General features: G+C 41.7%; 1 protein-coding gene across 3 annotated transcripts; it reads left to right on the top strand.

The window, feature by feature from the left end:
- Positions 1 to 24,499: 24,499 nt before the first annotated feature.
- TIMD4 (T cell immunoglobulin and mucin domain containing 4) lies at positions 24,500 to 58,947 on the top strand. Of its 3 annotated transcripts, XM_029218908.1 has the most exons (9): positions 24,500 to 24,569; positions 30,258 to 30,596; positions 32,790 to 33,056; positions 34,606 to 34,689; positions 35,992 to 36,072; positions 53,983 to 54,029; positions 55,507 to 55,600; positions 56,979 to 57,018; positions 57,953 to 58,947. In XM_029218908.1, exons 1-9 carry the CDS (start codon positions 24,512 to 24,514, stop codon positions 58,023 to 58,025), a joined length of 1,083 nt encoding a protein of 360 aa, XP_029074741.1. In that variant the 5' UTR covers positions 24,500 to 24,511; the 3' UTR covers positions 58,026 to 58,947. The 3 variants fall into 3 exon arrangements, with proteins under 3 accessions (XP_029074741.1, XP_029074742.1, XP_029074743.1); XM_029218909.1 differs by lacking the exon at positions 35,992 to 36,072; XM_029218910.1 differs by lacking the exons at positions 53,983 to 54,029; positions 55,507 to 55,600; positions 56,979 to 57,018; positions 57,953 to 58,947 and adding an exon at positions 39,629 to 39,941.
- The last annotated feature ends 13,142 nt before the right edge of the window (positions 58,948 to 72,089 follow it).

Below are 72,089 nucleotides of genomic sequence, written 5' to 3'. Positions count from 1 at the left end.
CATTCTCTACATCTGCATCTTTAGTCCTGTCCTGCCCTTAGGTTCATGAGAACCATTTTTTTGTTTTTTAGATTCCATATATATGTGTTAGCATACGGTATTTGTTTTTCTCTTTCTGACTTACTTCACTCTGTATGACAGACTCTAGGTCCATCCACCTCACTACAAATAACTCAATTTTGTCTCTTTGTATGGCTGACTAATATTCCATTGTATATATGTGCCACATCTTCTTTATCCATGTCGATGAACATTGTGGTACATGACTCTTTCTGAATTATGGTTTTCTCACGGAATATGCCTAGTAGTGGGATTCCTGAGTCATATGGTAATTCTATTTTTAGTTTTTGCAGGAACCTCCATACTGTTCTCCATAGTGACTCTATTAATTTACATTCCCACCAAAAGTGCAAGGGTGTTCCCTTTTCTCCACACCTTCTCCAGCATTTATTGTTTGTAGATTTTTTGATGATGGCCATTCTGACTGCTGTGAGGTGATATCTCATTGTAGTTTTGATTTGCATTTCTCTAATGATTAGTGATGTTGAGCATCCTTTCATGTGTTTGTTGGCAACCTGTATATCTTCTTTGGAGAAATGCCTGCTTATGTCTTTTGCCCGTTCTTGGATTGGGTTTCTTGTTTTTTTGATATTGAGCTGCATGAGCTGCTTTTATATTTTGGAGATTAATCCTTTGTGAGTTGCTTCATTCACAAATATTTTCTCCCATTCTGAGGGCTCTCTTTTTGCTTTGTTTATGGTTTCGTTTGCTCTGCAAAAGCTTTGAAGTTTCATTAGGTCCCATTTGTTTATTTTTGTTTTTATTTCCATTTCTCTAGGAGGTGGGTCAAAACGTATATTGTTGGGATTTATGTCATAGAATGTTCTGCCTATGTTTTCCTCTAAGAGTTTTATAGTGTCTGGCCTTACATTTAGGTCTTTAATCCGTTTTGAGTTTATTTTTGTGTATGGTGTTAGGAAGTTTTCTAATTTTAATGTTTTATGTGAACCTGTCCAGTTTTCCCAGCACCACTTATTGAAGAGGCTGTCTTTTCTCCATTGTATATTCTTGCCCCCTTTATCAAAGATAAGGTGACCATATGTGCGTTGGTGTTTCTCTGGACATTCTATCCTGTTCCATTGACCTATATTTTTGTTTTTGTGCCACTACCATACTGTCTTGATTACTGTAGCTTTGTAGTATAGTCTGAAGTCCAGGAGACTGATTCCTCCAACTTCGTTTTTCTTTCTCAAGATTGCTTTGGCCATTCGGTGTCATTTGTGTTTCCATACAAAGTGAAATTTTTGTTCTAGTTTCGTACAAATTGCCATTTGTAATTTGATAGGGATTGCATTGAATCTGTAGATTGCTTTGGGTAGTATAGTCATTTTCACACTATTGATTCTTCCAATCCAAGAAAATGGTATATCTCTCCATCTGTTGGTATCATCTTTAATTTCTTTCATCAGTGTCTTATAGTTTTCTGCATACAGGTCTTTTGTCTCCCTCAGTAGGTTTATTCCTAGGTATTTTATTGTTTTTGTTGAAGTGGTAAATGGGAGTGTTTCCTTAATTTCTCTTTCTGATCTTTCATCATTAGTATATAGGAATGCAAGAGATTTCTGTTCATTAATTTTGTATCCTGCTACTTTACCAAATTCATTGATTAGCTCTAGTAGTTTTCTGGTAGCATCTTTAGGATTCTCTATCTATAGTATCATGTCATCTGCAAAGAGCGACAGTTTTACTTCTTCTTTTCTGATTTGGATTCCTTTTATGTCTTTTCTTCTCTGATTGCTGTGGCTACAACTTCCAAAACTATGTTGAATAATAGTGTTGAAAGTGGGCAACCTTGTTGCCTTGTTGCCCACTTGTTGAAAGTGGACAACCTTGTCTTGTTCCTGATCTTAGAGGAAATGCTTTCAGTTTTTCACAGTTGAGTATGATGTTTGCTGTGGGTTTGTCATATATGGTCTTTATTATGTTGAGGTAAATTCCCTCTATGCCTACGTTCTGGAGAGTTTTTATTGTAAATGGGTGTTGAATTTTTCGAAAGCTTTTTCTGCATCTATTGAGATTATCATATGGTTTTTATCCTTCAATTTGCTTATATGGTGTATCACGTTGATTGATTTGCATATATTGAAGAATCATTGCATTCCTGGGATTAAACCCCACTTGATTATGGTGTATGATCCTTTTAATGTGCTGTTGAATTCCGTTTGCTAGTATTTTGTTGAGGATTTTTGTACCTGTGTTCATCAGTGATATTGGCCTGTAGTTTTTTTCTTTTGTGACATCATTTTGTGGTTTTGGTATCAGGGTAATGGTGGCCTTGTAGAATGAGTTTGGGAGTGTTCCTACCTCTGCTGTGTTTTGGTAGATTTTGAGAAGTATGGGTGTTTGCTCTTCTCTAAATGTTTGATGGAATTCACCTGTGAAGCCATCTGGTCCTGGGCTTTTGTTTTGGAAGATTTTTAATCACAGATTCAATTTCAGTGCTTGTGATTATTCTGTTTATATTTTTTGTTTCTTCCTGGCTCAGTCTCGGAAGGTTGTGCTTTTCTAAGAATGTGTCCAATTCTTCCAGGTTATCCATTTTATTTGCACATAGTTACTTGTAGTAATCTGTCATGATCCTTTGTATTTCTGCAGTGTCAGTTGTTAGTTCTTTTTCGTTTCTAATTCTGTTGATTTGAGTCTTCTCCCTTTTTTTCTTGATGAGTCTGGCTAATGGTTTATTAATTTATCTTCTCAAAGAACAAGCTTTTAGTTTTATTTATCTTTGCTGTTGTTTCCCACATTTCTTTTGTCACTTATTTCTGATCTGATCTTTTTGATTTCTTTCCTTCTGCTAACTTTGGGGTTTTTTTGTTCTTCTTTATCTAATTACCTTAAGTGTAAGGTTAGGTTGTTTGAGATTTTCTTGTTTCCTGAGGTAGGAATGTATTGCTATAAACTTCCTTCTTAGAACTGCTTTTGCTGCATCCCATAGGTTTTTGGTCATCGTGTTTTCATTGTCATTTGTTTCTAGGTATTTTTTGATTTCCTCTTTGATTTTTGCAGGGATCTCTTGGTTATTTATTAGTGTATTGTTTAGCCTCCATGTTTTTGTGTTTTTTACATTTTTTCCTGTAATTGATATCTAGTCTCATAGTGTTTGTTCTGAAAAGATACTTGATATGATTTTAATTTTCTTAAATTTGCCAAGGCTCGATTTGTGACCCAAGATATGATCTATCCTAGAGAATGTTCCATGAGCACTTGAGAAGAAAGTGTATTCTGTTGTTTTGGATGGAATATCCTATAAATATCAGTTAAGTCTTTCTTGTCTAGTGTGTCATTTAAAGCTTGTGTTTCCTTATTTATTTTCATTTTGGATGATCTGTCCATTGGTGAAAGTGGGGCATTAAAGTCCCCTACTATTATGTTGGTACTGTTGATTTCCCCTTATATGGCTGTTAGGTTTTGCCTTATGTACTTTGTTGCTCCTATGTTGGGTCCATAAATATATACAATTGTTATATCTTCTTCTTGGATTGATCCCTTGATTATTATGTAGTGTCCATCTTTATCTCTTGTAATTGTGTTTATTTTCAAGTCTATTTTGTCTGATATGAGAATTGCTACTCCAGGTTTCTTTTGATTTCCATTTGCATGGAATATCTTTTTTCAACCCCTCACTTTCAGTCTGTATGGGTCCCTAGGTCTGAAGTAGGTCTCTTGTAGACAGCATATATACTGGTCTTGCTTTGGGATCCATTCAGCCAGTCTATGTCTTTTGGTTGTAAAATTTAATCCATTTATATTTAAGGTAATTATTGAAATGTATGTTCCTATTACCACTTTCCTAAATGTTTTTTTGTGTGTGTTATTGTAGGTCTTTTCCTTCTCTTATGTTTCCTGCCTAGAGAAGTTCCTTTAGCATTTGTTTGAAAGCTGGTTTGGTGCTGCTGCATTCTCTTAGCTTTTGCTTGTGTGTAAAGGTTTTAATTTCTCCATTGAATCTGAATGAGATCCTTGTTGGGTACAGTAATCTTGGTTGTAGGTTTTCCCTTTCATCACTATAAATATGTCCTGCCACTCCCTTCTGGCTTGCAGAGTTTCTGCTGAAAGATCAGCTGTTAACATTATGGGGAGTCCCTTGCATGTTATTTTTCCCTTGCTGCTTTTAATATTTTTTCTTTGTATTTAATTTTTGATAGTTTGACTGATATGTGTCTTGTCATGTTGCTCCTTGGGTTTATCCTGCCTGGGACTCTCTGTGCTTCCTGGACTTGCCTGACTATTTCTTTCCCATGTTAGGGAAATTTCAACTGTAATCTGTTCAGATACTTTCTCAGACACTTTCTTTTTCTTTTCTTCTTCTGGGACCCATATAATTCAAACGTTGATGTGTATAATGTTGTCCCAGAAGTCTCTGAGACTGTCCTCAATTCTTTTCATTCTTTTTTCTTTATTCTGCTGTGCGGTAGTTATTTCCACTCTTTTATCTTCCAGGTCATTTATCTGTTCTTCTGCTTCAGTTATTCTGCTATTGATTCCTTCTAGAGAATTTTTAATTTCATTTATTGTGTTGTTCATCATTGTTTGTTTGCTCTTTAGTTCTTCTAGGTCGCTGTTAAACCTTTCTTGTATATCTCCATTCCATTTCCAAGATTTTGTTTCATCTTTACTATCATTACTCTGAATTCTGTTTCAGGTAGACTGCCTATTTCCTCTTCATTTGCTTGGTCTGGGGGGTTTTTACCTTTCCCCTTCATCTGCTGCATAATTCTCTGTCTTCTCATTCCATTTAACTTGATGTGTTTGGTGTCTCCTTTAAGCAGGCTGCAGGTTCCTAGTTCCCATTGTTTTTGGTGTCTGCCCCCAGTTGTTGAGGTTGGTTCAGTGGCTTGTGTAGGCTTCCTGGGTGAGGGGACTGGTGCCTGTGTTCTGGTGGGTGGGGCTGAATCTTGTCTTTCTGGTGGGCAGGGCTACATCCGGTGGTGTCTTTTGGGGTGTCTGTGAACTTAGTATGATTTTAGGCAGCCTCTCTGCGAGTTAGTGGGGTTGTGTTCCTGTCTCGCTAATTGTTTAGCATGGGGCATCCAGCTCTGGAGCTTGCTGGCGGTTGGGTGGAGCTCGTCTTAGCGTTTAGATGGAGATCTCTGAGAGAGCTCTCACTGATTGATATTACATGGAGCCAGAAGGTGTCTGGTGATCCAGTGTTCTGAACTCAGCTCTCCCACCTTGGAGGCTCAGGCTGGAGCACCAAGACCCTGTCAGCCACACAGCTCAGAAGGAAAGGGAGAAAAAAGAAGGAAAATAATGAGTTAGAAAAAAATTTTTTTTATTTATTAAAAAAAAATTAAAAAGAGAGCAACCAAACCAATAAACAAATCCACCAATGGTAACACATGCTAAAAACCAAACTATGAGAAACATAAAAATCAGAAAGAAATCAGTCACAGAGAGCAAACCCAAGTCTACTGTTGCTCCCAAAGTCCACTGAGTCTATATTGGGATGATTCGTTTTCTATTCAGGTATTCCTCAGATGCAAGGTACATCAAGTTGATTGTGGAGATTTAATCTGCTGGTCCTGAGGCTGCTGGGAGAGATTTCCCTTTCTCGTCTTTGTTCACACAGCTCCCGGGGCTCAGCTTTGGTTTTGGCCCCGCCTCTGCATGTAGGTCTCCCACAGACGTGTGTTCCCCACCTAGACAAGAAGGGGTTAAAGCAGTGGCTGATTCGGGCACTCTTGCTCACTCAGGCCATGGGGAGGGAGGGGTACAGTAGTGATAATTCTCTATAGTGTTTCTGAGTGTGTCTCTTTGTATAGCGTTTTAGTGGTTTCTCTATGTATTGCATTATGCGTGCATAACTTACCACAGTCTACTTGTGTCATTATTTTACCAGTTTGAGTGAAGTGTACAAACTTGAACTTCCTTAACCTTCTTCTATTTCTAATATAATTGTCTGAAATATTTCCTCTATTTAAGTTAAGAACAACAGCAGATAGTGTTATAAATTTTGTTCAACCTTAAACATGATTTGTAAAACAACAGAAGAAGTGAAGCTTGTTGTATTCACCAATATTTTTGCTTATCATCTTTCCTTTCTCTGATATTCTAATATACCTTCATTCATTACTTTCTTTTTGTTTAGACAACTTTGTAAGTTATCCTTTTAGGGTAGGTCTCCTAGCAACAGATTCTCTTTCATCTGAGACTGTCTTTATTTTCCCCCTTGGTCCTGGAAGTATTTTTGGCAGACACAGAATTCATGTTTGACAGCTGTTTTCTTTTATCACTTCAAAATATTGTACCACTTTTTTGGGCCTCCATGCTGTCAGATGATAAATTCTGTCACTAAAGTTGGTGTTTCTCCATAAATAAACATCATATCTCTCTAGCTGCTTTCAAGATTTTTTCTTTGTAATTTCAGAAATTTGACCATGATTTTTCTTGGTGTGGAATTATTTTTTAATTTCCCTTGTTTGAGGCTTTCTCAGATTCTTAGAGAATTATTTTTCAATCTATTTTCTCTCTGTTACTCAGATTGGGTAAATTAATCTGTCATCAAGTTCTCTCCTTCTCTCCTCTATTATCTCCACTCTAATATTGAGCCCATCCATCTAGGTTTTATTTCAGTTATTTTATTTGTCATATTTTTCAATCCCCTGATTGACATTTGACTCATTTTTGTAATTTCCATTTCTTTGCTCTTAGTTCTAGACATTTTTAGGGACAAGGATACTTTTTTAAATGATGACCATTTACTTATTAAGTATTTCAGTGTACATCTCTAAAATATAAAATAAACTTTGTGTGTAATTACCATTATTGCACCTAAGATATTAGTGGTAACTCTTTAAAATCAGTGCATGTTTCTTTAATGATCTCTCTCAAGTACCTGTTTATAATTGAGTGATTCAAATCAATATATATTCAAGTAAGACCCTTAGGTTACATTTTGTTGTTTTGTCTTTTAAGTTTCTTGTCATCTAGAACAGTGACTTCTCCCTTTTTCACGCCTCTGACCTGTTGAAAAACTAGATGGCTTGTTCTGTGAGATGTCTCACATTGTGGGCTTTTCAGATTGTTTCATTCCCTATAAACTGGAAGTTAGAGCCAAATGCTTGATTAGATCCAATTTCAATATTTTTGTTAAAAAATAGGGAGGCAAATTGTGTTATTTTGAGGGGCATTTGAAGAAAATGGTAACTTTAACATTGCCATGGAAGACTATGTATGTAAATAGTACAAATAATTATTCTATTTATTAAAGTAAAAAATATACTTCATAAATCATGTTCTTAAAGTGCTATTTCTCATAGCTAAAAATTTGGAGGGATTACCTAACTATCCAGTAAAGGAGACTTATTTAAATGAATTATGACATATCCTTACAATGTACAGCCAATCCTGAAGACATTAAAAAATATGCATAAAAGAGGGCTTAAATTAAAATTTGAGACTATGAAACACGTTCATGGTGCGGTAAATGATAAAAGCTGGTCACCAGGGCATATACATGCTCTGGGTGGTTATGACTGGCAGGATCTACAGCACAACACTATCAGTTAGTGGTGGGATCATGAGCTACTTGTCCTGTTCTCCTTTGCAGGAAATAAAGGAAAGAGAGATACCTACTGATCACGCACTGCTTTGTAATAATGCTAATATTAAATTAATGCAAATTATCTTCAAAAAGCATCCCAGAAATAGAATGGTGTAAAGAGGGTGTAAAACTCTGAGGCTTCCTCAGCTCCTTCATACCACCTTCTTCAAAGATGGAACGCCTGGCTGGGTTCAGTGTGTTTTTATATTAGAAGCCCAGAAACCTGGGAAAGGAGGCAAAAGGCAAATTAGATACAACATGTAAAACAACGTGTATCTGCTTCTTTTCAACCCAGAGATTCAGGGAGCCCTCAGCACATGAATGCCCACCCCGTGACTGAGACACACTGGACGGTCACCCTAGGCACAGTCCAGACTGTGTCATGAGGGTACCCTTCCCCCATGCCATGGTAAGGGGCATCAGAGGCCAGCCAGGCCACAGCTGTGAAAGAGGATGTGACTTCCAGCACCTTGCTATTTCCCCTTTGGGCTTCTTGTCCTTATGTAGCCACCCCACCTTTCCCACTTCTTATTTCCAAAGGACTTCCTCCTCCCAGACCTCTCACCATTCCTGCGTTGGCTCTTACTGTATTTTTATTGGGAGCGTTTGTTTGAGGTGAGGTGGTGACCCGGGGTCCAGGCTCTAACCCGCCAGTAAAGTCTAGCTCTACCACCTGTTGGCATGTGTCTTTAGGCAAGGAATGAACAATTCTCAGACTTAGTTTCTCCAAAGTATCATTAGAAACGCAAAGTGTGGACTTGAATGTTTTCCAAATATTTAATATAGCTGTTTTGCTAGGTTTCCAATGGCAGGATTTGGGGCTGAAGCTGAGGAAGTTTTTTCCTACTCTCCTTTCTTCCCTCTACTTTCCAACTATGTATTTAGCAGAGAACAGTATTAAAGTAATTTATAGGATATATGTTTTCCCTTGAACTGTTATGTAAAGTTTAACACAGCTAAAAGAAATCAAAGGAACAGATAGCAATTCTTTTTTCTCTTTGCTTATACACACTCCGCCGTTTATCAAAGGGAAATTTTCATCAGCTGAATGCATTCCAACGTTGTTTCTTTGTACTTTGTTTAGTTTTAATAGAAATGCCGTTAAGAAAAATTCCTTTATTTCTATAGAGGTTTACATTTCATAATAGATTTTCACATACTTTATTGGATAGTGTTTTTTCTTAAGTTCTGCTGTGTGCTTTATTGAGGTGTAATTTACATACAATAAGATTCACTCATCTTAAGCATATATCATATTGGCAACTGCATACAATTACGTAAACACCACCACATTCAAGATGCAGACACTTCCATCACACCAGTGAGTTCCCCTGTACCTCTGTGCAGGCAATACCTGTCCCCTCCCCATACTTCCAGCCTCAACTGATCAATTACTGATCTACTGATCTGCTGTCTCTGCTGTCTGTCACATGGTTTTTCTTTTTTTTCAGTCTAGATTTTTCACCGGGCATAATATTTTTGAGATTCATGTTGCACGCATTGGTAGTTTATTCTTTTTTATTTTATTGATGATTAGCATTTTAGAATTTTAGAATATATGAATATTTCAGTTTTTGGCTACTGAGAATAATGCTGTGGGCATTTATGCATAAGTCTTTGTGTGGACATGTTTTCATTTCTCTTGGGTAAATACCTAAGGGTGGAATTGCTGAGCCTCACAGCAAACGTATGTTTAACTTATTACTAATTGTTTGTGGGAGGATGTTTTGATATCACAAAAACTCTGTGCCAGAGGAAGACAGCTCTTCCTACTTTACAGGTAAGGAAACTGAGGCATGAACAAAGTTTGGTGATTTACTCTGACTTTTCTATTAGGCTTGTGACATGCTGAGACTGGGCCATGTGTCTCCAGTACTCACTTGTCTTTGGTTTGTTTTCTGTTTTCTTTCTTTTTGAATCTTTTGCTTTAATACAAGAATATAAGCTAATTGTTACACAAAATTTTAAAATATAGATTATGAAGGGAAAAGGAACCAAAAATCGCCTGTTCCCTCTGCTCAGAGGAGGACATTGTTAACATCTTTTATATCACTTTAGGCTTGTGTCTGTGTATGTGTGTGTTTCTTCTTAGAAAATGGGTTAAGACTGTGCATAACCATTTGTATCTCCATCGTCACACTCAATCATGAGTCATTTTCCTCACTTCTATCATGGAGATCATTTTACATCAATAAGGATACACCTGTAACATTCCTGTAAATGGTTGCTGAATCTTTATATGGATGATTCAGTCTAACTCTTCATTTCAATGGCATGTTCCACTCAGATTATTTTCAGTTTTGTGTTATTACTAGCAATAGTCTTGCATTTGTTTTTAATAATTTATTTGTATCTCCACCTATTTCTAAACCATATTTTTGCATTTTGAGATGGTCATTTGATTTAAGATTTACTGTCCTTCAAAAGCATAACTTTGGTTTTTTTCCAAGTTACACTGGAGATGTTGGTAAGGGAATTGGACCTGCTGTATCGGTGGAGGCATGGAGCTCATCTAAGTGAAAAAATATACCTGTTATTCAAGATACTCCAGTGATGGGTTTTGTACTTTGTCACAAATATTTTTTTATTTGAATATGAAGAAAAAAAAGTCTTACCTCACAAAAGAGGAACTTTGAGTAAAATTTTGGCAGGAAAGGGTCTGAAAGAACAAGCTTTCTTCAACAATGCAACTCCAGAGGTTTCACTTCTCCATCTTCCTCTTCTCTTCCCAAGCTAGAAAACTCTTAAAATACATAGACCCTGTTGAAAAGCGCTTCAGTATTAGAGTGGGGGTAGAGCTGATGAAAGGGAAGGAGCCAGTTCAGTAACCAGCCTCAATGACAGCAATAAAAATAATCCAGTTCTCTCCCCAAGCATCCATTCTCAAATTGTCTCTGTGCAGTCACATGTACTAAACTTATTCCTCTTGAGTTTCCCATAAAGAATAACTCTTCTCAAAGGGAACCCTCTTGCACTGTTGGTGGGAATGTAAATTGATACAGCCACTATGGAGAACAGTATGGAGGTTCCTTAAAAAACTAAAAATAGAATTACCATATGATCCAGCAATCCCACTACTGGGCATATACCCAGAGAAAACCATAATTCAAAAAGACACATGTTGGGACTTCCCTGGTGGCCCAGGGGTTAAGGATCCACCTGCCAATGCAGGGGACATGGTTTCAAGCCCTAGTCTGGGAAGATCCCACATGCCGCAGAGCAACTAAGCCTGTGTGCCACAACTACTGAGCCTGCGTGCCACAACTACTGAAGCCCATGCACCTAGAGCCCGTGCTCCGCAACAAGAGAAACCACTGCAACGAGAAGCCCATGCACCACAACGAAGACCCAACAGAGCCAAAAATAAAAAAAGATACATGCACCCCAATGTTCATTGCAGCACTACAATAGCCAGGTCGTGGAAGCAACCTAAATGCCCATCGACAGATGAATGGATAAAGAAGATGTGGTACATATATACAATGGAATATTACTCAGCCATAAAAAGGAACGAAATTGGGTCATTTGTTGAGACATGGATGGATCTAGAGACTGTCATACAGAGTGAAGTAAGTCAGAAAGAGAAAAACAGATATCGTATATTAACACATATATGTGGAACGTAGAAAAATGGTACAGAGAAACCAGTTTGCAGGGCAGAAATTGAGACACAGATGTAGAGAACAAACGTATGGACACCAAAGGGGGAAAGTGGCGGGGGGGTGGGGGTGGGGGTGTGATGAATTGGGTGATTGGGATTGACATGTATACACTGATGTGTATAAAATTGATGACTAGTGAGAACCTGCTGTATAAAAAAATAAATAAAATAAAATTCAAAAATTAAAAAAAAAGAAAGAATAACTCTTCTCAAAGTCTCTTTGTCAGAAAAAACAATAGAATAGGAAAGTCAATTGAGGAGATTAATTTGCACTTAAAATTATTTTTTCACTCCCAAGTTTCATTTTCTGAAAGGAATATTTTCAGAGACTTGAAGTAGAAGGAAGTTTGGATATCGTTTAGTACAATCTCCTCGTTTTATAGATGAGGAAGTAGGTGAAGATGTATTGTTTAGGTTTCATTCTGATCTTAGTTTTCTTTTTTGCTCTAAAGTTTCAGTTGTTCAGCTCTTGTATTATGCAACTCTTCTTGAGAAGGGTTGTTGCCCCAGTAACTCCTTGATACACAATGAGTGACCTGGGTTTTTCTAACAGAAAGGTATTTTCTTTCTTCAAGGGATGAAGTTCGAACCCATCAGGATTATTTCTATTTGAGGAATGAACTAATCAACTTCCCTCAATTAATCCACTACATTTCCCTATTTCTTTGACCTTTCTTGTGTCACTCTTCCTGATATAGAAGAAGAAATAGCCTTATTCCTACAAAGCCATACTTTTCATGTGTGTTCTTTTTCCCCCTTTTGTTTCATAAATTAAAAAAAAAGTAAACCATGTTAATTGAATGCAAAATAGAAAGTAGCTAAGATGCCAACAGCAATTCCTATCTCAGCAATAATTGTCTAGAAAATATAAGATATAAATCACATTAGGTATATAAAGTATAATGTAGTCATTAACCTAATCAAGGATGCACAAAACCTGTATGAAGAAAAATTTTAAACTCTGTCGTGGAACACAAGAAAACCTGATGTACTATGTTCATGGACAGAATGACTTAATATTTATTAAGATATCATTTCTTCCTTAATCAATCAGGTCATTCAAGCTTATCAATAAAACTCTAACAGGATCTTTTTTTCCTCCAATTTTATTGGGATATAATTAACAGATGGTATTGTATTCGTTTTAAATGTACAGCATGATGATTAGATATTTGTATATATCGTGAAATGATTACCAAATAAGTTAAGTTAATATGCATCACCTTACATTGTTAGAATTTATTTCTTGTGATGAGAACTCTTAAGATTTACTCTTTTAGCAACTTTCAGCTCTACAATATTGTTAAATTTTGTCACCATGTTGTACATTACATCCTCAGAACTGATTTATCTTATACCTGGAAGTTTGGACTTCTGACCACTTTTACCCATTTTGCCCACCACCCACCTTAACAGGATCATTTTTAGTACTCAACCATTGAATCTAGAATTTTCATGGAAGTATAAAATATAAAATAGTTTAAAAAAATTTTTTTAATAAGACCGAAGGAAGTGGGAGAGTTTAGAGTCACCCTTCTTAATATTAAGTCCTGATACAAAGCTGATATAAAAAGAATGTGCACCACCACCAACAACAAGAACAAGAAACCCCAGTGCATCAGAGTAAACAGCATAGAACACAAACACATTCACACATATCTACCTACTTGTCTAATATCCTACATAGCTTATGATAGAGATGGCATCACCAATCACTGAAGAAAGAATGGACATTTAGCAGAAGTAGTGAGAAAACTAGCTAACTATATAGAAAAGATAATGTTGAATCCCTACCTCATACCATATATATGGTGAACTCCAGAGGAATTAAAGACCAATTTCAAACGTAAAACTATACACTTAATAGAAAAAATATATAGGCAAATATTATAGTAATTTTAGAGTGGAAAAAGAACTCTTAAATAAGACCTTCTCAAGGTAGAAGCCATGAGGATAAAGCTTGATGGGTTTTAATATATCATTATTAAGGTTTTCAGTTCAATGACATATTCAATCGACAAAGTTGGCAGAGGGATGATGGAGCAGAAGGAATCACTTGTAATGTTCAAAGATGACAATGCGCGCGCGCACACACACACACACACACACACACACACACACACACACACTGAGAGAGAGAGAAAGGAAACAATTAGAAAAATGGGCAAAGATAAGAGAAGTCAGCACACTGAAGGGGAAACACAGTTACAGTAAGTGAAGAGATGATTAAACTCACTAGTAATCAAAGAAATCCAAAGGAAACAAAGTAGCACATTACATCTATCAGCATGGGAAAATTATAGAAGGATTGTATTGTTAGCACAGATGTGGGGAAACAAAATTCACATGCACATCTGGTAGGAGTAAAACTGCAGTTGTGCTGGAGAGAGGTTTGGCAGTATGTGTTGAAATTAAGTGTGCGACTAGCCTATAATTTAACAATCCCTTGTCTGGATACCTACCCCTAAAAAACTCTTTCTCAGGTCCATGTCAGGACATGTATGAGGTTGTTCATTGAAATGTTTTTAGTGTTAGCCGGGAGTTGGAGGTAAACTAGGTGTTCATCATTAAGAGAACGGATGACTATAATAGGGGATATGCCTACAACGGTATATTATGCAGCAGTTAGAAACTCTAAGATAAATGTACATATGGTAACACAGAGCTCAAGAATACAGGGTTGAGTAAACAAGGAAGCAGAATGAGATCTATAACAAAACATTTTGTGAGTTTGAAACAAAGTATACAAAGCAATACTATGCATCTTTCAAGGATACTTATATATCCAATGACACACAGTACATTAAAGAAAAATTGGGGTAAATGTGGAGATATAAGGGAAAATATGAGAAGGCTTGACAGACCTGAGATGATATCGTGCCTTAAACTGTACAATGAACTCAACTCTGCACTTGTGAAAAAATATACATATTCACTCACACAGAGAAGTACCTACTGAGCACCTGCTGGAAGAGAAAAAAGTATCACCCAAACCTCACCACATAGAAATAACCATTTTTGCCATTTTGTAGACCTGTGCTCTTTTCTCCTCCTCCTTCTCATATTTCTGAATCCTTGACTAACAAAAATTATACTTTTCTGTTGAAACACACTTTTCCCTTTAAAAGATATCATTCCCAATGCTACAAAATTGGCTTTTTTCCCTTCCTAAAAATGACCCATTCTCTTGACCACCATCATCTGTCTTTCTATTTCTCTTGACAACATCACCAAATAACTTTTTAACATTCACTTCTCAATTTAGAACGGTTGTCATTTCTTCCAAATTCTATTAAAGCTGTTTTCTCAGAGGTTGCCATTGGTTTCTTAGTTTTAATCAAGTGGTATTTTCTCTGTTTAAATAAATAAGCATTTATTGCATATATACCTTGATATATAGCATGATGCCAGGATCTAGGTGTTGGGGCTACAGGAAGATTTTAGTACAGTCCCTGTGTTCTGGGAGGTCACACTCTGTTTGGAAAGTAGATATGGAAATGGATAATCTTATGTGATGTTCTAATTACAGAGATCACATGTGCCCAGGTTGCTACTGGAGCTCAAGTGGGAACTTTGGATTCAGGAAGACTTTTTTGGAGAAGATTCAGTCTGAGTGTTAAAGGGTGAACCAGTTAAATAACATTAAGGAATTCTAGACAAGTAGCCCTCTAACCTAGCTGTGCATTTGGCTTAAAAAAAATACCAATGCCTAGCCCCCCCCCGAAGACCAATGAAATCACAATGTCTGGTGTAGAACCTGGATATGTATTTGAAATTCCTCCTGTGATTTGAAGGTGCAGCCAGATCTGAGAACCACAGATCTAGGCTGATAGACGAACGTGAGCAAGGCTAAGGGGGTGTAGAGAGTTAGGCCATGGGACTAGTAAGTGTCAGTGCCTCCAATCCTGGACTGGCTCACTTCAAAGAATGTTTTTAACCCCTCCTTGTTGCTGTTTCCATACCACTGCGGTGGCCTTAGGGTACATGACATTATGCTGCAGTGAAACAATTTAGTGGTTTAGAACAATACCGTCTAGTTTCTGCTTGCTTCCATGGAGGGTCATTGGGGGAGGGGTTCCTGCTTGATGTGATTCTCACCCTGGGACTCAGGCTTGTGGAGCTTTCACTGTTTGGAGCCAGTTGCCCTTTCAGGCGAGGGAAAGTAGTGAATTGTACACCAATTCTTATAAGCTTCCACCTGCAGGCGACCCATGACACTTCTGCCCACACACACTGGCCAAATCAAGTCTGGTGGCGGAGTCTGACACCATGAGGTGGGGCATGCTCCTTCACCATGTGCCTGAAGTTAGCTGAAATATTTGTAAAAACAACTACCTCTAAGCTCTATGGAATCAAATGGAGCTCGGTTGCCACAGGCAGCCAGCTATATGCATCTGTGGTTCCACAATACAGTGTAACCTGGAAGTAGTGATTTCACTATATTTGGAGCAACTAGGAAATCCCCGGGGGAGCTGGATGCTGTACTTTTTCTTTCTTACATCTAATGTGCCCACTTTCAATATCTCAACCCAAGTTCTGGACTTGCCAGAAAATAAGCGTTGGGTTTCCAACATACAAGCACTTCCCATATTATTCAGATGGAAACCATCTTTCATCTTCAGAGGGTAAAATCAACGTAACAATGACTTTTTGAACTAATCAGAATGAGTATCCACCCAGGCTCCATTTCTCCTTTTCTATTTGTGGAGGTCTCCCTTGTAAGAATGATTTCTAAGGCCTGTTGACTCGGGCCAGTTTCCTCCTATCTTTGTTTCCATTGCTTGTAAGTTGAAACAATATTTCCTAATTCTTTATGATTTCAAACAACTTACCCATAAGTAGTCTCATTTCATCCCCAAATCAACTTTATGGTGAGTGGATTATTCAATCTTATTTTACAGATGAAGAAGTTGAGGTTCAGAGAGGTGAGACAAGGTCTCACAGAGATTTTTGAAATATTTGTATCTCCTGACAGCCACTATGGTCTTCTTTCTACTTTGTATGAGTTTCTCTCTTTCATGAGTCAAAATATTCATTCATTCATTCATTTATTCATTGACTCAAAAAGAACATGTTATCTACTGGAAGCAATGGGCCAGCTGCAGGGGCTGCATATACAGGTCTCTTATCATGGAGGAGTGTTCTGTTAGAGAAGTTGCTGTTCGTTGCTCAACTAACAGCCTTTCCTTTTCCTAATAGAACTCTACTACTTTTTCAGGAAATGAGCATACTGTGTCCCTTGATCTCAGAGACCCTAAGTCCCTACCCCAGGCTCAGGGGATGTCCCTGATTTGTCTAAACCAGTCATACACTTCTCATAGGTTGGATTTGAGAACTGGTTGGTAGCCTTGTTCTGGATAATAAGTTATAAGAGGAAGACTGCTTAGAAGGTCTTTCCTTCCTCAATGAAAGTCACGGAACAATGATGTGAGAACGCTCTGACTCTCCTTTCCCCTTCCCAAAAATGAACCTGACGTTCAGCAGTACGTCAACTCTACTGTGACCATGTTGTGACAGATGAATAAGAGAGAACAGAAAGAAAAGAGCCTGGGTCCTTGATAATTTTGAATCTGTGGGTTGCCTACACCCAGATGTCTTGTTATAAGAGGAAAAAACAAACCCTTTAAGTTTAGGCTTCTGTGAATTGGATTCTCTGTTGCCCATATTTGAATGAATTCCTAAGTGATTCAGCTGACTATTTTGGTGACAAACATACGAATTCTTATTTGTGTTAGAGTTCTTAGTCATTGCTGCTTCACCCCAGCCAGTTCTGAGGGACTGTACCCCATTCATAGCCCTCATCGCTCAAATTGCAAATGGAATGATTGTATTCTGCACAGTGGGGTCTTTCTTCTCACGATCCTAGGGTGCCAACCACAGACCTGCCAGTGAACTACAACCTAAGGCCTGCCATGGGAAATGAGAAATGGAGGAACTGGAGTTCTCTTTCAGGGCTATGGAATTTATAATGGAGAGAATGAATCAACCAACTCAGAGAGCTGAACTGAGGGTCGCAGAGTGGGCTTGGGTCTGGGGTGTGTGATGTGGACCAGGAACAAGCTGAAGTCATGAGGAAACTGGTCATGGGGAGAGGTTCAGAGTTGAGCAGAAAGAGACACCTGAGAGAAGAGCAGAGCAGGTGATGTCTTGGAGGTTCTTGATAGGGTAGGCATTCCAGACCATGAGTGCCCTTGTCAGGAGTCCCCTCTTCTCTGGGGTAATATGAGTGACCCTCTGTCCTTGTCCTCAAAGAAGCTCTAGCTAATATACTAGACAACAAAAGCTATATTGTGAGTTAATTTTTTAACGTTTCCTCTCTCTCTTTCCTTGCATAAATAGTGTAAAAGATAATACTTCTTTACAGGTTTGTGGTTGGGAATATATGTGAACAACGCAGTACTTAGCACATAGCTGCAGTTTAATGAATGTTAATTCCTTTCCATTTTCCTAATAACTAGGGCTGTATGGAGGTAGAATGGACTACTTGGAAGAAAGTAGGCAAGCAGACGCTTGACCACATGTATCAGGCTTTGAAAGAATGGTAAATTAGTGATCTTTCGCTTGCCTTTCTTTTCCAAGATTCATGATTCTCCACATCTCTGATTGAATTAGCTTCTCAAGGTAAACTGGTCTATTTTCTTTGCCTGGTACTAGTCCCTACAAAGGAGTGGGTTAAAATGATTGGCTATACCCACCCACTCAGATGCTGGACTGGATCCACACAAATTGAGGAATGGTTGGTTCCGCAAAGGAAGGGTTGGTTCCACAAAGGGATGATTCTACAAAGGAAGGGATGTTGAGCAGGCAATGACAAGATATCCACTGCAACAGGTCATTCTGCCTTCTGTGCTCCTTCAACACTACCTGAATAGCAGCTACTTGTATAATTAACATTTGTTGGGTGTTCATTATTTGCCTGGTACGCTGCTAAATGCTTTCCATGGACCATCTCATTTAGTACTCAACAGCAATCCAACATGTAGGTGCTATTAACTCCATTTTATAGAGGGGTAATTGTGCACAGAGAGGTTAAGTAAATTGCTCATAGCCACACAGCTGGTATGTGGTCAAGATGGAATCCAGGCAGTCTGATTTCCCATCCCACAGGAAATCATAGATAGTAAGGAAGCTGATGCAAGGGTCACTGGGTGAGAGGAAGCTTGCTGAGTGGATCCTCATGGTTGACAATAAGCAGGAGAGGCTACCCTTCTCCTACTAAGAGAACCCATAAAATAGTCCCCTTCTCAGGCTAAAGCCATTTCCTGATCTCAAGAATCATAAGCTGTACAAGCTGGAGGAGATTTAAAGATCTTACAACTAGTCAGTTCTTGAAAATGCTCCCAATTGTGAAATTCTTTTTTTTTAGTAAGTTTTACTTTCAGGTTCAATTATCATACACAAAAGATAGCAATCAACTATACTTCAATTTAAAAGAAAAAAAAAGAGAAAAAGATGGGTTCCTTTTTGCCCTCAGGATGGTGCCCATACTCCTTCATGTGGCTTTTCAGGCCCTTGGTGATCTGACCCCAGCCTGTGTTCCAGCCTCCTCACTTGGCACTTCCATTTCTTCCTCCTGATTTCAAGTCCAGCCATATTGAAATACACACACACACACACACACACACACACACATGCACCAATCAAAATCCTTGGATCCCTACAAGGTCTCATTGTTAGTCTACACATAGCCCTGTTTTATTTTTTTAACTTTTTTTTTTGGAGAGAACATTTAAGTTCTGCTTTTATTTTTAAATACTATAATATACACTTTTAAATAGTTTTAATAATGTAATAAACACCTGAAAAGCTGAAATTCTTCAGTTAGTCTGAAATGCCTTGCGGCTATCACCACTGAATTTTATAGGCTCCTCCCTCTGCCTGAAATTCTTTCTACCCCACCCCAATCCTCTCCAATGTCCTTTAGGTCTAGACTTAGAAAGTGTCCTTGACTCTTTTCTTCCACCTTTAAGACTGGGCTAGGAATCTTTTCCTAACACTCCCATAGCGTTCCATCCTTTCCCTGTCACATCTTATCAAAATGTGCTTTATTGCCTGTTAACTTGCTTGTCTCTCACTAGGAAACACTAGCCCATGAGCTTATTGAGGACAAGAATGGCTGGTGTAACACTGCAGCCTGGCACATTGCAAGAACTCAATATATAGTTCAGAGGCTGACAATATTTTATTGTTAAGACCAGATAGTAAACATTTTTGGCTGTGTGGACCATACAGTATCTGTTGCATTTACTCAACTCTGCCATTGCTGTGTGAAAGCAGCCATAGACAAGAAGTAAACAAATGGGCATGGCTGTGTTGCCATAAGACTTTATTTATAAAAATGGATAATGGGCCATAGTTTGCTGACCCCTGCTATAATGATGAAGAAATGAAGAAATAAAAATGAATGAGTGGGATTATAGTTAACCAGAGAGGAATTACTGGCTACCAAAAAGACCCCTTTATCAGGAAACATGTATTCTATTTTCTTTCTATTACTTAAAAGACTTTTATCCTCTGTGGCCTTATCTGTAGAATGGGACCTGATAATAGCGCCTCTGCCTAAAGATGAACCTATCAGGTCCTTAAGGGTAAAATCTATGAACGTATCAGGTCCTTAAGGGTAAAATCTATGAACCTATCAGGTCCTTAAGGGTAAGACAAATCTTATTCGTCTTTACTCCCAGAGCCCATAGCCTAGCAGAGTTCCCACATGCCTAGGGTATAATAGGTGGCAGACACTAGCTGGGGTGAAGTGTTTGGTGAGGCACGTAGTTGGATCAGATAATAGTGTAAACTCTTAAGACTGGGAAAACTTTAGTCATCCAGCCAAATTACCACAATGTAGAGGTCCTTCTAGGTTTAGACTTGGGGTCTTTTGATTCCAAATGACAAAAGACTCAACGCAAATTGCTGAAGCCCTAAAGGGAATTTACTGGCACATTGATGTGCCTTGATTCAGGGACTCAAATCATGGTTTCTCTATGTCTCCACTTGCCTTCTGCCTGATTGGTTCTCTTATCAGGCAGCCTTCACCCGTTGGCTGTACGATGAGTAACATTGGCTTCAGGCTCATGTCCTCACAGTTCAAAGACCAGCGGAAAACAGGGAGAGTCCCTATTTCTCAAAAGCTCTAGTAAATGTGACAAGACTGTGTATCCTTGGCTTTGTTTGGGTCACCTGTCCATCCTTGAGCCAATCACCACAAATAAAATCAATGCCAACTGCACTTTGTTGACTGAGAAAGAGGGAGAGCAGGTTCTCCAGAGGCAAACTCCATACATAGAAAAAAAAGGTGGCAAACACATGGAGAATCTAGGAATGCTATTGCCCCTCCCTGAAGAATACTATGCTTTAATACAATGATACAAATTAACCATCCAATATTAGTATGTTTGTGAATTCCCTGAAGCCTGTCCACTGATCCCATCTTAGGAAGAGAAGACAGCGAAGCTTAGTCTCTTTTTTCCAGTGTGTGACCCCTTCCAGATACCAAATTACTAGTAGCATTTTCATTTCTAAAATAAACATATATGTACTTCTTTAATAATAAACTTTATGTATTTTAGAACAGCCTTAGATTTATAGAAAAATTGTTTTGCTAATACAGAGAGTTCCCATATAACCAATACCTAGTTTTCCCTATTGTTAACATCTTCCATTAGTGTGGTGTATTTGTTACAATTAGTGAATGAACATTGATAATTATTATTAACCAAAGTCCAAAAGTTTCCTTAGTTTTTACCTAATGGCCTTTTTGTCTTCCAGGATCCCATTCAGGATACCACATTGCATTTAGTTACCATGTCTCCATAGGCTCCTCTTAGCTGTAAGTTTTTTAGACCTTTCTTATTTTTGATGACCTTGAAGTTTTGAGAAAACACTTGGCAGATACTTTGTAGAACGCCCCTCAGTTGGGCTGTGTCTGATGTTTTTCTCATAAGTAGACGTAGGTTGTGGGTTCTTGGGAGGAGACTGCAGAGGTAAAGCGCCGTTTATCTCACATCTTGCATCCTATCAACATGACTTATCTCTGTTGACGATGACCTTGATTGCCTGCCTGAGGCAGTGTTTGCCAGGGTTCTCCACTGTTAAGTTAGTCTTTTTTTCTCCCTCTCCATACTGTATTTTTTTGGGAGAAAATCACTGTGTCCAGCCCACACTTGAGGAAGGGAGTTTTGCTTCACCTCCTTGAGGAGGGTGTATCTACATACATTACTTGGAATTCTTCTGTGAAGAAGATTTGTCTCTTCTCCCCCACATATATATTGATTCCATTATGTATTATATCAGTATGGAGTCATAGATATCTTATCTACTTTGGGTTATAATCCAGTACTACTTTATTTATGTTGTTGTTAAGATTGTTCTAGCTCCGGTCATTAGGAACTCTTTCAGTGGTCTCCTTTGTCCCTTTAACAGCTTTAAATTGTAGATCGCCCCCCCCCCCCCCCCCCCCCCCCCCCCCCCACCCTCCCCACCCCCCCGCCCCCCGTCTCCAGCGCTTCCCTACTTCCTAGCACTGCAAGATGCTCCAGACAAATCTTAAATATTTCCTGCCTCAGTCCTAGAATCGGCCATTTTCCCCAAGGAGCTGTAGTTCCTTTTGTTGGAGAGTAGTGTTGGAAACTAAGATCTGAGTGCTAGGTGTGCTCAGTATGTGCATTTTAAAAAATAAATGTATTGTAAATAACAAATAAATTCTTCTAAGTTATTTAAAATAATCTAGTTATTTTAAAAAGCTTCTTACTAAAAATATAGTGAATTCCTTTCCTACTTCTTTCCATAAAATTCGAACCCCATGGGGTTTTCTTCAGTTTTTTACATCCATATTACTAATAATGGGCTTCTGCTGGTATTGTTTGATCAGTTTGGACATTCACTATTGACCTCCTGTAATGGCAAATAGGGTTTGACTCTAGTGCCACCACCCTACTTTCTGTCTGCCCATCTTCCCAAGGAAGTCATATTTCAATTTTGTGTTAAACCAGTAGCCAGAGTTCCTATTATTATGATATGACCATCATTTTCCCCTGTGAGTTTTGAAAGCATTCCTGCATTATTTTCTAGCTTGGCTATTTAGAAGACCAATGCAGTTCTGATCCTAAATCCTTTCAATGCAATATGTTTTTGCTTGTTTTCCCTCTGGAGCTTTTTAATATCTTCTCCTTATGCCTAATATTCTTATATTTCATGATAATATACTATTTCTGTGGGGATCTTTTTATTCATGAAGTTTAGCCTTTGATTGACCCTCCCAATCTGGAGACTCATATTTTTGAGTTATGAGAATTTAGAAAAATATTTCTTTAATAATTTCCTCCTCTCAATTTTCTGTTTTAATATTCTGAAACACCCCTAGCTATTAGACTTCATAGATAGGTTATATTTTCTAGAAAATTTCCTTAACTTTATTTTTCAAATCTTCCATAAAATTTGGGGGTAAGCATAATCTTTTAAATTTCTAGGAGCTCTTTCTTTTTTCTCTGATGTTTCTTTTTTATAGTTTCTCTGTTTCTTTTTTTCTTGGAAGATACTAGTTTTGGGGGTTTTGTTTGTTTGTTTGTTTATTTGTTTGCTTGTTTTATTCTGCTCTCTCTGTTGTCTTTACATCTTTTTCGTACAGAAGACTTTCCTGAAATGTCGAGATTCTTGGTTGTTTATTCATATCTTAAAGTGACACCCTAAAAACTGATCAGCAGTGCTGCACGCATGACTGAGACTCATGCACTGGTGACTTTATTGAAGGGGGATTGGGTGATATTGTTGGGGGACACCCAAATGTCAGTATGTTTGAGTGTTTCATTTGGGCCGTCAGTTTATTGAGAGATTAAATCACCCAGTTTCCTGGGAATAGGGTGGGAAAAGGATTCACAGTTTAGTGAACATACAGTGGAAAAACTTTCTTTGAATGCCTCTATTTTCATCCCTTCCCCCCTGTTTTCTGGGTTCTCTGATTCCAGAGCCTCACCCAAGATTTGTATTTTCACTGATCCTTCAGTGTGAGAAATTTGAAGGTTTAAGGTTCATTTGGCTGGTGACAATCAAATGAAAATTTCTAAAACAATCTAGAACATCTGTGCATCCTTAAATTCCCTCTCTGGGGCTAGGTAGGAGTTGGCCACTGGTATGCTTGGTCTCATGGTGCAATGCCATAAGCGTCACAGATCAAAGGAGGCTGTAGTGATTAAGATCACGGACTTTGGGATCAATCAGAAAGTCTTGGCTTAAGTTCTGTTTCTACAATATTTTTGCTGTGAATGTCATTTACTTAGTTCCCTTAAGCTTCAGTTTCCTCATCCATTAAAATAGAAAAAAATTTTCTATTTCTTAGGGTGTGAGAATTCAATGATACAGCTCTATTATGTAGCAGAGTGCCTGGCATATAATTAAGCACTCAATAACTAATAATGATGATTTAGGAAACACATCTGGTTGGTGAGCACTGATTTGATTCCTCCTCTAAATGATTCTGTGGTTCTGGATATACTGTTGAATCCATAGCGTGCAGAAGGGCCGTAAATATCATCTAGTTCAAGCCCTGAAATCTAGTTCATGAACTGTCTCGCGTGCTCCTCTCCATCAAGTGGTTTCACTAGCAAGTGGTAGAATTGGGCCCAGACCTTGAGCCTGTTTCTTACCTGAGCCTGTCTGGTAACTATCACCATATGCTTCCTCTAGTGAACCTCTTTCCTTGCCCGGTAAACTCTAATGGTGTTTTTGGCTTATGTGATAGTTGATGGCAGCCCTGCTTTTATTTCTCTATTATCAGGGCAAGGGGTACAGGGGCTGGGTGAGGGAGGACCCAGAATGGGAGCACAGCCAAATTCCCATCTAACTTGCCTTTGGCTCACATGAGGAGTCTGTGTGTAAACCACTGCCAGAGGGGAGAGTTAACTGCATTTTACTGTAAGCTGCATGGTAGCCAGGAGGATGAGTGCACATACACACAAGCATAGATGCTCATGTACGTGTAGGAAATGCCCCTATATGAGTGGACAACGGAGTACATGCACGCCCACACCATCACTCCACATGTTTGCACACACACTAATGGGCAGGAGAAACGTGCTCAGCACATTTTATTATACATCCCAGATTGAGGAAGGCCATTCAGGAGGGGGAAAGGGAAGATTATGAGGCAAAACGAGAAATGAAACCCAAAGATCCCGCCCTGTCAGCATTAACTGGAGTATAAGAAATGGAATTTGGACAGACAGACCGACTCCTGGGGCCTGCCAACAACCAAAATGTCCAAAGGGCCTCTGATTCTCTGGCTGGTGATTGAGCTCGAGCGGCTTTATCTGAGTAAGTGTTCTCAGACCTTCCATCCAGGAGTCCCTGGAGGCTTGGCACCTCCCGGATTTCCATGGCTGATCTATAAAGGTGAAGTCCATTTCATTCCTGCATCCACTCAGCTTCTCTTGTTTGGAAGGTCTCTCCCTTTCTTTGTGACACAGGGTTTATCTTGAGACTGGTTTGGGAGTTTTAGGGTGGGGGTATTTATGTTCATACCAGGAATGGTAATTTAAGAAGAGACACAGAGATAAGGGGTCAGATAACATGGGGAAAAGAAATGTCCTTTGCAGGTTTTACTAGCACAATCAGAGCCAGGGGAATTTGTTCTGCTAAGATGCCTTATTATAATCCTTATTTTTCTCTTTATTTTTAGGAGTTTTTGTTTGCTTCTTGGTTTGTTTTATTTTGCTGGGGTTCAGGCGTCCAGGTGAGGTTTACCTTTTCTGCATATTGTTTCCAGGTTTCGGATGATGCAAATCCACACTAGGTGTGGACCAGTATAGACCTTCACATCCTGCTGCTATACAGGTGGAATGCACTGGGCTGAGCTGAAGTTGTATCTTGGTCATTAACTTTTGACACTGGCGAGTATGGCCCTTCCACGGAAGAAATGAGGGACTTGGAAAAGACCAGTTTTAACAATCCATGATTCTAGAACTAGACAATATCTAATGTCCCTTGCAGTTTTAACAGTTCATAGTTTCTGCACGTGAATCTTTCAAATGTGCTGCGTGAGAAAACACCTACATTCCATGAAAAACAAGCCTTTGTCATACTGTTCTTTGTGCCTTTCTTTCCTCTAGAACTCCATACACCCTCAGGTCTCCACCTAAGTCAAGCTTTTCCTGACTACCCATAGCCTCCAAACTGGTTTAAGTGTTTCTGCTGTGAGTTCCTGTCCTCCCTGGAGTCCCGCCATTAGAGAACTTGTCGCCCTGTAGTAGTTGCTCATTTAACTGTCTCTCTCCCCAGATACCCTGTGGGAGTTAGTGGAATGAAAGCAGTTCCTTTCCCTTTCTTTATCATTGTTTTTGCCTGGTCTTTACCTTGTCCTGGGACCTGGAGGTGTGGAGGGTTTGGTGATGCTGAAAGTTGCTCTGACCACCTTTCCGGCTACTGGCTGGACACTGACTGAGTGGGCTTCTCCAACCCTACCTGAAGAAGGCAGCACCTGGTGGATGATCTCTTTGTTTTTCATTTGTGCCTTTTCTAAAATGACCACTTTAGAAGGCAGTGACTGCTCAGACTCATTGGTGATCAGAACTGAATGTGCTCTTAAAAGATGCCAGATCAAACCCTTCCCTCTGCAGATGATGAAATTGAGACCCAGACTGGGGAAAGACCTTGTTTAAGGTCACCAGCTAGAGAAGAAACCAAGCTGGCACCAGAACCTAGGTTGTACCCACCATCCTGGGTAATCCCCCAAAAGAGAAATTGATTTAATACCAATGATTCCTTTGCTTCAGATAATTTTGCAGCTGGAAAGAAACAGTTTCTTATCCTATCTCTAAGATTAGAAATGCTTGGTTATTTGTACTAATAATTTATTAATTTCATGTGGCATTTAATACTCCATCTCTTGTGAACTTGAGAACTATTTTTTTTTTTTTTTTTTTTTTGCGGTATGCGGGCCTCTCACTGTTGTGGCCTCTCCCGTTGCGGAGCACAGGCTTCGGACACGCAGGCTCAGCGTCCATGGCTCACGGGCCCAGCCGCTCCGCGGCATATGGGATCTTCCCGGACCAGGGCACGAACCCGTGTCCCCTGCATCGGCAGGTGGACTCTCAACCACTGGGCCACCAGGGAAGCCCTTGAGAACTGTTTCTGAGGCGAGTATTATCTTCCCCCTTTGCCTTATGAGGATAATGAGGTCAGGATTAGTGTGGCTTTCCTCCAAAGAACACAAAAGCAGTAACTGGCAGAATGAGGTTCTCAATGTAAGCCTGATGGGTGTTTTTCTGGCACACCTGCTTCCTTTTTTTTAACATTAATTTTTAATCCAATAAGTAATACAGAGACGCCCTTGGTGGAACAATTAAAATGTTATAAAGTTAAATCCCTTTTGATTACTGCCCTCAACCCCAGTCCCTTTCCTCTGCTCATGGAGCTGCTGACACAATGAGTTGGGTGTATGTCCCACCAGCCACTTTTCTCTACGTTTACTTTCATATGTCTGTGCCCACAAAACCTGCCAACTGGTTTATTTATTTTTTAAAATGGTTTTGTATTTTATGTGTCATTTTGAAATTTCTCCTTTTCATACGTTGATAAGGCTTGGAGTTTTCATGCCGATGGATATACATCTGTCTAATTCTATTAATCTTGTACATTGTGGTTCCACGGAAGGACTGTGCCATAGGTTAGCCACTCCCCATACACACACTGTTCATTTCATTCACACACATATGACACTGCAGTAAACATTTGCAAATAGGCTTCCTTGTGCACCTGTGCTTTTCTAGAGCAAATAACAAACCATGAAATTGCCCAGGCTTAGCTAGGTCACTTGCATGTTGAGTATTAACCGAAACTGCCGAATTTCCCCAGAGTGTGGCTGTACCAATTCACACCCCATTTCACTCCAGTTTACTCCAGTAGGCTAAGTCATTTCCCAGCTCCCAGTCTAGCCAACACTTCATATCATCAGCATTCTAATTTTTTGCCAGTCTAATAGTTGAAGTTTGCTGATCACTCATATTTCCTTGTCTATGAATTGCCTGTTTTGTCCTTTGCCAGTTTTTCTTTTTTTTTTTTTATTGGAGTATACTTGCTTTACAATGGTGTGTTAGTTTCTGCTTTATAACAAAATGAATCAGTTTTACATATATCCCCATATCTCTTCCCTCTTGAGTCTCCTTTCCTCCCACCCTTCTAGCTGGTCACAAAGCACCGAGCTGATCTCCCTGTGCTATGTGACTGCTTCCAACTAGCTATACATTTTACGTTTGGTAGTGTATATATGTCCATGCCACTCTCTCGCTTTGTCACAGCTTACCCTTCCCCCTCCCCGTGTCCTCAAGTCCATTCTCTAGTAGGTCTGTGTCTTTATTCCTGTCTTGCCCCTAGGTTCTTCATAACCATTTCTTTTTTTTTTTTTAGATTCCATATATATGTGTTAGCATATGGTATTTGTCTTTCTGACTTACTTCACTCTGTATGACAGACTCTAGGTCCATCCACCTTACTACAAATAACTCAATTTCATTTCTTTTTATGGCTGAGTAATATTCCATTGTATATATGTGCCACATCTTCTTTATCCATTCATCTGTTGATGGACACTTAGGTTGCTTCCATGTCCTGGCTATTGTAAATAGAGCTGCAATGAACATTGTGGTACATGACTCTTTTTGAATTATGGTTTTCTCAGGATATATGCCCAGTAGTGGGATTGCTGGGTCGTATGGTAGTTCTATTTTCAGTTTTGTAAGGAACCTCCATACTGTTCTCCATAGTGGCTGTACCAATGTACATTCCCACCAACAGTGTATGAGGGTTGCCTTTTCTCCACACCCCCTCCAGCATTTATTGCTTGTAATGATGGCCATTCTGACCGATGTGAGACGATATCGCATTGTAGTTTTGATTTGCATTTCTCTAATGATTAATGATGTTGAGCATCCTTTCGTGTGTATTTTGCCTTTGCCAGTTTTTCTATCTAGTCTTTCCTTATTGAGTAGTAGGATGCCTCCTTCTATACTGCGATACTTGGGATAATAAACTGTTGGATCTCCAGTAGAAATAATTCTGTCCCACATTTTTTATTAATTTACCAAATATTCATAGGAACAAGCTCATATTTAGAAGTCATTGGTTTTTGGTGCATGTGTTCTGCATTGCTATCACAGCTGAGGTTGAAGACAATTTTATTTTTTTCCCTGGCTTCATGGGAGGCAAAATGGGCTTCCACAGCATGTACAACCTGTGAAACATCTCCATTGTGGCAAAGTAAAGAGACGATGAGTTTAGGGAAGGCTCCAGGTGGGTCTGAATTTGGAATGACCTTTCATCATGAGAGCAAACTTTGCAAAACCCAGCAAGTACCTCATCTGGCTTACTACCTGGGCAACTGCTAGGGCTCAAGCTCATCTTCTCCCAGAGAAGGATAGCTGGAAGTTGCTGCCGCCTAGGGTCAGGGAGGATTACGGTGCTACTGGCCATGTCTTACACAACTTAGCCAACGGGGTTAACAGAGTTAGTGAACGGAGAGTCTTACAGGAGGGTACCTTGAAGAAAACAATGAGCAAAGAGATATGGGGATATATGTATATGTATAGCTGATTCACTTTGTTATACAGCAGAAACTAACACACCATTGTAAAGCAATTATACTCCAATAAAGATGTTAAAAAAATTTAAAAAATATAAAAGGGATCTAGGTCCTCAAGCAGGAGCAGGATGTCATCCTGACACTGGAGCTATAGCCTGCCTGGCTCTCCTGTCAATAGCATGGTTTGATTGAGAACAATCACTGATGCTCAATTAAATCAGAGGGCTTAACATTTGCAGCAGTGAAAAACTTTCACGGACTCTCAGAGATGGAAGTTATCTTAGAAGAGGCTGTCCAGTGGTCCTCAAACAGAGTGGGTGGTCAGTGACATCAGAACGACCTGGAGGCCTCGGTTATGTACATTTCCATGGGCTTTGGCCTCTAAGATTCTGACTCAGGTTTGGGTAAGAAAATAGGTATTTTTAGCAAGCTCCCCAGGCCATGCTGGTGAGCAGCTGAAGTTGGGAAACACAGATACTTCATTTTAAAAATGGTGCTATGTTCTATTTCATATAGCTAACATGGTCAACCTCATCACCAGCATCTTTATGTCACAGCTGCCATTCCAAAGAATTCCTGTGATTCCTTTCCAGTTCTAACATTAAAAACAAAAAAATCCACAAACTCCACCTAAGTTCACGTTCTCTAACAACAAACAAATGGTCCAGAGCAATTAATTTCTACCTCCAGTACTAAAAGGAGAAGAGGACAGTGGGATATAGTTCAACAGCCTGTCTCCCTGCCATAGCAACACTCTGGGGTGGAAGACAGACAGAGACCCATTTGAGGCATTCAAGTCAGTAGTAGGTGATCACTGCCTATTAAGATACACTGGGTAGAGTGCAGTTTTGGACCTGTTTATATGAGTTAGTGGCATGGGATTAAAGGGTCAGGATTTTCCATGGAGAATTTATTGTTTTATTGAATGGTACTTAAGGTCAGAGGTTTTTTTTTGTTGTTTGTTTGTTTGTTTTGCGTTACGCGGGCCTCTCACTGTTGTGGCCTCTCCCGTTGCGGAGCACAGGCTCCGGGTGCGCAGGCTCAGCGGCCATGGCTCACGGGCCCAGCCGCTCCGCGGCATGTGGGATCTTCCCAGACTGGGGCATGAACCCGTGTCCCCTGCATCGGCAGGCGGACTCTCAACCACTGCGCCACCAGGGAAGCGCCGGTCAGGGTTTTTTTAATCAGCAAATCTGCTGTGGAGATGTGAGCAGACTCAGGCGGTCAGCTGTTTCCACTTGAGGGATGGAGGGGTGTGGAGTTAGGAGCTTAGCAGCAGCTAAGGGCAGGCCAGAATTTGGGCTAAAGAAACATACACACTACGACCCTCTTCATCTTCCTGGAAGCATCTATCTGCACAATCCCTGTAGAGCATATCTGAGAGATTTCAGTACCTTACAGCCTAGTTTTCTCATCTTTCCTCACAGCTCCAGCTGCATCAGAGAGTGTCGTGAGAGCGTTTTGGGGTCAGTCGGTGACTTTGCCCTGTACGTACTCATCCTGGTCTCCTAAGAGCAACGGCATGTGCTGGGGCAAAGGCCAGTGTCCCAACTCCAAATGCAATGATGAGCTTCTCTACACCGATGGGACAAGGGTGGTCTCGAGGAAGTTGCCAAAATACCAACTTCTGGGGAATATCCGGAGAGGGGATGTCTCCTTGACCATCTTCAACACCAAAGAAGGTGACAGTGGTGTGTACTGCTGCCGCATAGAGGTGCCTGGCTGGTTCAACGATGTGAAGAGGAACATCCGTCTGGAGCTGAGAGGTGAGCACACAGGGGCTGTGTCTGTGGATGGAGAGGCTCACGAGTCATGGGTCATAGAGTCAGCGCATGGTGGTGGAGAGGCCGAAGCTGCTTAAGCAATGAGTGGGCAGATTAAATCTGAGACATGTTGATGACTAGAGGAGCCACAGTCTGGAGCAGATGCCTGTGGGAGCCAAAAATCCCACAGAAATGAGTGAGGGGTAGAGGGTGGGGGGTAGGGAACCAGTGAAATTCAGGGTCACTCTGAAGAGGGCAGCTGCTTCTTCTCTAGGGAATTGCAGAAATTGGGCCCAGTGCTTTCAGATCTCCCACTTATCATGTGAAGTATATTGAATTTTGCATGTTGGCAAAGATTTCACAATTTAAAAAAATATTGGATGAATGAGATAAAATGTGTTGTTCATGGATCAGCTTCAGCCCATAAGCCCAACTTCCAGCAGAGGGGAAAGGGCAGGGGATTTGGAGATAGTCATAGCAGTTTTCAGGTGATCTTTCCTTCCGTTACCATCAGTTGCTTTCGATGAAATTTGAAATATGGTGGAACTCGTAACGATTTGAGCTGCATGGAGTACAGCCTATGGTTGAATTATGTGAACAATAACCACTGTTCCTGCTGTTCTGGAATGGAGCCTCTCAAATTCAGCTCTGTGTTCAGCCTGCACCGAGGACTGAGGATTCTTGGGCTCTGTTCCTAACTGGACTGGCGTCTTGGAAGGCAGGTTCTAGCTAGCCATGCAAGTAATAAGCTTCTCCGATGACTCTCATGTGCTCTAAAATTGAGAACAACTGATGGGGATGCTTCTAATTAGGGAACTTTCACAAGCATATATGAAAGTATACTTTTAATATACTGAATATATATATCTAGTATATTTTTCTCTCACAGCAACTTTGTGAGATAGAGGTATCATTAGGATTTGTTGAAGTTAAATGATGCCAATCCAAGTCTTTGCTTTTCAAGCCTGATATAACCAGCTCTTACTCTATAAAATATTGGTTGACATCAGCACTCTATGAGGACATTTCTAAGTTCACTTGAAACTAATGATGTCTTTCTGGTCCCTTAGAGTTAGTGGAAATTTGGCATATTTAAGAGAGGGTGGTATCTGTAGAATAACTCTTGCTGATGAACTCAGATTCAGATGTTTAGGGGGTGAGTGGTTTGGGCATGAACCAATCTTTAATATCTGAAAGAGACTACATTTTCACCCTATGTTACACTCTTTGGACTCACTCTTTTTAGATTTTAATTTCTATTGTAGAAAGAACATCTAGCATGAGTTCTACCCTCTTCATGAATTTTCAAGTGTACAATATACTGTTGTTAACTATGGGTACAATGTGTGCAGCAAATTTCTAGAGCTTATTCATCTTGCTTGACTGAAATGTTATGTTTGGGCCCACTTTTGGTGGGATCATTCATTTACTCATTCATGCATGTTTTTGGAACACCTACTATGTACCAGACATTGTGGTAGGTATTAGATTTGTAGCAGAGAACAAAATAAATACCAGCCATTCCCTCGTGGAGCTTACAGTGTACTAGGAGAAACAGACATTCCATAACAATCAACAAATAAATGTGTAGTTAGGAAATGCAACAAATGCTATGAAGGTCAAGTATGAGTGTGCAAAAAACATTGTTATTGTCGAATGCGGATGACCTCCTTGCAGAAGCGTCCTTTTAGCTGAGACATGAGGGTTAAGGAGGAGTCCATCTAAGGAAGAGAGAGTCTAGGAAGCAGTAGGCACAAAGTCCCTCAGATGGGAGGTCACTAATACTGTGGAAGAACTGAAGAAAGGCCAGTGGGCTGGGGAAAACTGAGGAGAATAGAGTGGAGGCCCGAGATGGGAAAGAAAGAGCAGATCAGGTGGGGCCCTGAGGGTGAGGTTGGGGGTTGGGTCTTCATCTTAAGGGCAAGGAGAACCCAGTAAAAAAGTGTAGGTAGGGGACTGACATAATTAGATTTGTCATTTTCAAAGATTACTCTGGCCAGCGTGTGAAGAACAGGTTGGAAAGGCCAGGACTAGAGTTAAGACACCCAGTTTTCATGGGCATTTTAGTGGTCCAGGCTCGTGGGCCGGGTGAGGCAGCAGAAAGGCAGAGAAATGGACGGATGTCGGCTACATCTGTAGTGTTTCTGTCTTCCTCCGTCTCCACTTGGCACCAGACGTATCTTCTATTGGGTACAGGTCCCACGACCACGCGCTCAACAACCACCCATCGCCCAACCACCGCCACCACCACCGCCGTGACAACAACCACAGCTGTGCTTCCAACAACCACAGTCGTGCCTACACCTGACCTGCCAGCCACACCACCGCTTCAGATGAGAACCGCTGTTGCACTCACCACCACGGCAGCCACATGCCCTCTGACAACACGGGAGTCCCTTCGTGAGGAAGACACGATACTTCTGACCCTTGAGCCTTCCACAGAAGGGCCCATCCTCACTGCAGGTGCCTGGTTCAACGGGCCATTCTTTCCCTTCTTCTGGTCAGATGTATCTTGGATCCCTTGGAAGAGGGTTCTCCTGCTGAATGGGGCAGCCCAGCAACTTGCTTTTAGGTCTATGTGTGTGTGTGTCTGTGTATGAGTTTGCCAGGGCTGTCATAACAAATTCCACAGACTGGGTGGCTTAAACAACAAAAGTTTACTTTCTCACAATTCCGGAGGCTAGAAGTCTGAGATCAAGGTGTCAGCAGGGTTGGTTTCTTCCAAGGCCTTTCTCCTTGACTTCTAGATGGCCGTCCTCTCCCTGTGTCCTCACATGGTCTTCCTCCTTTGTGTGTTTGTATTCTAATGTCCTCTTTTTGTAAGAACACCAGTGATATTCTATCAGGGCCCATCCATGTAACATCATTTTTACCTTAATTACCACTTTAAAGGCACTATCTCCAAATACAGTCACATTCCAAGCTACTTGGGCTTAGGGCGTCAATGTATGAATTTTCGGGGGGGGCGGGGGGGGGGGTGGGAGGGGACCACACAATTCATCCCAAAACTGTGTGTGTGTGTATAGTTTCATTAAATTGTTCATTTTCATTGTTTTATGATTTCCTTTTTTGTTGCTTTTTTTTTTCCTTTGTGCTTTTGAAAAGTCAGCATTTTTGGTTCTCCAGTTGACCTCCCAGGAGTCTTGGGGACACTTAGTAAAGAACCAGGAAATGTGAACCTGGGTCAGACACCAGTTCCATCCTGCCGGGGCTTAAGTCCCTACTCAGGCATTAAAGATTGGCTGAGGAAAGGCCTCCAGATGCCTTAAAATATCCCTTGATGAACTGGTTCTACCTTTTCTTTCTTCCTTTCTTTTCTTCCTTTCTTTCTTTCTTTCTTTTTTTCTTTCTTTCTTTCTTTCTTTCTTTCTCTCTCTCTCTCTCTCTCTCTCTCTCTCCCCCTCCCTCCCTCCCTCCCTCCGTCCCTCCCTCCCTCCCTCCCTTCCTTCCTTCCTTCCTTCCTTTCTCTCTCTTTCTCTCTCTGTCTAGCTCCCTCCCTCCTTTCCTTCCTTCCTTCATCCTGAATCCTTCTTGATCCTACATCTTGGAACTCTCACTGAATTACTAGCTCCACTAATTATGGGGGCTTATCAAAGCTCCCACCACGTTTCAACCTCTGATTCTGAGGTAAGAATATTAGAAAAGAATCATGAGATAGCTTGAAAGCTTAGGCGTTTCAGCTGCCTCAATAAGGCCTGGATTAATTTAAACAACCTTACAGTATCGAATTGGCTAATTCCATTATACTCTGTGTAGTCGCCTAAGGTCCATGAACCCTAAGCCAATTTTTATATGTAATTTTTTATTCCTTTGGTCTTTAAAATAATCATCTTAGAATACTACGTTTGCAGTTTTTCCCCTAGATTCTAAAAATTACTTACAATCCTTGGAAGAAAAACTGGAATAAACATAGAAAAGTACAAAGGCAACTATAAAAATAGCCCCAAATCCCACCACTCAGCACAAACACCTATTTTTAGCTGTCTTTTACCAAACGTTTTTTCTCTTCCAGACTCAGAAACTGTCCTTCTCCCTAGGACCTCTCAGAGAAGCACTGAGGCGACTTCTGCAGACACTGCCTTACTCACATCCAAAGGTATGTGGCCGGGGTTCTCTCTTTTTCTTTCCTCACCGCTTAGCCTGAGGGAAACACTGAATAGCGTGTCACCAAGTCAGATGACTAGAGATGACTGTTGGGTCCTGTGTGCCATGAAGTCCACCTGGGACAAATTGGTATCAATACCGCATTTGTGGCTCATTCCTCCCTATGGATTTGAGAGTGTGAGAGAGACCCATTGACCTTGATTTGTTTGTGCAGTTCTCCACGGTAGCACGTCTCTAGAATATCTGCCTTTCCACTCTAGGCTGGGTGGCACTCGGCTATCTCATCCCCCGATTCCAAGCATACTGGTCTTCTGTGTTGAAACCCCGGAGGGTGTACTCACTTGACTCCTTGGCTGCTTATAGTGGAGGGAGAGTTCTTTCATTCATTTGTCCTTTCATCCATCCAGCCAGACTTCTTTAGGTATTTACTAGTGCCCAGGGGCAGAGGACACCCTGAAAATAATTCACAGCCTTGCAGGTGCTAGAGGGGCCTACCTGGGCTTGGTTATCAGTTGTACTACTTTCCCCTGGGGGTCTCTGCCCTCCATTGTGTAACTTCATGCATATAAAATTTGGATGAGTGCCTGGCCTGTTAGTAAGCGTGCAAAAGGTAGCTGTTACCTTAGTGGAGTTTATAATCAAGCAGAGGAAAACAGACATCTATGAGGTAAATAAATCAACGCTTGTGATAATAGAGTATAGGGGGGCCGTAAAATAGAGCGGTTCATGTGTGCATTCTGGTGTCACACTGCCTGGGTACAAATCGTGCCTCTTCTCTGCTGTGTGACTTTGGGAATGTTCCTTAATCTCTCTGGGCCTTGGCTTCCTAACTGGTCAAATGGGAATAATGAAGCACTTACCCTGTGTCTCTTTCTGAGGATTAAGTGAGAGAATGCAGGTAGATGACTTAGAACAGCGTCTGGAATGTACTAAATGCTCAGTAAACATTAGCCCTTTTTTTTTTTTTTTCTTGCGGTACGCGGGCCTCTCACTGTTGTGGCCCCTCTCGCTGCGGAGCACAGGCTCCGGACGCGCAGGCTCAGCGGCCGTGGCTCACGGGCCCAGCCGCTCCGCGGCACGTGGGATCTTCCCGGACCGGGGCACGAACCCGTGCCCACTGCATCGGCAGGCGGACTCTCAACCCCTGCGCCACCAGGGAAGCCCCAGCCCTTTTTTTTAATGACAGAAGTCAGTTTAGGGGGAGAGTGCCCCCCCACCCCACCACCTCCCCACAAAATAGGAAGACAGGCATCTACCTAAGTTTGTTTTCTCCATTCCTTTGTATATTTTCCAGGGTCTAAAAGTTGGGTTCTCCAGTCAACACGCCAGGCATTGATGCGGGAAGCGAGTGACTCGGTGGTTTCTCAGCCAAGAGGTAGGGGGGTTGTTCTCCTGTGAGTGGTTTGCCTTTGGACTTGGGAACAATCTGTCATCTGCCTGCTTGTCTTGGAATTCTGCTCTTTTGATTGCACTGTCGTCACATCCTACATCCTCCCGCCAGCTGGGATGAAAGTGAAACTTGCTAAAAGCATCAGTGTTGGCTCCATCCCTTCTCTGCCTCATTTCTGAAAACCCTCTGTTGGGATCTGAAGCTAGGAATGCTAGTAGGAAAAGCAACCATTCATCTTTCAAAACATTACTAATTTATTTTAAATTATGCAAATTGTACACCAGTGTAGTTTTGTTAGGGATACATTTTTTTTTAAGCTATTTATTTATTTATTTTTATTTATTATTTGGTTGCTCTGGGTCTTAGGTGCAGCGGGTATACTCCTTAGTTGCAGCTCACCGGCTCCTTAGTTGCGGCATGCATGTAGGATCTAGTTCCCTGACCAGGGATGGAACCCGGGCTCTCTGCATTGGGACCGTGGAGTCTTAACCACTGTGCCACCAGGGAAGTCCCTAGGGATACATTGTTTTGTAATATCACTGATATTAGTTGAAGATGATCATTCTTCAGATCTTTTTCTATTCCCTTATGAGTGGGTATAGATATAGAAATATACAGTTGTGTTTTGTGTGCGGATTTAAAAAAAATGTAGTCATATTGTGTGCAGCCTTCTGCATTTTTATTCACCTAACATTATACATTAGACCACTTTCTTTTTTGGTCCATGTTGATCTCCATCACTGTGTTAAATTGCTGTATAGTATTTTCTACTATGGGTACTTATAGTATCCATTCCGCATTGAGGGGCACTAAGGTTGTTCCAAAGCGTCACATCATAAATATTCTGCAGTGAGGATCCTTATAGGTGTCTCCTTAGTGTTCATGCAAGCGTTTCTTTAGCTAGGGTGGTGACCAAGAAGGAGAAATGCTAGGTTCAAAGAAATGTGTGCTTTTATTTTTTTTTTAATTTATTTATATTTTATTTTTGGCTACGTTGGGTCTTCATTGCTGCACACGAGCTTTCTCTAGTTGCGGTGAGCAGGGGCTACTCTTTGTAGCGGTGTGCAGGCTTCTCATTGCGGTGGCTACTCTGGTTGCAGAGCACAGGCTCTAGGCACGCAGGCTTCAGTAGTTGTGGCACGTGGGTTCAGTAGCTGTGGCTCGCGGGCTCTAGAGTGCAGGCTCAGTAGTTGTGGCATACGGGCTTATTTGCTCTGCGGCATGTGGGATCTTCCCAGACCGGGGCTTGAACCTGTATCCCCTGCATTGGCAGGTGGATTCTTAACCACTGCGCCACCAGGGAACTCTGAAATGTGTGCTTCTAAATTTTATAGCTATTACAAAATTGTCCTCTGGAAAGGCTGTGCTAATTTATCTTCCCACGCACAGAGTATCTGCTTTCCCATATCCTCCCCACACTCAATATAACCATTTGTTTAATTTTTTTCAATCTCCCGAGAAGAAAATGTCATCTCATTCTTCTGTTGTTCTGATTAACAGAGAGTTGGAGTGTCTTTCTCTATGTTTATTAGCCAGAAAACAGCCATCCTTTAACTCTGTGAAGGAGGCAATGTAGCATCACTGACAAAGGCTCGGAAGATGGAATTGGAGGGTCCAGACAAGAGTGAGCGGAAGGGAGATAGGTTTTGAAGGAAGACTCTAAATCAAGATGAAGTGCAAGGGCGATCTCATGTTGAAAAGCTTTGGCATGCACTAACTCACACAGTGGGAGGACGGGAAACCTGGACTGGTTGTTGATAACAAGGTGCCAGTGATCCAAACCTTCTTTGTCCGTGGGATGTGGTAGGGTGGGGGCCTATTTTCTGGCAGAAGAGAAGGTAGCAACTAGAAAAGTGACAAAGGATGGTCAACGAGTTTGCAAAATGTTTCATTTATTCCACTTAAATCTTGGACTATTTTACACTGAATTGCAAGGGAACAGAAAGTCATCTGATGTTTTACTATCTTTTATAATATCCCTGATAATTTCATTTCACTGCTGCTTGATAAACCCTGGGAGAGAGAACACTTGTGCCCATACCCATAGGCGGTACTGCTGAAGAGGAGCTGGTTATAGGAAGGTCTGTCAGTCTCTGTGTAACATCTGTTCGTTGTGGAAGAAGCCAGGGTTTATTGAGCACATATCATGTGCCGGCATGGGGTCAACTATTCTCCTGGGCCACTTAATTCAATCCCTCTTACCAGATGCTCCAATCTCTATTTGTCATAGCTTTTTCAAGCCCACACAGCTGTTGGGTGCCAGATCCAGGAAGTCTAGCTCTGATTCCATACTCTTAGGTATTAGTTTATTTTGCCTTACCTTCCAGTCTGAAATAAAATATCATGTTCTTGTCATTTACCATCCTTTTTTCCATCGGTTTTTGTAATGAAACATTTATAATACATACTGAGGATTTAGCTAGGTGTCAGGTGCTGTATAAGGGTTTTAACTTATATTGTTTTATTTAAATCTAACAATGACCTTCTAGCCAGGTATAGGTATTATCCCCATTTTACAGATAAAGAAATGGAGGGTCAGGGAGTTCATTATAGAAGCTAACACCTACTGAGGTCTGTCTTTGTTTCAACGCTCTGCATTTTACATGCATTACCTCATTTGATTTTTCACAAAATCCTATGAGATAGATACCATTATCACCTCCATTTTAGAGTCCATGAATGTTATATATCTTGTCTGGTAGATGATGGACCTGGACTTAACCCTTCTGTGCTCAACTCTGATGCCATTCTGACCCCATGGTAGGCTGCCCCCGCCCCATCTACTCTCTGGAAGCACTTAGAGAATAAAACTACTTCTTCATTTGCATAAAAATGCTTTCAACCCATTTCAGAGAACTTACATGCTTCTGTGGGCTTTTTCTTACCTTGGCTAAATATTCCCAATTCCTTCCTCATGTCTTCATGTAATTTTTGGATGGCCAGGCTTCCATGGTTGAGGGCTGCTTTAAATTGTTCAAGTGGATATTGCTACAATTATTATTCCCTAAAATTAGCATTACCTGGAATGGCAATTCTTTACTTCCTCTCTTTGGCTGCCTGGAACAGAGTTCAGAGATGTGGAGTGATTTGCCCAAGATCACACAACACAGTAGTGCAGAGAGAGAGGTGGGATCACACCCAGTTTCCAGGGGTATTATTAAAATGTGTACATGGACTCCTAAATGGAGTTGTCTGTGGATGAACTTGGCAGGGGGACAAGAACCCCCCTGAAATTTTATATATATATATATATATATATATATATATATATATATATATAGTTGTGTTTGTATATGTACACACACATTTTCCTGGGGAAAAAAGTATAGAACTTTTATTAGATTCTCCAAGAATTCTGCAAAGCTCCAAATGATTAGGAACCATAATTCAAACAAACAACAATAAAAATTCTCATAGGTTTCTTCCCCCCAGCTAAAGGCAGCCTGTTAGGGGAATACGAACTCTTATGCCTCTAGGTAGCTGGAAACTCAAATCAGTCCCTCTAGCCTGAGGATTAATTTCATTTCTTGCTTGGCCACAGGAATGTGTGAAATGGTCCCAAATTGCTCCATAGTGACCCAACATCTCTATTGGGTAAGGACTCTGAAGCTAAGGTGAGGAGACCCACATCACCATGTCATTTCCTAAATAAAACCGGGTGGCTTGGGATTAAATCCTCTGCAGATTATGCCTCAGCCTCACTTTTAGTGCCTCAATAACATCCCAAATCCTTTTTTTCTAGTCCTTTCTCCTCACATTCTTCTCGGTAGCCTGAGGTGGGGGTTAAAAGACCTCATTTGGGGAATGTGAAGGCTCAGGGTTATATACCAGCTCTAACGTTTTATGCTTTATTTTTTTCTTTTAGAATATCAGGTTCTTGTTCTAGGCTTTTTGAAATCTCAGTTTCCTCAAAATGTACAATGGAGATAATAGTACATGGTTCATAGGGCTGTTAAGTGAGGAAATGCATGAGAAAAATGTCTGGTCCATAATTACTGGCTAGTAAATGACAGTCCTCGTGACAGATTCTGATCCCCTCTGCTCACTGGATCTCTGCTGATCTTCCTACTCACACATCTTCATTCTCTGGCCAGGCCGGCTGGGGAGCAAGAGGCCACATCTACCAGTTCCCAGCTGACTCACTTCCTTCCAAATACAGAGACACTTTTTTTTTTTCCTGATTTCAAAACATATTAAAGAGCTACAGTAATCAAAACAGTATGGCACTGGCACAAAGACAGACATACAGACCAATGAATACAGTAGAGAATAAACCCTCACATACACGGCAGAGACACTTTTTAGTTTTATGATTTTTTTAACTGCTAATTGCACCAGGAAAACAGCTGATGAGTGGCAAAATTGCAAACTTGGGGAAGTGACGAAAGCTTTTTAAAAAATCTCATGGCAGTCATTCTCGACTCACTATTAAGATAAGTCTGATTCTGAAAGCTTTTCACTGGCTGCTTATTACATGGCTCTATGGAACTATCAGTTATGGGTTTTGTTCCTCTGGTGGACATCTTTAATCTTCTGATGCCTCTCAGTTGTTTTGTCCTTCTCACATCACTCAATCTAGGGAGGCTTCACTCTATAATTTAGGCTCAGAAATCAAGTTTTGCTTGAAAAAGAGCTGTGATCGAGTTTGCCATGCAAGGGCTTCCTGATTTGTATTACTTATTTGATTAGACGCCTCCAAGTATGTATCTCCTGCTCTGGTGCCCTCCTCTGCTTTGAAGGTGTTTGGTCTGCAGACATCATCTGAAGAAGCCCTAGTCAGGGTGTCAAATCCTCACCTCCACTCTGTGGCTGCCTAGAAATAGAGTTCAGAGATGTGGAATGACTTTCCTGAGATCACACAGTGAGGCAGAGGGAGAGCTGAGACTCTTACCCAGGTTTCGGAGGTTTGAAATTTGGGCCCACGAACTCCTCGGGAGGTGTTGTCAGTGGAAAACAGATGGGAAATTGAGGCCCAGCAAAGGCCAGTGAGTTGAGAGAGGGCTTGCAGTGATAGGGAGGCTGCTGAGACCGGAGGCCAGTTCTCCTGATCCCACGTACAGTTAACCTTCGTCCCAAGACTGGCAGCCACTGTCTCTCAACAGAGCTTCCCTGAGGGCAGATTTTCCTATTTGCTCCTCAAGTATTAGGATTCACTTTTTCTCAGCCCCCAGGTAGATCATTATACTCATCAACAGTATGAAGTCCAAGCTGTGAAATAATTTCAAATTTAATGCCCCCAAATATGCATGAGGGCTTGGCTGTCAACCCAGGAAAACTGGGGAAAAATGAACATTCCTCTGGCAATAGTCATAATTTCCTTTTCTGAGATTCTTACAGTAGTGTTTTCTCCATCCCAGGGTTGGATGGTGGGGGAGTGGGGATGGGGTGCTTTTAGGAGTTCTTGTTCTCTTACTGTATCTTTCTGTTTTACAAAACCAGCCCAAGCTTCATGGTCCAGAGCAAGCTGGCCTTGCCATGGAATCAAAGGATTCTCAGAGGGAAAAGTGGTTAGAGATGAGATTTTATATCTTTACCTTGGCATTTGGTTTGGATATATGGAAATAGGTCACATGATATTTGGTAAAGGCCTTTCAAATCTGTCATTCATTAAGCATGGCTTCCCTGGGTGCTTCCCTGTGCAGGACCCAGAACATACAAAAATGAGGAAGTCTTGACCTCTGTTCTTAAAGGGGTGGGACAGACAGGCTTGTGTAGAGCAAACAGTTATCCAGTGAGCTTGGTTTTGGGATAGAAGTATGAAAAGGTGCCCTGGGGACCCAAAGAAGGGAGAGAAGGATTCTAACTTGGAAAGAAAGGCCAGGATGATTTCACTCAGTGATCCTTGAATTGGTTCTTTATGGATGAGAACATCTCATTGAGCAGAGAAGGGTGAACAGGCAGGGAGAACAGCATGAGCAGAAATAGGGGGACTTATAATAGCACGAAATCTTTGGCGATTGTTTAAGAGTCTAGTTTAATCTAATGGAGACAGGAAGCTAGGAGTGGCCTAGGTTCTTAAAGAACTTGATTGATGGGCTGAAGAATTTAGATTTCGTTCCGGGGTCACACAGGTCCAGTCATGTTTTTGGAGTCGGGAATGGCATTTTCAGCTCTGTTTTAGGAAAAATTGCTCTGGCAAGAGTGTGGAAGATGTATTCGAGGGGAGTAAGGCTGGAGGCAGAGAGCCTCCTGCAATAACTCAGGCAGGAGGTGAGTGTCTCGACTAGGATGGTGACAGCAGTGACAGCAGCGAAGGGACAGAGTCAGAGCCATTTAGGACTTTGAACTGAGAGGACTTGGTGACTGGAGTAAGAAGGAAGGATGACTGATTCTCCGCACTTGGGAGATCAGCTTGATGTGATGGATTCACTGGTAAAGGAACCCCAGGAGGAAGAGTGAAATTTATTTGGGCGATCTTGACTTTGAAGTGCCCCTGGGAAATGTCTAACAGGCCGTTGGAAATGTGGGGCTGGGCGGACTTACGGATGCCTCGGTGGGGATTGGGTGTCTCATGATTGGCACCTCCTGTGATCAAAGAATCATTACTGTGCTGAATAAGGAGTTGCCCCTATGCCAAAACTTTCATACGTACTATCTCTTGAGGGAGAGTTCGGGCCTATCGATATGATATGACAGTTACTGAGTGCTTATTATAGGACAGGGCTGGGCTCCATGCTTTCAGTGCACTATCTCATCATGAGGCATCGTCCAGATCCGTGAGGAAGATTCTATTATTGCATTCATTGTAAAGGAGAAGAAACAGGTTTGCAGAGGTTAAGACATTTGCCAGAGTTGGAACCCCAGGTCTCTTTACTCTTGAAAATTAGCTCTTAAATAGTTGATTCTATTGTCTCATTAACAGAGGGCGTCATTGAAGCTCCTGTGGCATTGTCTGAAGATATTGTGGGAGGGGAAGGGTGGGATGAAGGCAGACACCCCACCTCCTTACAGGAACGACTCCATTGGGAGAGGGTGTAGTAGAGGCAGAAAAGCTGGCCCAGGCGGCCAGTTAGAGAGACAGCAGAGGTAGGAAGTGGTCCAGGAGACAAAGATTATGGGGTGTGTACTTAAATATGAGGGAATTCTAAATACCGGTCAGATGTGGCATCTAGACAGGTGGCTGTGAACTGTGGCAGGAGGACCGCTAAGCGAACAGGGTGAGCGTTGTGGATGGACACCCTGAAGTCCAACGCTGAGCCATTGTGAGAGAATAAATGCTAGGCGTTCTTTCAAGGAGTTGGAGGGTGAATATTTAGAGGGGAGGCAGGGTAGAGGGAGGAGGCTTGTACTGTTATAGGAGGAGGGGAGGCCATCAAAAATGGGAGAGGAAGGGTTTGGTCTAGAAATGGAGATAGGAGACAGGGGAGTTAGGTTGGCATCAGTGAAGGTGGGAGAGCAATCAGATCTCATGCAGACCTCCCAGGGAGGTAGGAGACGACTGGGGAACCAACACCTTGAACTCTGAGATCATCCAGTCTGTCTATGCCAGACCTGGCCATGGTCTGGAACCACAGAGAGCTTAGTCAAAGCGTAGATGGCCCTACTCTATCCAAGACTTGCAGACTGAGGACCTCTGGGGTGGATCCAAGAAACTGAAGCCCAGCCCTAGCCCCAAGAAGGCATTTAGGAATTGCTGGTGTAGTCGACTCTCCTTGTTCTACACGGAAGGAAACTGAAGCACAGAAGCATGAAAAAATTTCAAAGAGACGAGGAAGTAAGTCCTACGTAGGACTCTCTTCTGGGTCCCAAATCAGAGCTCTTTCCCCTGCGCTGCACTATTTCATTGAAGTCAGAGTTGAGTCCTGTCAGAACTTGACACTTCCTGGGTCCTCAGTTGATCAAGGGCATAAAGAACTTGTAGGAGGAGTTGCCATTCTCAGTGCAAGTTCAGCAGAAGGAACAGAGGAAGCCAGGGGAATGGAGCAAAGCTCATTTTCACTCACAAATGCCGTTGTTAGGAGGAAAGAAATTGGATGCAGTAGATTTCAAAGTCAACATCTTTCGCGAGGCAGTAGCCTGTTTGTTTTATCTTTCATGCCCAGTGCTGTTCGCAGGCTGGAATCAGTTGGTAGGCTGGCGGTCTGGGGATGAAGGAAAAGGACAAAAAGTGGATTCTTATGATGCTTCTCACAATAGTCTTACATCTATCAACCGTACAAGTGTTTTTCTTTTTTTTCCATTAAAGTTGGGATTGAATCTGTGTAATTCTAGCATCTAACAGCTCACCTTCAGAAAGGTCAGCCAAATAAGACGACAGAAAGTTGCCAGGCTTTAGGAGAGGCATGTCCATGGTAAGGTGAACAGAAAGTGAAAGTGAAGTAAGGTACCATCCACTGAAAATAGAACTCGGAGCTGGCCCTAAGATGGGTCCTCACTAACAGTTACCCAGGTGAGCTGGGTGACCGCTCTGCAGACCAAAATGTCCCTCGGACACCAAGTCAGGTGCTGGAGACATCTCCAGTTTCACAGGAGGGTAGGATCAATAGATAAACCTCAGTGAGCTCTGTGATGAGGTGAGGTAGCTGTTCTCCCCACTACGAACAAATCAATGAATAAAGGTACCAATGCCCTTTGGCAAGAACCTACCCACACTTGTGGACTATTAACTCCTGTGATGCCCAGAAGCAGAAGAGGGAAACAGAAGTGAAATTTGGAATCAGACCTCATTGCTCTACCATTTACTAGCAATCAGCACCAGCTTTGCAGCCTTGGGCAAGACACGAGACCTCTCTGGGCTTCAGTTTCCTCCCCTCTCAATAATTCTGCCCAAGTTTATTTACCTCATAGATTCATTTTGAAGTTCAAATGTGATAATAAATGTGAAAGTACTCTGTGCATTTTTAGCTGCTTCCATTATGCTTAACATTGTCATCAATAATAATAATTTTTAGAATGTCTTTTCAGAAACTGCACCCACCTAGGCAGTGGAGGGCTAGGGTTCCATTCCAACAGGACCACTTCCCACTGTGACATGAAATAGCATGGTCATGCAACCTCCAGCACTGATCTTTTCAGAGCAAGTGTATGTGAGCTCTTGCTACACTTCCCAAAGGCCATAGAGCCCAGAGGATAAGAGCTTGGGCTCTACGGATAGGTAATCTTGCCTCTGAGGTTTGCTCTCTCCCTTGCTAGCTATGTCACTTGAGCCAGCTGCCTGACATCTCTAGGCCACAGGACTCCCGCTGTGAGATGAGGACAGTAATGGTACCTAGTGCAGAATGCTCTGAGATCAAACATGGAAAACACTTTGCACTGTGCTGGGCATGGAGTAAGTGCTTGGTACATGGTATCCATTTATTATTGTTGTTGTTGATAATCCAGAGATTCTTTGTGAAATGTGCACCTTGCCCCCTCCCTCAATTAAAACGTAAGGATCGGCTGGTGTGTGCAGAGCAGTGCTAGGCATTGCCCCTCAGAGAGGAGTCCAGTGGGGAAGGATTAGGGATGAGGTCGTGTCTGTGCTTCACCGAGACGCGCAGAGATTGGCACGCGGGAGAAGTAGCCTGAGGTGGTGACTCTGAGCTCTCACAATGATGAGGACATTTGTGCCGCTGGGCATCCTTGGAGGCAGTGGAAGGCTGAGACACAGTTTAGAACTGGGTGACTCTCAAACAATGGTGTTCTGAGTCTCTGGTTTCCTTCTGTTACCTCACCTGTGTAAGACTGCAGTCATCGCATCATTCCTCCCCCTTTATGAACCAGTTTGGGTGCCAACACAATTTGCTCTCTGGTTCCTTTCGAAATTAAATGGACCCTACCAATTTTCTCTTGGAGCTAAGGAACACCTGTTTCATGTATGTAATGCTCTCTTGATTGATTGATTGAAGTGCATCGTACTCTTTTTTTTAAAAAAAAACTTTTTTAAAAAATATATGATCCAATTTATTTTTATTTAACTTTATTTATTTATTTTTGGCTGTGTTGGGTCTTCGTTTCTGTGCGTGGGCTTTCTCTAGTTGCAGCGAGCAGGGGCCACTCTTCATCGCGGTGCGCGGGCCTCTCACTGTCACAGCCTCTCTCGTTGCAGAGCACAGGCTCCAGATGCGCAGGCTCAGTAGTTGTGGCTCACGGGCCCGGTTGCTCTGCGGCATGTGGGATCTTCCCAGACCAGGGCTCGAACCCGTGTCCCCCGCATTGGCAGGCAGATTCTTAACCACTGCACCGCCAGGGAAGCCCCATCGTACTCTTTTTGATCGTTCCACATATCAAAAACATGCAGGGGTCTCCAAAATTTAAAGGAAGTATGTGAATTCAGTAAATGCCTGTTTCTATTTTCAAAAGGTATTTTGAAATTCCAGAACTGCGTTAGTGCTGCTAGGTGAGGTCAGGAAGTATGGGTTCTGGTCACTTCCTTTGTTACTTATTACTGTGAAACCTTGAGCAAATGAAACTGTCTCTCTAGATTTAAATTTTTCTCTTGATTAAAAAAAGGGCATCAGAGGAGATAATTTCGAATTCCTTTCAAATCTAAAACATTCAGACTTTTGGATCCTTTTGCTGTTCTTTGGATTTTTAAGACCATACCACAAGTAAGCCACAAGGGGACAGCATAAGCCAACTGCTACCTAGGAAAGGAAAGAAACTTCTCTGAAGGCTTGAAGTTCTGACTTTTGAAATTCTAGGTTGTGTTAAGATTGTATCATTGAATTGACTTATTTCAAAACTAAATTTGTTTTAAAAGTAGAGACCGATGAGTCCCAGTGTCTATGAATTCAGTGATGAGTCAACATATGTATTATGAGTTTTTAAATGTACCCACTGAGAAGATAGTGCTCTTATTTCCAGGTGATTTCTGGCATGAAACCCATTGGTTAGAGAGTTAACGTTTTCAAATAGGATTTTAATATGCTCTTTTTCTTTTCTCTCAGAGAGGTTACCATCATGATTTTTTGAGTCATTCCGAGTTGAGTTGAGTTCAAATTTCCTTTTATTGTCTGTGTTACCCTGGATGAGTGATTTAAACTTTCAGCCTCAGTTTATACATCTGTAAAATGGGTTTTGTAAGCATTAAAGTGAAATAATTTACACGAAGTGCTCATCACTATGCTAGGCATGTGATAATGCTCAGTAAACTGATTGTGAGAGGGAGGTTCTAGGAGTTTTGAAGCACATTTCTGTTAATGGGCTGGAAACGGGCAATATTCAAAACAGATTCTTAAAAGATTTTCTACCCTAAAAATTCAGTGCCATTCTAGAATTGCACAAAGCACATGGTTTTATTTGAGTAAGAGAATGAGGTCCAGTCTACTCCCTCATCACCCTAGGGTGTGAAGGTCTGAAGGTTTTCAAAATTGTACTCAGATAGAACACATTTAATTCCCTGACTCCATGGGCATTGTTTCTGCATGTAGACTCACTTACCAGTAGTCAGCAAACGTTTTCTGTGAAGGGCCAGATAATACATCTTCAGGCCTTACAAGCTGTGCTGTCTCTGTCATAGCTACTCAACCCTGCCCTAACACTGCAGGAGCAGCCAGAGATAACACACATGCAAATGGTGTCTCTAGGCTTCAATAACACTGTACTGATGGACAATGAAATATAAAGTACCTGCAGTTTTTATGTGTTATGAGTTCTTCTGCTTCTTTTGATTTTTTCCCAACCATTTAAAAATCTAAAAAGGATTCTTGGCTCTGAGGCTGTGCAAAAACAGGCCAAGGCTGGATTTGGCCCCTAGGCTGTCATTTGCAGCCCTTGATCTATACCATCCAGATACTGGATGCGTTCCTTAGAAAGGGCAGATGTGAATTTATTTGGATAGGTTTGTTTTCCTGAGTGTACACTGAACATTGCCCCCTACCCTACTAGATGAGAAGTCCTCTGAAGGGAAAGATGGTGTTTTCATGCCGTACTGTTAACATTTAAACTTTAGTTTTCATGTTATGAAATAAATAGATGCTCTTGTAAAATAAAAAGTTAAAACACTATAAAGTTGAAGTTCCTTGTATTCCAAACATTCCACCCAGCCCCCACCCCAAATGATTGAGATGAAGAGATAATACTGTAACAGTTTGGGCTATATCCTCTCAGGTCATTTTTTGTTGTTAATAGCATAGTCACATCTATTATTATTTCTCATAAAAATGTTCAAATTGTTTACAAAATCATTCTCTCTATAGTCTTTTAAAACTTGCTTTAAAGTTCATTCAACATTTTTGTTCAACAAGTCTTTACTGCAAAGCTACTACGTGTCATGCATAGATTAGATTGAACTATATGAAATGGCTGATATTTAAACTAATTTTTAAAAACTTTCTATTTTGAAATAATTGTAGACTTCCACAAACTTGCAAAAATAGTACAGAGAGAGCTACACATTCCTCCAGCTTCCCTCAGTGACAACATCTTACACTATTACCGTACATCATCAAAATGAAGACATTTACATCAGTACAATACAATTAACTAGACTACAAATTCTACTTGGATTTCACCAGTTTTTATATGCACTCATTATATATAAAAAAAAAACGTTTTTGACCTTTAAAAATGACTAATATATATATCCTGTTACATCATCATACCTCAGTACTCTTAGATCATAGGAGGTGCCTTTTTCTAATAGCACCACAAAACCCTTCTTTGGCTGTGGGTGAATGAGTTTCTAACAGCTATCTTCAAAGTTTCACTTAGAATGTCACTGTGGCCTTGCTTCAGAGAAATGACACACCCTTAACAGTTTGCCCTTGACTAAGTCATCCTGCAGAGTTTTCAGTAATTAGCACATGATACACGGAATATTTTAAAGTTTTCACATTTGAGAAAATTAGACATCATACAAAAGTATTAATAAAAAAAATTGAATTGCCTACAATATTTCCACTCAAAGTCAGGTGTATTTAGCCTGGATTTCTTTTTAGTTTTCTTTGGGGAACAAGAGGTATGCATGTGTTTGTATATATATTTTGAAGTATTTACATGTTCATTCCCTACACTAAGTATAGCTTTATATCCTTAAAAAAATTACTATGTAATGATAATTTTCTCAGGTCCTTCAAATACTTTGTAAAAAGTTTTCCAGAGATATAAAGGTTAAAAAAGACATAGGAGATCAGCTGGTGAAATAGCAGCATTTTCAGATGAATAAATTGTGGCTCAGAGAGAGGAAATGTCTTGCCCAGGGTCACAGAGCCAGGACGTCTGGGGGAAATACTTAGTGGTGGTAAAGCATGAGGGAGGCCGACTGGCAGCCTCACTGTGCTCTGAGGTCTGGGGTTAATTTTTTACAGAAATTCCATTTTTCAGAGTACCCATGTATACCCAGAACTCAAGAGCCTAAAATTAAACCAGCAAGCCAATTTACTAATTTACAGTGTGAACTCTAACTGCTAAGGTGTCCCTATTTTGGTTTTTTTTTTTTTTTTTGATGTAAATACATTCTCACCTTGTAGGAAAATCTGATATTCATCAGAAGCATTGGTGAGTACGTGGACCTGGGAAAAGCATGGTTAATCTTAAGATTCTTTTGTTGTTGTTCTTGCAATTTAACTAATTTTTTAAAGATAGATACTACACCTGCATGACAAAACTACAAAGCGTACAAAAAACTTTTAAATAGAAAGTCAATCTGCCTTTCATCCTATGTGCCCATCCCCAGAGCCACTGTTGTCTTGGAGGCTAGTGTCTCTGTGTTAGTTTTCTGTTGCTGTTATTACAAATTACCTGAATGGTAGTGTCTTAAAATAGCACAGATTAATCTTATAGTTCTGGAGGTCAGAAGTCCTAAAATCAAGGGGTTGGTGGGGCTGTATTCCTTCCGAATTGTCTGGGGGGGAATCAATTTCCTTGCCTTTTCCAGCGTTTCCGTGTCACTTGCTTTCTTTGGTTTTCAGCCCATTACCTCCATCTTTAAGTCAGCAATATAAGATCTTCAAATCTCTCTTTCTCTCTGGCCTCTTCTTCCATCCTCACCTATCCCAGCTTTGACATTTTGGCCTCCCTCTTATAAGGATCCTTGTGATTGCATTGGGCCCACTGGGTAATGCAGGATAATCTTCCCATCTCAAGAGCCTTCTCTTGATCACATTGCAAAGTCTCTTTTGCCATACATATACATATCACAAATTCTGAAGATTAGACACAGATACCTTTGGGTTTCTTTAATTTGTCTACCATAGCCTCCAAGTGACTCATTCTTCCTCTCTTGACCAGGCTAAAAATGTATTATTAGTGGTAAAACGCTTATTGGTAATTTGTTCAAATACACCTCCATACTAACATGTACATGTTGGAATATATCCCTCCCGAATAAATGTTGCAAGGATTCAATTTAATTAAATGTAAACAGAAGCTCTCGTTTTCCCCACTCCCAGTGGATGGCCTTGCACAGTCAAGGTGAGCACTGAGCCCTCTCTGGAGACCACGGCTCTGGACCATCACTTTTCTAGATTCAATGCAAATCATTATACCCATTTAGTCATCTTATGTGTGCTCAGCACCCATTTCCTTTTTCTTTCTTAGGCTGGTTTCCTCCATGGAAGGCCACTCTCATTCTTCATATGTCAATTTCCTTTAATACCTATATCTGTTTCCCAGGGCTGCAGTAACAATTATCACAAACAAGGTGGCTTAAAACAACAGAAAGTTATTCTCTCACAGTTCTGGAGGCTAGCAGTCTGAAATCCAGGTATCAGCACAGCCTTACTCTCTCTCTGAAGGCTCTAGAGGAGAATATTTCCTTGCCTCTTCCAGCTTCTGGTGCCGCAGGGATTCCTTGATTTATGGCAGCATCACTCTCATCTCTGCCTGCGTGTTCACATGACCTCTGTGTGTGGCTCTGTGTGTCCTCTTCTCTTCCTGTAAAGGTAACGGCCATTGGATTTAGGGCCTGTCCTAAATCTAGGATGATTTCATCTTAAGATCCTTAACTAATTACATCTGTAAAGACCCTATTTCTAAATAAGGTTGCAATCTGAGGTTCTACTTGGACATGATTTGCGGGGGGTGGGCATGGGGACGATATTCAACCCACTACAATTCCTCTCTCACAGAATTGCTTTTCTTGCAAGTTCTGGGAGGCTCTGCCTCTGCCTGAACGTGCTCGTGGCAGCGTTCAGGGCCTTGAGAATGTAATGGCCAGCAGAACACAGAGGACACGAAAACCAATAGCCTGGACTTGTCTAACTCCTATCCCCCAGCCGCAGGCATTGCTACTTTTCACAAGGAAGAAAAGCCAACCACCAGTGTGTACTTCTTGTTGCTCTTTGGTGTATAACACTGCAGCCCTATGAGTACTTCCATTTGGGCTTCTGGCATTTTCAGAAGGGAGAAGGAGAAGAAGGAGAAGAAAAAGTCCTGTCTGGTATCACTCTGCAGTGTTTGTGTTTGCAAAATGTGTCTCCCTTTAGACACCTCCAATTTAAAATACAGATTAGCTCTGACAAAAATGACCCAGGCTGGCTTTTCTCTTTGATGGTTTCAATTTCAGGCTTACCCATCACAAATGATTTCAGCAGGATTTTGACAGAACAGGGTAGGAATTTTGAATACTTACATGCAGTTTCCAGCTCTAGGGGATAATAGCTGAGAGAAAAACAACATTAACTAAGTTGTAGGATATGAAAACATGCTGAATATCCCCCTCTGAGTTTTATGCTCCTAGGCATTCAACAAGTCACTTTCCCTGTAGAACGAATAAGCTCTCTTGTACCAAATTATGAACCTTACAAAACCTGTCAGGTTTCTCCTTTTGCCTTGAGTGCAGAGAAGCTTGGGGGAAACAGCGATCAATTTCAATAATTATTACCCTATTTGTTACATTCGGGCCTCCTCTGTGTGTGGCTTTGTGTTCTGCTTCTATGGGAAGGTTTTATTGCACATACAACTTTGCATCCCTCCTGGACATTCTCCCCTGCCCTGGCCCCGGGACACTGCTCTCACTTGCTGGCCCCTGCCCTGTTTCTTCTTCCTTCTCCTCCACCTCCTCTCCCTACCTTTTTTTTTTTTTTTTTTTGCGGTACGTGGGCCTCTCACTGTTGTGGCCTCTCCCGTTGCGGAGCACAGGCTCTGGACGCGCAGGCTCAGCGGCCATGGCTCACAGGCCCAGGCGCTCCGCGGCATCTGGGATCTTCCCGGACCGGGGCACGAACCCGTGTCCCCTGCATCGGCAGGCGGACTCTCAACAACTACACCACCAGCGAATCCCCTCCTCTGCCTACCTTTTAAGTGCTAGGATTTCTCAGGATTCCTGCTCCCCTGTTTCTCTGGACATGTAGCCCTTGGGTTTCTTATACACTCTGAGGTTTTTATCTGCTGCCTGGATCCTGATGTCTCCTAAATCAGTATCTCCGGCTGCAACCTTTTCCCGACTTTGATTCAGATTCAAATCAGTCAACTGCTTACTATGCAAATAGTGTTTGCAGTGTCCCTCTGGTAGCTTACACTCAGCGACCCTAAATCTGAGCTCCTTGCCTTTCTCCCACTGCCTTGCTGCTGCTTCTCTTCCCAGTCCTAGGGGACAGTTCAGGCAATGGCCCACTTTCTCAAGGAGGAAACTTTGACTCAGCTCTTTCTCACCCCCCATTCAATGTCCGTATCCTCTTGATCTCCCTCCTAAGCATTTCTGGAATCTGTCTCTCTCCCTTCACTTCTAGCTCTGAATTTCAGACCTGGAATCAGGTAGATAGTAATCTCTTGGCTGTTCTCTTATCCTCCTAACTGGATCATAACCTGCTTGAAACGTCTCTGTGGTTTCCCACTGCTTACAGAACTAAAGGGAGACTTAGCAGCATGAAACAAAAGGCCTTCCGTGACTGGTTCCTGCCCATCTCCATGCCATCCCCTGCCACCCCCCCACTTCTCATTTTACACCCGCACAGACGCTTGCCGGTTGAACGGGAACCATCCTGCTTCATGTTTCCATAGCTTTGCTGATGTTCTACCTAAAATGCCTTTACCATCTTGCTTTGTTAATTGTTACACAACCTTAACTCAGTTCAGGTGTTAACTCATTCAACAAACATTTATTGAGCACCAAGTATGTGTCAGGCAGTGCTGGAGTCCCACTGTTGAGCGGGCACAGAGGGACAGTGTCTTCACGGAGCTTAATTCTGATAGCACTCACTGAACTACCATGGGGCTAAGTGCCTCTCCCTCTGCCCACCCTCCCCAGCGGCCTGTCCATCCTGCATCCTTACCTTTGGCCTGTTAGGCTGAAATAAGCTTCTGGTCTCCCTCCTCTAGTGTACTGTAAATTTCATGAGGGTGGGACCATGCCATATTCATCTCTGCATTCTTGGTGCCCAGAACTGTGCTTAGTACTTGGTAGATTCTCAGTATGGTTCCCTTGTTGAACTCAGCTATCAGTTATAAATCCATGACTCCGTGTCTCAGCTTAAATTTCACATTTTCAAGGATGTGACCCTCTAGAACCGGTCAGCCATCCTTATGATGTACCTCTGACACCTTATACTATTTCTTCCCAGAATTTTTTACAATTGCTTTTTTACAACTATTTACATTACTTGTTTAAATTGGGTTTTCTGTACTAAGTTGTAAACTCCATTGAGAAGGTCGATGGTACAGCTAGAATAGTGCATGGCCTATAATAAATGCTTAATAAATATTTGTTAACTGATAGACTGACAGGTTTTCTTGCTGGAGAAAAGTCCTGAATGCATTACTGGGGCTTAAAGAAAATTTAGATTCAATTGCCTCCTGGCCTAATGCCTCACTCTACCCATCTATAAAATGGAGATGCTCCTGTGGGATAATACTGGACAGCAGATGAGCTTTAGATAAAAACATACCAAAACAAATGTGCATAAATAAATTATGCAAAAAAAGGAAAGTTGGGATTGAAAGGTTAAACACATCAACTGAAGGGTCTATTTCAGGGTGTTGCATTTTATTCTCCCACAGGAAATATAAACATTATCTTCTTTTTCTCCTTCCCAGCATCTGAGACGCCATTTCTTGTGCAAAATGGATTTGAATCAGAACAGGTAAAAATTTTTGTGAAGTATTTTGAAGTATATAACCTACAGTTTTAAAATCCACAATAAAGTTTTGTGGAAATGGACTGGGAGAGCAGATCTATCTAAGGGAAAAATACATTGCAACTGTTATGAAACAGTGAAGGAATTTGTAGACTTGTACTCTTGGCAGAAATAATGTTGATATCGTTACTTCTATATGTGCAGACGCTTTGAAAAGAAAAAAGAAGTATAAATAAAAACATTGAAATTATTATGTGGTCCCTCTGCTGCCCCAGAATTAGTGACATTCTACAGAATCAACACCTGTCAGCAGCGTTCCTCTTATTTTCTGAGCTTATCCTTCATTCATTTGTATTATTGTGAAAGTGATTCACGCTGCTTCATGTAAAACCTTCAGGTAGTATAGACAACCTATAAGGGAAACGTGAAGGTCTCATTCATTCTTCCTTCTTCCCCTTCTCTCTCCTCAGAGAGAGATTATTGCCCTGCCTCTGCCGCCTTGTAAGAGAAGGGACAGGAAGCTGAGGGGATGGAGCCTGGCCTGGCCAGTGGGAGATGGTGTAGCCCCCAGGGAACTAGATGCTGCCTGCAGAGCGGTGATTCTCAGACTGTTTGGTGTCAGGACCCCTTTATATTCATAAAAATTAAAACTGAGACGTTAAAAACAATATGAATTCATTTAAAAAAGTATAACAAACCCATTACATGTTAACATAAATAATACTTTATGAAAAATAACTACATTTTCCTGAATGAAAAAATATTAGGGAGAAAAGTGGCATTGGTTTACATTTTGCAAGTCTCATTAATGTCTGGCTCATTAGGAGATAGAGGTTCTCGTATCTTGCATATTATGTTATCAGAGCACTGACACCTTCACATCAAATGTCACATAACTGTAACCTCTGGGAAACTTCACTGTACATCTCATGAAAGAATGACAGTAAAAATGGCGAATAATGTGTCCTGAAAATCATTTTGATCTCATGGGGGGGTGGGGTCCCCTGGCTACACTTTGAGAACCACCAATGCAGAAAATTTGAAATTGAGTTCCACCTTCTCTTTCATCTTATTGCCTCTAGAAGTCTAAGTCAGCCAGGAAAAGAACTAACACACAGGTGTAGGTAGAGCTGAAAGGATTTAGGCGATGGCCAGTAAAGAGATCTGACAGTGGAGGGCACAGCTTACAGGACAGTTATTTTTTTAATCTTCACACCCCACAACCCAACTGCCTGGTGTTTAAGACTTAGGAAAATTTTAGGGAAGGGTCTGGGTAAAATGTTTCAGATTTTCCACTTTTTTTTTTTTTTTTTAAAGTCTAATTCATAAGGCTGGCTTTGTTTTGATCTTGAGACACATTGGGAAAAGGTGGTGAGCTGCAGTGAAGCTGCCGGTCACTGGATGGTGTGCTAGTGAAGGGAAACTCACAGGAGGATGCTGTTCGGAAATGAGTGACCCAATCGCCTTCCCTGTGTCTCACCAGATAAAAATGACCAACAACTACAACCTGCTCATGATCGTTGCTCCCTCCCTGGGATTTGTGCTGTTGGCATTGCTTCTGGCATATTTCCTTCGAGGTAAGGAGGGCAGGACCAGGTGGGATGAAGCCCTTCAGAGCTTTGGAAACTCCAGGGGGATCTGGGAGTGGATGGATTCTGCTTCCTGCCTGTTTTCCCCATTCCTTAGAGTCCCACTTCTATCATTGCCCTCATCATCCCCATCAAGGAGGTTAGAGGTAAACTCATTCTCCCCAAGATGCTAAAGGCTTTGAGCACCATGCCCCTGATAGAGTTTACATTTGGGGAAAGAACAGCATTTATTGGACACTTATTCTGTGCCAGTCCTGATGCTATATTCTTGACATATCTAACTCGTTTCATGCTCCTGACTGCCTTAAGTGGGAAGTACTATTCTTATCACTGTCTTGGGGTGGAGGAAACCCTGACCCAGCCTCTTCCTCTGGCTAGGAATGCCCCAGGAAGAGAGCCGTGAATCACCCTGGTCTTCTTATTTGTTCCCTTAAAGTAAAACTTCTTAACCTAGGGTCCACAGATGGACCTCAGGGGACCAGTGAATCCCTTAAAATCGTGTGGAAAAGCACTTGTACATTCATATTTGCATTTTTCGGAGGACAGGGTCCGTAGCTGTCATTAGATTCTTGAGCTGGTCCCTGACCTTGTGGCTGCCCTCCCCTGCTTTCAAAAAAAAAAAAAAGTTTTAAAACATTGCAAAATGAAATCATGAACCGGGGTTTATAGTTTTCATGCCAAGTATAGGCACGTAGCACCTGGTCCTGTAAAAATGGGGAAAAAATTGTTCTGTTGTCATTAACAGAAACTGGTAGTAAGTGAGGAGCTCTGACTAGTAGTAACCATCTCAGCCTGTTTGAGCAACAACAGGGAAACTCGTGTGTCTCCACATCTATCCCTAGTGAACACTACAAAAGGAAATGTGGAGCTTAGTGGAAGTTTGTCATTAACCTTCATACAAAGGCATGTTACAGTTTGGGAAATTATGGGTACATGTCCTAAGGAAGTGTTTTAAAACCCAAGTGAGTACTTGAATTCAAATAACTCAAGAATAAAGCAGCTTAGGGAATTCCCTGGCCCTCCAGTCGCCCTCCCTTTCACTGCCGGGGCCTGGGTTCAATCCCTGGTCGGGAAACTAAGATTCCTCAAGCCTCATAGCCCGGCCAAAAACAAAAAAACAAAAGAATAAAGCAGCTTAACGCCATTGCCCACAATGTTGGAACAACTCTGTGATTGATGAGCAGTAACTAGGGCCCTAAAGAAGCAATCATCTGATCTGGGGAAAGGAGTGGCTTTCTCTACCATATCCAGTTCCTAAGTTCCCACCTTTGGACCACTTCAGCTCTTCATAATGTTGCTCTGTCCCTCCCCCAGCATTTCACATAAGCACATCTACTCTGCTTCTAACCTGGCCTTGTCTTTTCAGGGAAAGTCATGAAAACCAATTGTGTCCAGAAACACACCAGGTAATTCATCTTGCACGACTGACTGTTGTAATGATTGTACAAGCTGTTACAAATGATTAGATACTACTCAGTGGTTTAATGACTTGTGTTTGTATTCGGATTAAATACACGGTTGGAGAGATGTGGCATTAGAGGTGGAAAAGATGTGGGGATTCAGCTCACGTTAACCTCTGTCTTGGTTAACACTGTGATATTTGTCCAAAATGCAAATACAGTGGCAGGTTGCATTAACAGAAGTATGGCATGCAAAAGAATGAAGGTGATATGTCATTCTACCCATTAGTTGTTCCACTCTGGGTGACTCACTTTAAAAGGTCATTGTTAAACTGGAGTTCACTGAGAGGAGAGTTGGCAGTATGGAAAATGAAAAAACATGTATAGTATCATTCCTGGGATTTAATTCCTCTGGCAAATTAGACCATGGGAGCAGCTTTTTGTTTTGTTTTTTAAATAATTTGAAGAGTCTCTGGAAAGGGATTTTGGATATCTGTCCTGTTAAATAGCTTTTTGGTAAAGAAATGAAAAGATTTGGTGTAAACTGTGATGAAGACCTTGCTTTCACTTAATAATTGCATCAATACCACAATATCTATATTAACAGGTAAATATTAACAAGTAGGGAAACTAAAGGTTAGCAAGGTAACTTTTCAAAGTCATACTTGGAGATCCTCTTGGTAAATAAACACATTTAGATCATGATTTTATACTTTGCTAATACAGAAACTTTAAATCCCCTTATTATAATAGATTGGCAAAAGCCCTTTATCCCCTGTGGCCTCAGTCTTCCCATCTGTGAAATGTGAGGCTTGGACTGGATGGACTCTGAGCCCTTTTAACTCTAACAGCCCTTGATTAGGTGTTTTATAATCTACCAGCATCCATTCATTCCTGGTCTTGGTGTTTCTCATCATTGGCCTCTCTTCTCTCTTTACAGGCTAGACAGTGTTGGAGAAGGTAAAAATGTACTCGACGAAAGAGAAAATGAAGATGGTCTTTTCACACTCTAACGTGCCCCTTTCTCTTAGGATTGAGGATGACGATATGATGTGTGAATTATCAAAATAAGTCTTAGAATTTTTTTTTTTTAAAAACCATCTGTTGCCTTGGTGTCACTGATCCAGTCTTGCCTTAGTTTCACAAGTGAAAGTTACCTTAGAGACCACACCTTCTCATGGTTTAATCTCTGTAGCATCACTGCTAAGTGATCTTCCACAGTATAATTGAACACCTTCAGTGATGGTGAACTCACTATCACACCCAAGGAAGTCCATTCAATCTCAGGGCACTTCTGAGACTTGGAAATATTTAGAACAAAGTCTGTGTCCAGATAGCATCTGCCTGCTGGTCCTAGTTGAACTTGTGCTTACACAGAACAGGTCTAAACTCTCTTCTACCTGGTAGCAGTGCTCCAGATACTGAAAGGAGAACCTCATGTTTCTCTAAATTGCCTTGTTTCTGGAGCATGATTTCTGGTCCCTTCCCTACCCTAGTTGCCTTTGCCTTGCATGCATTTGTATCTGTCCTTTTATGCCCAGCTTTAAGAAATCAGGGCCCCACTCTGGGTATGGTACGAACATCCTTGCGTTATTGATTGTCATCAATAACATATTGATGATATATTATGTATTGATTGTCATCAATAATGCAGGAAACGACATGGAAACACACCATCATCTTGACTCCCCTCTAAAATGTCTAGGTTTTCTATTATTTTCTGTTCACACCTGAGTATCTTTAGAGGTGACCATAGTGTCACATCTTAATTCTTGCTTGGGGAATTTAATGTTGGAAACAGCCAAGAGTTCATCAGAGTAAATTGTGGTGAATGACATGGATGTTCAAGCAGGGCGGGCACATGGATGTGACAGTGAGTCGGTCCAGATCAGTTTCTCTAAATAAAGTTCATGGTAATTGCCTCCTCAATAAGAATAGGTTTATTTAAACCTACTCTGAGAGCTAGTAGCATGAGGAACCATGGGAGAGAGGTTAAAACAAGCAGTTGATGACTGAATGGAAAGAATGTGCACCTGAGTGAGAGGCCTCTGGTTGGGCAGAAATGTGGAGCGTCAGCCAGAGCTGAAAGAAATTTGTCTGAAATACTTCCTGGTATGTTTGGGGCAGTAACCGCCTTAATGAAATAAGTGCGCAGTCTTTCCAGGTAACCATACTTTATATTTCGACTCTCTTGACGTTGCTTTTAAGAGAGGGGGAAAAAAGCAGTCTTATGACTTGACTGCTACAGCCTCTAGATTCCTCGAACTGTTCACACGGATCCAGCAGTTAATAAAAACATCCCCCTCTTACCTGAGCACTTGGAGGACAACCTGCCCAGGGCAACATGCCTTCTGCCTCACTCTTTCGGTGCCGAGGTGAGTGGCAGGTTTGGACTAAGTGAAGGAAATAATTAGCAGCACACTGGTTGCTTCTTTATTTAGCTTGACTTTCTCCTCTGTGTTAACTGAAAATACTGGAAATGACTTGACCAGCCTGTTACATTCAAATTTAGAAACTGGGGGTGGGTGGGTGTGGGGCAGGAGAGGCAGGTGCAGGGCTCCAGTGTCCCCATCTGGAAAATGGAGTGGGACTAGGTGACCTTGTACAAACAGGTTTTAATATTTCACGGGTCACTGAGACTCCCCATCCTAACTTAGCTCATGCCGCCTACCCACCTTCCCAAACGACCACCACCAGTGCCATGACCAACTCGGGTCTGCCTAGAAAAGCCGACAGCAAATACCATACCCCCCAAACAGAACATCTCAGCTCAATGAGTATCTTTGTGTTTTGCAAGGGGCCATCTTCAGTCTTTTCCCAACTTTATTTCTGCAGCTCCTTGGTCAGATTCAGAAACATTTAAATGAGTAGTTGTAGTATTTTACAACTGGTAATGGCCTCCAGGACCCTCTAGCCTAGTAGCTCTCAACCTTAGCTGAACACTGCAGTTATCTGGGGAATATTTTAAAATGTCAATTCCTGAGTCCTACCCTTTAGGAGATTCTTTTGTAATTTGGTCTAGGGTGTGGCCTGGGCATCTGATTTTTTTTTTTTTTTTTTTAATGCTCCAAGTGGCTCTAATGTGCAGCCAGGGCTGAGAAGCACTGCTGTTGCTGCGTGGTTCTCAGACCAGCAGCCTGAGTAGCACCTGGACCTTGTTAGTCTTACACATTCTCATCCCCACACCACACCTACTGACTCAGAAACTCCCAAGTGGAGCCCCGTGATCTGTAGTCGGACAAGTCTTCCAGGTGGTTATGATGTACCTTAGAGTTTGAGAACTACGGAAGCATAATAGCCCCTAATAGGAGGATGGAGGTTGTAAGAAAGTACTCTCCTGTGACCAGGGCTCTGTGCTGGTGGGTGTGGCCAGCAGCCAGTGCCCAAGGTCTGGGCGGGCTCCTTGTCAGCCCTCGGTTAAGCTAGCATTACTTCCTGCCTGGACTCTTAGGGTAGCTTCTAACCACCCTCACCAACTTCACTCCTTTCCGTCTCCAATTTGTCCTCCATGCTGTGACAGAGGAATCTTCCCAATGCAGATGTGAGATTCCTATCTCCTGATTCCCACCCAAGGGGGCATAGAGGAAGCACCCTTAGGCTCTGCCCAAGGCGGGGGTGGCAAACTCAGGATGGGCAGGTGATGCGGAGGAGTGAAGCAGAGGGAAGTGACGTGGCCTCTACTGAAATGGAAGCTTGTGTGTCCACTTACAGGCACTAACACTCACACTTAGTATTAAAATAACGTCCTAGGGCTTCCCTGGTGGCGCAGTGGTTGAGAGTCCGCCTGCCGATGCAGGGGACGCGGGTTCGTGCCCCGGTCCGGGAGGATCCCACATGCCGCGGAGCGGCTGCGCCCGTGAGCCATGGCCGCTGAGCCTGCGCGTCCGGAGCCTGTGCTCCGCAACGGGAGAGGCCACAGCAGTGAGAGGCCCGCGTACCGCAAAAAAAATAAAAATAAAAATAATGTCCTAGGCAAGCAGAACATGGCCAGGAACTAGAACAAGGCAGCTAGTTTGAGACTCAAAGGTTTAGGGGGTGGGGAGTGGAAGTCACAGAATGATGAATTAATAAATATATAATTCTTATACTGAGACTATTTTTTACATCTTTATCGGAGTATAATTGCTTTACAATGGTGTGTTAGTTTCTGCTTTATAACAAAGTGAATCAGTTATACATATGTTCCCATATCTCTTCCCTCTTGCGTCTCCCTCCCTCCCTCCCTCCCTATCCCACCCCTCCAGGCGGTCACAAAACATCGAACTGACCTCCCTATGCTACGCGGCTGCTTCCCACTAGCTATCTACCTTACGTTTGGTAGTGTATATATGTCCATGCCTCTCTCTCACTTTGTCACAGCTTACCCTTCCCACTCCCCATATCATCAAGTCCATTCTCTAGTAGGTCTGTGTCTTTATTCCTGTCTTACCCCTAAGTCCTTCATGACATTTTTTTTCTTAAATTCCATATATATGTGTTAGCATATGGTATTTGTCTTTCTCTTTCTGACTTACTTCACTCTGTATGACAGACTCTAGGTCTATCCACCTCATTACAAATAGCTCAATTTCGTTTCTTTTTATGGCTGAGTAATATTCCATTGTATATATGTGCCACATCTTCTTTATCCATTCATCCGATGATGGACACTTAGGTTGTTTCCATCTCCAGGCTATTGTAAATAGAGCTGCAATGAACATTTTGGTACATGACTCTTTTTGAATTATGGTTTTCTATACTGAGACTCCTTGATCCGCGGAGTTTGCTGGGACACTTGTTCCTCTTTCCCTCTCTGTGCAATCAGGATGAGTTGGTAGCAGTCTACAAACAACTCCCTAGTATCTATTGCGTAGGGGGCCCAGAAGAGAGAATCACTTCCCTTAAGGAGCCTAAAAATCTAAATGAGACAAAACCCACCAGGGAAATGCAGTAGAAGGGAATCAGAGTCGTGTTTTTATTACCGCAAGGAAGGACTTTGATGGCGACAGGGCTCTTACAGTTGATGTTTACATGGTGGGACCACAGTCAAACCTTGAGGATTTAAAGCAACCTAATTCTGCAACCTCCACCTTGGCCTTTCTAGACTAAAAGAAATGGATAACATCCCATCCTTAAAGAGCGTTTGCTGTGTTCTGGCTGCTCCTCTACCAAGTGCATCAAGGCAGTTTCTCATTGAATCCTCACAGCTGCCCCATGAAACAATATATTACTCCCGAGAAAACAGAAGCAGAGAGAGGTGAAGAAATTTGCTCACGGTCACATAGTCCTACCCGCTGTGACAGAGCCGCGTCTGGAAACCAGGCCTGAAGGACTCCAGGCTCTTCACCACTACCCCATACTTCACAGGGACGGCCCTCGTTTAACACTTCAAGCATTTGGAACTGAGACGCTGGCCCGTGTTGGTCCGAAATGGGTTTTAGTTTACTCAGGTCCATGGCAACCTGAGTGTTGGGATGCTTCTCCAATGCCGACCCCTTTAGAGCTCAATCTTCCCTTGCCCCCTGTATTAGTTATGCAGGATCTTATTTGCATTTGCGGAGGAAGCTGCTAGTAGAGAAGATGGCAGGAACCTTAATGAAGCCAGGTGGACCCACTGAAATGGGAATGTGTTGAACTAAGTCATGAAGAGCTGAAGTCAGGTGTCAGCGGGCTTAATGAAAGGTTAACAGGAATCCGGCAGTGGGTGGCTGGCGAGGCTCTTTGTCTCTCTAAAGAAAAACGAAAAGTTAAGTGGGCTCCCTGCGTGGAGGGAGGAAACCACTTGTAACCAAAAGGCTGGATCTGAAATAGAGTTTCATTTAGATTTGTCCGCATGTTACAGTCTTAAGGAAAAAAAAAAAAACAAGCACCGTGAGTTCTCGGCTCTCTGAGCACTAAAGGACAGCAAAGGGAAGTGTTCCCGAATATGATGAATGCTCATGCTGCTGTGGAGGAGCCTGGAGAGACCTGGAGATGGCTGCTCGGAAAACAGAAGGTGGGTTCACTTTCTAACTGCGCTGAAAAGGTGTACTTCTGCTGTAGCTTTATCCGTGTTGCATAAGCAGTCGGGGGACGGGGAAACAGGAAAGACGCTACACACCCTTCGATTCAACTCTCATTTCTTAGTGGATGAAACTGAGACCCAGAGAGGGGGAATGAGTTACCCCAGACTACACAGGCAACCAGTGCTAGAGCAGAGACCTAAACCATGTAACCCTAGATTGACCTCTACGGCCCTGGTATAAACTTGTTTTTGGAATTTTCTAATTTCACCTGCCTGATTAGTTACCCTTTGAAGTCACATTCTTTAAGTTCTTGTTGGGCATGCAACTCCGCATTTCTTTTCCATAAACTATCTTTCGCAGCACACACTTGACCCTGAGGTGGACTTCTTTTCTCAGAAAGAGGAATCGGAACGCTGAAGTGCAAAGCTCGGCTGTTGCTCTCTTAGGGACGCCGCCATTAACTAGGGTGGCCAGCTTGTCCCAGTTTTTTGTTTTTTGTTTTGCGGTACACGGGCCTCACTGTTGTGGCCTCTCCCGTTGCAGAGCGCAGGCTCCGGACGCACAGGCTCAGCGGCCATGGCTCACGGGCCCAGCCGCTCCGCGGCATGTGGTATCTTCCCGGACCGGGGCACAAACCCGTGTCCCCTGCACTGGCAGGCGGACTCTCAACCACTGCACCACCAGGGAAGCCCTGTCCCAGTTTTAACACTCAAAATCCTTGCATGCGAGAACCTCCCCTCGGTCCCCGACAAACTGGGATGGTTTGTCAACCCAAGTCCATAACTAAATTAGAGATCAAAGACAACAACCCTCTGAGTTCTTTCATTCACTGCCCCAGCTCTTGACTTTATTGCAGGGATTATTTTTTTTCTGTGACTTTGCAATTGGACCCAAGGGGAATTTAATTTCAGATCCAGCATTAGAATAGACTGCAAAATCTAGTTTCTAGACTCTTGCCATGCAAACTGTGGGCCTCAGACAAATATTGTCACCACCTGGGAGCTAGTTAGTAATGCAGAATATCAGTCCCACTCCAGACCCTCAAAATCTGCATTTAAATAAGGCATCTGTGTGATTCACATGCACATTAAAGATTGGGAAGTACTTGTCTAAACCACTGATTTTCAAACTTGGCTATACACTGGAATCTTGTGGGGAGCTTAAAGTCCTGAAGCTGGACTCCCCTCTGCACTCTTGGTTTAATTGGCATGGGGGAGACCTGGGCTTCAGGAGATTTTAAAGCACCTCAGGTACTTCTAATATACGGCCATGTTTGCAAACCACTATTTTAAAGGGAGGACAGCTTTGCACCAGAAAGTAATGATGCTAATTAATCAGGTTAACCTTTGGCCTAAATTATAGGTTTATGTGAGTCTAGTCCAAGAAATGATCAATAAAATTGTTCAAGAAGATCTGAGGAGACAAGATAATGACCTCAATGTCCCAATTACTGTGGACATGAGGCCCATTAACGTAATTAAAAACCAAGATGTAATATTTGGTTTGTGGAAAGCGATAATGAGAAAACAGAAAAGATAAACAGAGAAGTAATGTCTGGGTGGGGGACAGGGTAGTGCTATGAATCTCTTCAGAGGTATCAGAGGCATAATAAGGAGATGGCACAAAGGTGATAAGAGAAACATGGAGGATGGGTTAAGTGGAAACCTTTGTTGCAGAACAAGGAACTTGGTCAAAAGGCAACTCTCTGCCCTCCGGTACCTAAATATAATGGGAGACGCTGTATATATGTGAATTTGGTGAAGGGAGTATTTCCATCCAAGGGAGTACATTCTACAATCCTTGTAGAGCCAGGTGGTTAGTGACATTCTTTAGTTGGCAATGAGATATTAGAGTCTCTGTGACTTCCCTTGACTCTTCCTGCATCCCAGGCAGGAAGGAAGAAGTAGATGGGAAATGGGACTTTTTCCCTAATATGACACTTATCTTTTGTCAAAAAGGGAAATGTTTCATAGAGTTTACCAGAAGACCTCCGCATATATTTCACTGGGTCACAGGCCCACCCTTAGGCAAGAGGGACTGAGGCTGTGCACATTGCCGTTCAGCCAAAACTTAGGATCAGTCAGCATGGAAGAAACTGGGAATGGCTGTTGGACAAACAGTCTTGGTTTCTACCACATTCACTCATCTAACAAAATCGTATTGGGTGTCTCTTATGTGCCAAAGGGCCGTGTTGGGTGCTGGGGTATAACGATGAACTAGACAGACCTGCCTGGTCCCTGTTCCCAGACAGCTTACAGTCTACAAAGCCATTTCCGTCTTTATTATACTAAATGCATAGTACAAAAATTTAAATCATTTCTAATGTACCTGAGAGGCAAAAAGAACGAAGAGAGAAAAAAGAATGAAAGTTTGGAATTCTGCATGCACACTTCCTGGAAGCTGTGGAACTGTGCCTTTGATGCAAGTGTCCGGCGTCAATGCAGGATGGGGGTAGAAACATTCTGCCCTAGGAGGTGATGGCCAATTAGAGCGAAAATTCTTAGCTACCGTGAAACTTTGTAAGCTCAGTAGAGAGTGGTCAGCTTGGTAAAAGTGCAGTGTTAGAGTAATGGAAATGACCACTTCTGTATTTCTATGCTGCTTCATACTTTTCTAAGCATTTGCAAACACATAGCAGTCTGTGTCAGAGGAAGAGTGCATCTCCATTTTATAAAGGAGAAAAAGGAAGCACAGAGAGGTCCAGTGACATTCCAGGTTCCCTCTATCGTGAATGAGAGCTAGAATCAAGCACCCTCAATCCAGGAGTCAATATCATCTTCATGGGGTGCCTGCCATGTGCACCTAGCTTTGCACTTGGACCTACTCACAGGGCCAGCACCCAGCACCAACATGATTTCAGCACTTCTGTGTGCCAGGCACTACCCTAAGCACTTTATTTATTTTTATTTTTTTTACATCTTTATTGGAGTATAATTGCTTTACAGTGGTGTGTTGGTTTCTGCTTTATAACAAAGTGAATCAGTTATACATATACATATATTCCCATATCTCTTCCCTCTTGCGTGTCCCTCCCTCCCACCCTCCCTATCCCACCCCTCTAGGTGGTCACAAAGCACCGAGCTGATCTCCCAGTGCTATGCGGCTGCTTCCCACTAGCTATCTACCTTACGTTTGGTAGTGTATATATGTCCATGCCACTCTCTCGCTTTGTCACAGCTTACCCTTCCCCCTCCCCATATCCTCAAGTCCATTCTCTAGTAGGTCTGTGTCTTTATTCCTGTCTTACCCCTAGGTTCTTCATGACATTTTTTTTCTTAAATTCCATATATATGTGTTAACATACGGTATTTGTCTTTCTCTTTCTGACTTACTTCACTCTGTATGACAGACTCTAGGTCTAGCCACCTCATTACAAATAGCTCAATTTCGTTTCTTTTTATGGCTGAGTAATATTCCATTGTATATATGTGCCACATCTTCTTTATCCATCCATCTGATGATGGACACTTAGGTTGCTTCCATCTTCTGGACCCTAAGCACTTTAAATGCACTATTTTATTTAATCATAGCAACGTCTCTATGAGGGAGCTGCCACTTTTATCCGTTTGATAGATGAGGAAATGGAAGCTCAGATACAAAAAGTAGCTTGTCTGCAGTCGAGCTGGATTCAAATTCTGGAGCAGCTCCAAAGCCCAGGGCCTTAGCCCCTGTGCCCTGGCCCCTCCAGATACATAAAGTACCATGGTGATCTCTCAATGATTATACTAGTGTGTGAGGTGGAAAGGGCTATTCAGCTGGAAGTTGTAGGTTTCCCCATAATAACTTCAGGAAAATCAGGTGTTCTCCCTGCCTACGTCTGTCTGAATACAACCAGACCTGGAAATGGGAGTAGGGGGAATGTAAAGGACATGAAGCCAGAGGGTCTTTGGGCCTGGGCCTCACGTTCTCGAAGAGACTAGAGTTTAGATTTACCACCAAATGAGGCTATGTTTTCAGGCATAGAGATTGGATGATCAGGATTGAACATTTAACATATGCTCCAAAATGGCCTCCTCCCTCCCTTTGAAGATATAACCTGAGAGACAGAAACAAAACAGAAAGAGAAAGGAAGTGGCCTGGAGAGCCTGCCGTCCTCCTCCCTGGCCTTGCCCGTATGCCGCCTTTTATCTCTGTTCTCCACCCGGTTATCTCTCTTCCCTGGGCTCTGCTCTCTTTCATTCCCCCTGCTCTTCCCTCTGAGATGCCTTCAGCATCTTGTCTTCCTTCAGCAGCTCCATCAACAAAGTCCTATCATTTTTTTTCTCCTGATTCAGGATGCCTCTGCATCATTTTATTCTATTCCCCTGAGCTTTGGTTTTCAATCTCTTTCTAAACTTAATCTCAGATCCTTCTTCACTGAGATGAAAAACAAAAAAAACCGAACGAGATTACACAACCTGACAATACCTTCTGACTGGGGGATCAAGATAATTAGAAAAGACAGCAGAGTCTTGCTTCCCCATAATGCCCTGGACATGCCATGGTGAAATAAGTTTTTAATTAACCAAAGACTCACCAACAACTAATGCTACAATCTCCTCTTCATCCACCACTTTTTTAAAACAATGGTTGAAAAATTCTGTGACACGTTGGTATATGGAAAGAGCACAGGTCTTGGAGTCAACCTGGCCCAGAACCTGAAGCTGCTCTTGCCTGGCTGGGTGGCCCAGGACAAGTCGTTTGGTTTCTCTTAGTCTGAGTTTCATCACCTGTAAATTGGGAATAATAATGGGACCCTCCTCATAAGTAAGCATTAAATGTAGCAATGCTAGGAAAGCACTGGCACAGGGTGGGTGCTCCATAAATAGTTGGTGCCGTTGTCATAGTTCCCTCTCCAGCCCCAGCAAGTTCAGAGTCTATGTTTAGTAAAACTTGCTGGCAGGACCTGCATAGCCCCCAGTGAGGATAGATCCTGGGCATCATGTTGAACCTGGGGGCTTCCAGTCTATCTCAGAAGCTGTGTGAATGATTTGTGGTTCTCATACTTTAGAGAGCCTAAGAATCATCTGGGAACATGTTAGAATACGTATACCTGGGTCCAACCCCCAGGAGATGCTGATTCAGTGAGTCTGGAATTGGGTCCTACTACTTGCGTTTTTATAACCTCGCTTGGTGGAGTTCTGAAGCAGGGGGCACAGACGCTTTGAAGGTGGCTCAGAAGCTCACGATCAAACAGCGCTCCTGTTAGCCATCCCGATTCCTGACCCCTCTGCCTTGCCATTCTTTTCTGAACTCTGACCCTGCTTTATCTTTGTCTGTGGGCCCTGTGCTCAGCTCTGATTTTGCTCTTTTGTGGTCAACTCTGGTTGACCCCAGGGCATTGCCCACTTCAGCTGTGGTTCTTACTCTCAGCTGTTGCTCCTGGTTCACAGATAATTTTCATGAACACCTCTAAGTTTTGGCTTTTGGTTTAATCCTGTTTTCCATCCTAAATTCCTCTAAGGTGATGCTGGCACTCTTGTGGCTTCTGCACATCTGTTGACAGTTGTCATTTGCTGTCGTCTCCTGCCTCTCATTTGTGTCTTTGGTACCAGCCACCCCTTTGGATTTCCAGTATGATGGAGAATCTTGGACCATGGCAAGGGCATCATTTCAAACTTGAGTCATGATTTAAAAACACCAGGAATGTGGAATGTAGACAATGCATTGAATGTTTATGTTAAAGTAGGCTGGGTAATTTTCTATTTGAATTTTAAATCCATCTTATCTATATTGGTTCATTGTGGGGCTTTTCTACGGCCAGCAAATGATGAAGACTATACGAAAATGCTCTGGTTTCTGCCTGGATTCTTACTTTTTTTAAAAAAAATTGTGGTAATACATATATACCATAAAAGTTGCCATTTTATCCATTTTTAATGTACAATTCAGTGGTAGTAATTACATTACAACATTGCAGAAAATTATGTACGTTATCTATTTTCAAATCTTCTTCATCATCCAAAAAGAAAGTCAGTAACAGTTAAGCAATAACTCCCATTACCCCTTCCCTCAGCCCCTGGCAACCACCATTCTACTTTCTGTCTGAAATTGCCTATTCTAGATATTTCATGTAAGTGGAATAATATTTGTCCTTCTTTGTATGGCTTTTTCATATAGTGTAATGTTTTTAAGTTTCACCCATGTTGTACCATGTATCAGAACTTCATTCCTTTTTATGGATGAATAACATTCCATTGTATGTATACACCACGTTTTGTTTATCCGTTCATCTGTTGATAGACACTTGCGGTGTTTCCACTGTTTGGCTATAATAGTGCAATGATCATGGGTGTACAAGTATCTGTTAAAGTCTCTGCTTAAGATTTTTGGGGTATATAACTAAGATGAAATTGCTGGGTCATATGGTAATTCTGTGTTTAGCTTTCTGAGGAACTACCATGCCGTTTGGCTCAGTGGGTTCACCATTTTATATTCCCACCCCCAATGTACAAGCGTTCCAATTGTTCTACAACCTCACCAACACTTTTTACTTTCCTTAAAAATGAAAAAAAAGAAACCAAAAAACAACACTTAGCCATTCTAGTAGGTGTGAGGTGGTATCTGCTGGTTTTGAATGATGTTGAACCTATTTTCATATGCTTGTTGGTCATTTGTGTATCTTCTTTGGAGAAATATCTGTTTACGTCCTTTTCCTATTTTACAATTGGGTTTGTCTTTTTGTTGTTGAGTTGTAGGAATTCTTTACGTTCAATATATTCTGGATATTCATTTCTTACCAGGTACATGATTTGAAAATATTATCTCCCATTCTGTAGGTTGTCTTTTCACTTTCTTGATAATGTCCTTTGCACAAAAGTTTTTAATTTTGATAAAGTTCATTTCGCCAATTTTTTCTTCTGTTGCTTGTTATCTTCGTGTCATATTTAAGAATCCATTTCCAAATCCAAGGTAATGAAAATATACCCGAATGTTTTCTTCTGAGAGTGTTTTGGCTTAGTCTTTTGCTGTTGTTGTGGAAGTATAGTTGATTTACAACGTTGTGTCAGTTTCAGGTGTACAGCAAAGTGATTTAGTTACATATATATATTCCACTACTTGAGGTCTTTTCAGCTTTGTTTCTGTTGTCCCTTGTCTCCATAGGTTCTTACTCATGTTGTCTTAATTTCTTGTATGCCTGGCTATCTTGATTGTATGGAGATTATTGCATTTGGAAATTATTGGTATAAATAATTTGAGTCCCAGTATAATGTGATCTTCTCCAGAAAGAACCTTTTGAATTTGCTTCTGCCAGGCATTTTGTGTGTCACCAGTCTAGGACTACCATAATTCAAGTTCAATGCTTGAAGGTTTATGGATTACTTAGATCACTTGGTGTGAGGTTGCAAGCCCATATGACAACAGGTTCATCCTTATCCTGAAGGTATAGCCCTTTTTGTCCTAGCTTATACTGGATAGTGGTTTATCGAAGTCCCTAACTTTGGTGAATTCTAGACCTTGACACTTTTCCTCTAACTTCATCAGGTAACCCAAACCACAGTTTTGCAGATATCCCTTCCAGATTGGAAAATGCCTTTATGGCCAAAGAAACTTTGAGTTCTAGACTTACTTCTCTGGTTTAGCATATTCTTTACTTTTAGGCCTAGTGATTTTTCATTGTTTTGTTAGCCCTTTGGCAGTTGATGAAAGAATATTTTAAAATATTTTGTTCAGGTTTTTTGTGTCTTCAATTGGATGGTTGGCCTAAATTATCTAATCAATATTACCTAATCAACTGTTTGTCCTCGCAAATGTTTATTTCACCAATAGCCTTGCCAGTGCCAATCATTGTCAAATTTATCATTTTCTTTGAAACAAAGATAAACAGAACAAAACGTTATATTTAGTTCCACAATAAGACTCTAGTGTCTACTTAATAGCCTGCCTTGATTTATTTTCAATCCAAAAAGTCTATTTCCTGGTATGTTGATATATTTAACCTGAAGGAGACTAGACCAAAGGGGATTTGATGTCTGTATACAAACAGTTGAAGGACTGCCATTGGGAAGAGGAAGCAGTCTTGTTCTGTGTGATTCTGGAATGCAAAGTTAGGACTGGGAATGGAAATTCCAAAAATCAGTTTATATCTAATGAAAGGAGTGCTTTACTAGAACAACTTAGAATAATGATCAGTGGTGAATATTGTGGAGAGTAGGATTTTGGTCACCAAACATTCATTTGTTCTGCTTTTCCATTTGGACTGATTCCTTCGATATCTCTCTTCTTCCCTTTCATTATAGTTCCGCTGCAGCTGACTCATCCCCCCGCAACCATGGCACGTAAACCGAGCCTGAGGTATCAGAACACTGCGTAGACCTACCCCACCCCTCTCAATCCACTGAGCAGGGATGGATTGCTGCTGGGGTTTTTTTCCTTTCTTGGGTATTTGCACTATTTGTGGAGCAGGTTTTTCTATGCGGGAGCCACTTTTTTTTGTACAGGGGTAAGCTGGGGTTTTTCAGGGAGCCCTACTTGGTGTCTCCTTCCTCATTTTCTTTTCTCAATCTATGCAAGCAACTCTGGCCTCCATCATCTCCTGAGAGGCCAGAGGGCTGCCACCCCAGCTCTTGGGCCCAGGGGTAACGCTTCCTAGAGGGAGGGCACGCTAGTTCTCTGGTGTGGCCTGAGGCATGGGTGTGTGTGGGCAGGGGTAGGTGCAGGGGAGAGATGGCGAGGACTATTGTTGTCCTTTGGAGCGTGGTAAGGAAGGTGGGCCTAGGGCTTGGCAAGTGCCACTTCTGGCAGGTTTAGAAATTTCCAAATAAATCTTTGTTTATTGGTGGTTAAAAAAAAAAAAAAGAAGAAAAAAATAGTTCGAAGATGACGATTCCAACGAGAAGTTGTTTGATGACGATGCCAGTGACAAGTTGTTTGAAGATTCTCATGAGAGAGGGTGATTTAGGGAATGTTAAGGAGGAAGGGCCCCTGTCCACAGGCAGCAGCTTTGTCCTCAGTAGTGATGACGACGATGACGACGCTGTTTAATCCCTTAAACTTGCTTTGTAGGGTGATTCCGCCATCTCCATTTTGCCTCTGCTCCAGGGTAATTACCAGTAGTGTTACGTGAACGTGTGCATAGAGGTAGGATGCCCTCAGATTAATGCAGTGAAGTGT

The sequence above is a fragment of the Monodon monoceros genome, unplaced genomic scaffold (genome assembly GCF_005190385.1).
Source record: "Monodon monoceros isolate NGI ecotype Baffin Bay Population unplaced genomic scaffold, NGI_Narwhal_1 Super_Scaffold_12, whole genome shotgun sequence".
Lineage (NCBI taxonomy): Eukaryota > Metazoa > Chordata > Mammalia > Artiodactyla > Monodontidae > Monodon > Monodon monoceros.
Note: the sequence above shows the minus strand (reverse complement) of the source record. Positions and strands in the feature narration are given on the sequence as shown.

Coding starts and splice junctions, on each gene's coding strand:
- TIMD4 (XM_029218908.1), top strand. CDS start 24,512: ATGTCCAAAGGGCCTCTGATTCTCTGGCTGGTGATTGAGCTCGAGCGG. Junction 55,601..56,978: donor TCTGGCATATTTCCTTCGAG/GTAAGGAGGGCA, acceptor TTGTCTTTTCAG/GGAAAGTCATGAAAACCAAT. Junction 57,019..57,952: donor TGTGTCCAGAAACACACCAG/GTAATTCATCTT, acceptor CTCTCTTTACAG/GCTAGACAGTGTTGGAGAAG.